This window comes from Zingiber officinale, chromosome 5A, assembly GCF_018446385.1.
Source record: "Zingiber officinale cultivar Zhangliang chromosome 5A, Zo_v1.1, whole genome shotgun sequence".
In the NCBI taxonomy this organism is placed as follows: domain Eukaryota; kingdom Viridiplantae; phylum Streptophyta; class Magnoliopsida; order Zingiberales; family Zingiberaceae; genus Zingiber; species Zingiber officinale.
In genome coordinates, this window is record NC_055994.1 from 148,332,278 (window position 1) to 148,404,366 (window position 72,089).

Below are 72,089 nucleotides of genomic sequence, written 5' to 3' on the forward strand. Positions count from 1 at the left end.
TTAGTCAACAACCAGGTATTGACTTCAATGACACTTTTAGCCCAGTCATCAAAATTACATCTGTCAGACTATTGTTATCAATAGCTGTTAGTTCTAATTGACTCGTACGACAATTAGACATTTCCAATGCGTTTCTCCATGGTCATCTTGAGGAAACTGTTTTTATGGAGCAACCGCTTGGGTTCATTCATCCACAATTTCCATCTCATGTTTGTCAACTCAATAAATCCTTATACGGTCTTCGACAAGCTCCTCGTGCATGGTTTCATCGATTATCTAATTGGTTACAAACTCAAGGATTTTCTGGATCAAAGACTGACTCGTCTTTATTTTACAAAAATAATTATGGTTTTATGATATTTTTTCTTATTTATGTGGATGACATCCTGATAACTGGTAATGATCACAAGGGTATCACAACTTTATTAAGTCTTCTCAATCAAGAATTTCCTACTCGAGATTTGGGCATTGCTCGTTTTTTTCTTGGTATTGAGCTTATTCCACATAATGATGATTATCTTCTCTCTCAGAGTAAATACATTACTGGACTTATTCAAAGAGCCAAAATGGATGGGGCACGTCCGGTCTCTACACCAATTGCTGTAAACAACTCTCCATCTTCATCCTCTCCTGCTCTGTCTGATCCACAGATTTATCGAAGCATTGTTGGAGCCTTACAATATGTCACTATCACACGCCCTGATATTACTTTTGCAGTAAATCATGCTTGTCAATTCATGTATGCTCCAACTGAACAAAATTGGGATAATGTAAAAAGAATACTTCGCTATCTCAAAGGTACTATTCTACATGGTCTTCTTATATATCGCTAATCGTCTCGAGATTTACATGCTTATAGTGATGCGGATTGGTCTAGTTCTCCTGAAGATAGACGCTCTACTACTGGATATGCGATATTTCTTGGCCGAAGTCTTATCTCATGGAATTAAAAAAACAACCTACGGTATCTCGTTCAAGCACTGAGGCAGAATATAAAGTTATAGCAAATACAACGTCTGAGATTATTTGGCTTCAATCACTTCTCTCTGAACTTCATCTTGCATCAAATATTGCACCAAAAATTTGGTGCGATAATATTGGAGCAACATATCTCTCAGCAAATCCGGTCTTCCATGCTCATACAAAACATGTAGAAATTGACTTTCATTTTGTTCGTGAACGTGTGACAACTCAACAGTTATCCGTCTCTTATATCTCTGTTGAAGATCAAATCGCTGATATCTTTACTAAGCCATTATCTAGACACTGTTTCAACAAGTTAGCAAGCAAACTTAACGTTAAAGATCTCCCGTTAAGTTTGTCGGGGGGTAAAAGAGATAAAAGAGAATTACCTGGATTGACCGGATCAAATCACCAAATCAAATCAAATTAAGTATTAGGATTATTCTAATAATTCTGTTATAATTATTATAATAATTCTCAGAATAACTTTTAGAATTACTCTATTATTTATTAATTGGTTAATTGACCAAGTACTTGTTTAAATACTATCTATTGTATTGCCTGGCAAATATCATAATGAACAATAAGATTTTTTATTGCTCCCACCTCTTCCTATTATTCTTCTAACAGCAGGCCCTCCGACGCTCAAGTCAGGTACTTTTTCCCCAGAATAATAATAAAACGGGAAAAAAAAGTAAAGGACGAATGCAAAAAGACGAGTGAGCGTACCTGCGTAAGGCAGAGGTCCTCCCTTTTTATATGACTTGGTGTACTTTTGGACCTGACAGGCGTCAGGGAATGTCGGGTGTCAGAATTTGTCTGACGGTGAATGACAGGTGGCCTTCTCCCATAGGCCAGAAGAAGGATCAATGGGCAATGAGCTTAAGACCGTTAGCATATTCCCTGACATGTGCTGATTATTCCCTGACAGACAGTTACGATTCCATAGCTTGCTTGTCGTATAGTGCCTAGCCGACCTAGTTGGCTTTATCCTGACTTGAGAGTTCAGCCCTGTAAATCCTGATCCGTGTATATGTGCTTTCCTGTAAATCCTGACCTGTGTGTATGTGTTTTCCTGTAAATCCTGACCTGAGTGTGTAGGCTTGTCAATCCCGACCTGTAACTCCCAACCTGTGTGCATGTGATGTCTTGCAAATCCCGACCTGCGTGCACAACCAGAGGCGGATTTACATATGGACTGGGGGGGGGGGCACGGCCCCCCCAGTCCACGTGTAAAATTTTTAAAGAATATACTAATATATTATTATTATTTATAAGCTAATTAATGAGAAAGGCATGCTAATAGGTATTTTGATTTGGGAGTTCGACATTTCAAATCAGTCGGCGGTGCAGGCGGCAGCGGCACGGCAGCAGCGACTCCTCGCTCTGCAGTAGGCGAACTCCGGTGTAGAGGTCTCAAATCTTTGCGAAACTACGACGAGAACGTTCTCGATCCCGATTCGAGAGAAAGGTGCAATTCCTCTTCTCCTTAGTTCTTACTCCTTAGGGTTTTGAAACTCTTAGAACTGAGAAGGGGAAAAAATCTTTATTTTGGTTGGTGTTTCCATATTCATTTCTTTATCCTACCTTCCCTTTCTAGTTCCTCGATCGATCATCCTTCTAAATTTTATCTGTAATATGTAGATTGTAGAACTTTACCTTTTTTTTTTGTTTAAGGCTGTTGGCTATTGTCTGTTGATCGTAATAATTTTATTACTGTTTTAAAATGCAACCTAATAATCTTATTATCTAATAATTTATTAGATCCTACCTTGCCTGTTGGTGTAATAATCTTATTATTGTTTTAATCCGCCGATGTATATGCCACTGCATTTTAAAGGGAAGGTAGGATCTATCACACTATGATTATGATTTATGAAGCTTACTAGCTTAACACAAATTTATACCTTTATTTTATCATTTTTATCTTCATTTTCAAGAATAGAACGATATAAAGTTCACAATTTCGTTGGACTTCTTGATTTTGTTTGTTTTTCTACTTTTTACTTGATTCCTTGATTTTGTTTGCTTTCTCCTAATGATTAATTTAGACATTTTAATTAAATCTTGTTATTTTAGAAATTAAAGTGCCTAAATAGTTGAAGTTGGAATTGCTTATTTAATGGTTAATGATAATGAATGATAAAATTTTTGATATTTTTGTTTGTTTATGTTGTTATTATTATTTACTTTTTATCATTGACTTAATGTTTGGTTTAATATTGTTGTTATTAATTATTATTCACTTATTTGAAATAATTCGAGTTTTTCATTGTTAAAGGTTTCATATACTTCAAATGAGAAATACTGTTACGATTGATAAATTTTTTCAAAGGAAGAGAGCAAATGAATTGGATCCGGCTACTCCGATGACTCTATTGACAATATCAAATAATGACGATCTTCCATCTGAAATTCCTCCTAAAAGATTCAAAAATACAGAAACTGAAGAGGTTGATCTTGATTCTTTAGAGCCTGATCCAGGATTGCGTCGACAAATTTGGGAATATCATCCTAATCAACGAGACGAGATTCGTCGAGTTTATTTGAATCTGAAAGCATATCAACCTATTCTTCAAGAATATCCATTAAATAAAATTATTAAGCACCCTCGAAGATTTCAGTCAACTTGGTATGAACAATTTCCTTGGTTGGAGTATTCACCCACTAAAGATAAAGCATATTGCTTTCCATGTTTTATCTTCAACAAGCCTTCAGGATGCTTAAATCAAACTACATTTACTGTTGATGGATTTGATAAGTGGAAGAAAGTTCGAAATGGAAAAGCTTGTGCTTTCCTAGGCCATATGGGAAAGGATAATGTATCTTCACCCCATCGTAATGCTGAAAAGGCATGTGAGGATTTGATGAACCAAACACAACATATATCAAGGAGATTTGATAATTTTAATGATGAACAAGTTGCAACTAATCATCTTCGATTGAAGGCTCACATACACGTGGTGTTATTACTTGCACTTCAAGGAATTCCGTTTAGAGGTCATGATGAGAAATCTAGTTCATCTAATCGTGGCAATTTTCTTGAATTTTTGGATGTGCTGACCATGTACAATGATGAACTTTCAAAGGCAATTGCGAAAGCTCCAAAAAATGCCAAATATACAAGTCACGATATTCAGAAACAAATACTTCATGTGTTTTCGGTGAGAGTGAAAAATACAATTCGTGAAGAAATTGGAGTTGCCAAGTATTGCATAATTGTTGATGAAGCCCGAGATGAGTCAAAAAGAGAGCAAATGTCTATAGTATTGAGGTTTGTGGATAGTAATGGATTCATTCAAGAATGTTTTTTTGGCCTTGTTCATGTATCTGATACTGCGGCTTTAACTTTAAAGGATGCTATATATTCTGCTTTGGCTCACTACAATTTGGATGTTCAAAATATTAGAGGTCAAGGGTATGATGGTGCTAGTAATATGAGGGGCGAGTTTAATGGATTGCAAGCTTTGATTATAAAAGATTGTAAAAGTGCTTATTATGTTCATTGCTTTGCTCATCGGTTACAATTGGCTTTGGTTGCAGCAGCAAAAAATATGACACCTATTCATCAATTTTTTGATAGATTAACTTTTATAGTTAATATTGTTGGTTCTTCATGTAAGCGTAATGATGAATTGAAGAATGCTCATGCAGATGACATTGCATATTTGATTGCTATTAATGAACTCGAGACAGGGCGTGGACTTAATCAGATAGGTACTTTACAACGAGCTGTTGATACACGCTGGAGTTCTCATTTGAGATCATTGAAAGGCCTAATTAAGATGTTTAGTGCATCGTGTACGGTATTGCTCAAGATTATGGATGATGGGCTTCCTTCTCAACGAGCAGATGCAACAACTGTTTATGATGAAATGACTTCCTTTGATTTTGTATTCATCTTGCATCTTATGAAAGAGATTATGGGGATCACAGATATTCTTTGTCAGACTTTACAAAGTAAGTCTCAGGATATTATAAATGCAATGGAGCTTGTATTATCTACTAAGAATTTACTTCAACAGATGAGGGATAACAAGTGGGATGATTTGCTTGTAAAAGTGAAATCCTTTTGTGAACTTTGAAATATTGACATTCCTGATTTCAATGCTCCATATATTAATAAACGAGGTCGAGGACGTGCTCATCAAGACAATTTCACCATTGAGCATCATTATCGAATAGACCTCTTTTATGCTTCGATAGATTCACAGTTGCAAGAAATTAATGGTCGCTTTAGTGATGATGCTATGGAATTGCTCACTCTTAGTAATGCCCTAAATCCTCAAAATGCAGCGGAGTCTTTCAGAGTTGTGGATATATGTAAATTAGTTGAAAAGTTTTATGCTCAGGATTTTACCAGAGATGAAAAAGAACAATTGGAGATGCAATTGAAGCATTACGAGTATAACGTAGTCAAAGGGTCTGACTACAAAAATCTTTCAACCATTTCAGAATTATGTCAATGGTTGGTAAAGACTAACAAGTCTGTTACATACAACCTCATTTTTAGAGTGATCGTACTTGTGCTTACTCTTCCGGTTTCTACGGCTACTTCAGAACGATCATTTTCTGCGATGAATATTGTGAAAACAAGGCTTCGAAGCAAAATGGAGGATGCTTTTCTCTCAGATGCATTAATGGTATATATTGAGAGAGAAATAGCTAAAAGTGTGAGCATAGAAGCTATCATTGAAGATTTCGAAAATTTAAAAGAACGTCGAATTCCTTTTAGTTAGCGAATTGTAATTGATACTTAATTAAATATACATTTACTTCATGTTTTTGAATCATGGTTTATTTACAACACTGCACATATAGTTTGTTATCAAAGGAAGTTCCTGATTACTTTGAATTATCTCCTATGCTAATTGAAATAAATTGGGTTGATTATGTTTACTATGATGCTTTCGATTACATCATATTTGTTGTTGCCATGATGAAATGAAATTTGATTTTATTATTTTCATTTTGATATTGTTTACTCATAGAGTTTTCTTCTTGAGGTTATTGTTGGATGTTTAGGATTTTATTATCAAGGTTTAACAAACTATTGAATATTTTCGTCGCTAAATTTAGCGACTGAAAATTAATATCTGTCGTTAAATTTAGCAATGAAAATTTAATTTCGTCACTAAAATGCCTTGGCGATCTCAAAATTTGTGATCGATAATTTTAATCGCTATCGCATTTTTTTTCTTATAATGTGCGGCCCCCTCAAACTTAAAATTCTGGATCCGCCCCTGTGCACAACCCTGTAAATCCTGACCTGTATGTGTAGCCTTGTAAATCCTGACCTGTATATGTAGCCCTGTAAATCCCGACCTGAGCATGTAGGCTTGTATTTTCCACCTTCTTGACTTCTGACTGCCACGTCATCTTCACTTCTGACCGCCACATTCCCTTGACTTCTGACTGTCACGTCCCCCTGACTTCTGACCACCACGTCCCCTTAACTTCTGACCGCCACGTCCCCTTGACTTACCTCCACCTCACTTCCCAAGGTCGCACTATCATGCACCGTATCAGGGGTGCATGCAGTGTATGTGGCATGTACAAGCTTTTCAGTAATTGGAGCAACAGATTTTTGCTGTTTTGTGCTGTTGCCTTTCTTTTGGAGGGGGAATAGCTTACTGGTGGTGTCAGTAGCTGGATTTACGAGAGTGAGTGTCTTCATTGTGGCCTTTCATGATCATGACTGAATTTGGTGTGCAGTAGTATCTGTTGTCTGCGTGCCAGAGACAGTATCTGCTGATTTGTTTGAAATTGGGTCCAGCTTTGTTACTCATGGATGTAAATATGACTCTCTAGATTGAGGGGATGAGGGCATAAGTTTGACAGTCGAGTTCAGTTTTGGTTTGAAATAAATTGCTATTGATATGTTGAATTCAGTTGGGTTCTGATCCAGAGAGTAGATTTTTACATATAAGTGTAGATTCCCTCAGTAATGCTGTCGTATCTTCGTCAGATTCCCTGAGTCATGCTGATCGTGTCGTATCATTTAATAATTATGATTTTTAGTTAGTTTAATTATTTGCAAACAGCTTCCATCACATTGAGTCCCTTGTTAGGGCTATTAACACCACCATAAAGATAAATAGTGTTCCATGATAAATTTTTTCCTACAGAAAAATCTCTTGCAACATGTACCTGACCTTTACCTCCAAATCTGGGGGAAAATGTTAATTTCTGTAAAGAAATTTATCAAACAAGTAAGTTTTTGTAAGGAGGAGAAAAATACTGGTTGATTTGATACTGACAATTAGCAGTGAGTAAAACTTCATTAAAATTGAAATAATCAAATTAATTCATAAATTTGGTCCGATTTATTAAAAGTTTGGTTTTCTTAACATCTATTATTTTGATTAAATCGGGACCTTTTTGAGTTTTGAAAAATAATTAAATTAATTTTTTATTAAATAATAAATTAAAATTTTAAAATTTTTATTAAACTGATTATTTTTTTTTAAAAAAATCATTTTTTAAAAAAAAATCAATTCGGTTGTTTCGATTTTAACAGCAAAATTCAATAGGTTAAAAAAAATATATACTAATTCGATGCAAAGTGCAGGTTCCACCAAACTGTCATAAACGATGCAAAGTGCAGGTTCCACTGTCTCTAGCAGTTTGCAATTATTAACCTAATTCAAATCAATGCACAGGCCCTAGTTAGTATATATATATATATATATATATATATATATATATATATATATATATATATATATATATATATATATATATATATATATATACACACGATAATGATACTATTTGCGATGTTACAGTGCAAAACTGTGCGTATCGCGCAGTATATCATATTTCTTTATTTTTTAATTTTTTTTTAAATTTCGAATTAAAAAAATAATTAAAATATTTTTCTAAGATTTTATTTGTAGGTTCAAACTTCCCAATTGGGCTATAATTTTTAATATAATTTTCTTTTTTAAGATTTTTCATCTAGGGTTCAGGCTTCCAAATTAGATTATAGTATTTAATTAAAAGAAAAATTAAAAATGAAATAAATTTAAGATTTACGGAGTATTGTAATATATTGAGGGGATATATTAATGTATTAACTATTTATATATGAAAAATATTGATTTTTTTAATTAAAATTTCTTTGTTTTTTTTTAATTTTGAATTAAAAAAATAATTAAATTTTTTTTTATGGATTTTAATTCTAGGGTTCAGGCTTTCCAAGTGGGTTGTAATTTTTAAACTAATTTTCTTTTTTAAGATTTTACCTATAGGGTTCAAACTCCCCAATTGGTTATAGTGTTTAGTTAAAAGAAAAATTCCCCAATTGGTTATAGTGTTTAGTTAAAAGAAAAATTAAAAAATAAATAAATTTAAGTATTTATGGAGTATTATAATGTGTTCTATGTATTAAGATTTTATATAAGGAAATGTTGAATTTTTTAAATTTAAAATCTTAAATAAAAATATTTTTTTTAAAAAAGAAAAAGTTGATATGTTGCGCAACACGCACAGTCACGCAGCATATCACAACTGATCGTGCGTTGCATGTAATATAATAATATATAAATTATTTAGGTCTTTGAAAATCTAAATTGTTTGGATTTTCTAGTGTCACGCTTATAAACCAAAAATTAATTATTTGTGTAAGATTTGTCAGACCCATGCAATAGGGTCAGGTTTCCCTATGCAAAAAAATTATTTTAATTTAATATTATACTTGTTTTAGTAAAAAAAACTAATAAAAGTATATTTTTTAACATCGTCGGCCTAAAATATTTATAGAAGTTTCTTTGATCATAGTGTTGTCAATTCTAAGATATGGGACTAAAGAGAAATATATTTTTTTTATATAAAATAACCAGAGAAAATTAATGATGAGAAAAATTCATAATAGCTGAGTCTCGAACTCTAGATCACTGATTGTTTCGCTTGTGGAATTACTAATAAACCTTGGAATTATTTTTAGTGTAAATAGAAAAAAAGATATTAACGTAAATGCATTTTAAGTTTCACCAAAGTTAATTAGTAAAGGGAAAGATTTTTAATAAAATAGTAAGATATATATATATATATATATAATTGAAATGTTCCGGGGGATGTAGAATTGGTTCATTATCACAGTGGAATGCTGGTTTTGGGCATGATAAGAATCCATTTTGGCCCGAATGATTCCATTAAAAAACTTAGATTGAAATTTAACAAAATTTTCTCCAACAAGAGGGAACGCAAGTAAAAGAAAGCTGATATGAATTTATTAATGAATCTAATACAATTTATTCCACTCAAGATTGATATTACTTTGTGAAACCTCCAGCTCCTCCGTAAGCAAAAACATATTTATCTTTACCAGATTCATGATTATCAGATATGCTATAATAATCACCAATATCAGACCTAGACTTAATAAATCCATTGTCAAAATTGGTCAACTTATTCGAGGAATCCACTGACTGAACTTGAATGAAATAAGCAGCTTTATTAGGTCCTTCATTACTTGAATGACCACTGCCCATCGGAGGGCTTGGCACATTCAAGGGAGAGTAAACATGCCCACCCATTTGAATAGCATCTGCGTAATCATCCATCTTAGGAAGCAATTCCTTAGGGAAATACCCAAGAGGTAGCTGATCATTATAGGTAACCCACCAATTCCCCGTGTTAGAATCCTATAAATGAAAATACACAACATTTATTAATAAGGATTAAGCTTCAATAAAAATAAAATAGCACATTTAAAAAAAAAAAAGAATTACCCTAGAAATTAATATGGATAGATATTTCTGTTCGCCGCCGTAAGTAGAAAATTCAGGAATAAAACTTCCAGGTCCATAAATATTTGTGGTGCTAACAAAACCAGGGCATTCTAAATTTCCACATCCCGTTTTCTCGTACCCATCAATCTGAAAATACATAATTAAATATGTTATCTGAGAATATATATGAAGCTAAAAGAAAAAAATATAAAAGATTTATACTTACGGTCCAAAAAGTAAAAAAACGAGGATAGCTGGTACCATACATGATTGGTGAAACCTGTGAAATTAGATATAAATTAGTGACTATATAAAATAATATTAGTAAATGATTTATATTAACTTACATGCCAACCGGCCTGGATCACATTGAGTTCATTATTTGGAACTTTTTTATCACCAAAAAGATATATAGTGCTGGATGATGTTTGGCTAGCTTGTAAATCTGGAAGCTTATAAGTCGCCATTTTTGCGTATGCTCCATAAAATGGATCATATGCTCCAAAAAATTGATCATATTCTGTTTCAATTATTGCATACTGTGTAGAATGCGAATATTATTTATGTTTGAACTCCATAAAGAATGAATTAGAATTGCTATAGTAATAGTACTAGTTAATAAAAGTGATTAACAAAAAATAACTCACGTGACTTCCTTCTGCAGTTGGGTTATTAGCTATGGCTTGTGCTCTAAATTGGTTTCTCAAGAGCTTAGACTCAATTAAATCTTGTTTCCGAGCACGGTGGATGAGAACAGTGTCAGAAGGACAAGTATCATTGAATCCATAAAAAGAAGCTGGTTTAGATTTTGCAAGCTTCATTCCCTTTGGAAGACTACTTGGTTTTAACTGCAAAGATTATCAGATCAGTTAAAGAGCAAAAGGAACTATACCGTGCAATAAAAAATATCATATCAATTTGACTTATTTCTTTTTGAATACTAAATACCTGAAGAGTATGATTTTTCAATAAAGGGTGGTTGAATGCTGGTTGCTTGTACATATCAACACAGTCAAATAGATCTCCCGTTATTGTCTAAAACAAAAAATAATAATAATAATTTCAATAAAAGTACTATTTCTAATTTCTCAAAAGAAATATTAATAACGACCTGAATGGTTTTAAGTGTGTATTTAGCTTTCTCGTTCCATGATCTTGCTTGTGCTCCACCAATCAAAATAAACAATAAAATGCGAAGAAACATAATGTAAAAATTCAAATGATAAGAAAGTTTAGTATTGCAATATGTTGTAAATCTTAGTCCATTCTCTAGTTTATAAATACACACACACACAAAATTATAATTAGTAAGATATAAGAATTATTAAAAAAAATAAAAGGTAAATGATTTTCATTTTTTAAATATGTAATTTACTATTAATGTAATCTTAAAATTGATACAAAATTAATGTTAAAATTAATGCAAGTTTATCTCTGTGAAAATAATAAATTTTAAAATTTACAACAAATCCGAGTTTATCTCTTTATTAATGTAATCTCAAATTTTATATAAAATTAATAAATCTAAAAATGTATAAAAAATTAATGTAAGTTTATTTCCATTAATGTCAAAATAATAAATTTTAAATTTGTACAAAATGTAAGCAATTATCTCTCTTTATTACTATCTTAAAATTTATATAAAAGTAATGTAAACTTATCTCTATTAATGTTAAAATAATAAAATTTGAATTTTATATAAAATGTAAGCAATCATATCTCTATTAATGTGATCCTAGAATTTATACAAAATTAAGGTAGGTGTATGTAACGCCCGAAAATTCTCGAAACTGCATTATAAATATTCTATGATTTTTATGGAATTTTTAGATATTTTTCCAGAATTTTCCGAGTTGCGGAAGCAACAAAAATAATTAGAACCGCAAAATAGCTTAGGCGGGAATCGAACCCGAGACCTATGGCTTAGGGATAATGTTGGGAACTAGTTGAACCCAGCAGGGCCGTGCTGAAAGAATGAGGAACCAATTATATTTATATTGGAGTTGGGTTCAATAATCCACTTAATATAAATAGGAAACTTAAAGAGGGTTTGGTTTATTTTAAGATTTTGGTTCGGCAGCCCTCTCCTCACAAAACCCTCACGCCGAGACCCAACACCACCGCCGCCTCTCCCTTCTCCTCCTCTTCCTCACGCACGGCACACCAAGCCCCAAGGGCCAAGGGAACTTCTTCCGGCGAGACCTTCGATACGAGGACGTTCCCCTTCGCGAGAAGAACACGTAGACGCGAGCGGATCGTCGAGAAGGTCATCTCCACCGGAATTCTAGCGAATAGAATCGTAAGAAATTACGAACAGGAGGTAAGAAACCCCTCACCTGTAGTATAATAGCTTTTGTTTGATTGCATACTCTTAGTTTTAGCTATATGCAGGTTTTTCGGCACATAGGGTGTGTTTTTAACCCTCCTCGAGGATTAGGGATCTAGTTGAGCACCTCTAGACGGGCCAGACACGTTGTTCTCCTTTAGTTGGAGATTCTAGATGTTGTCGGGTGCCTAGAGGTGATCTCCCTATTAGAGGAGAGAGTTTGAGCACACTAAGTGTTCGGTAAAATGTTAGTGTAGCTAAATGCCACCTCAGTTAGGTTTAACAGCTCAGTTAAATGCATTAGGAGCATTTAAAACAGCACATTAGTTTAGTTCAGTTTTATGGGACTACGGTCCAATGGGTGGGCTCCCACAGTCGCCTCTAGGTTCAGATAACGTAGGTCTAGGTTCAGATAACCTAGAAATAGCAAGTTAAAACAGTTAGCTATATTCAGTATTTTATTTTCAGTGGCACTGTACTGGATTCGATATCCATTGGGTTGGACTCCCACAGTCGTCCCTAGGTTTAGATAACCTAGTTAACCCTACTAAATTCGGGACTTGCAAACCCGGGTCTAGTTAGGGATGCGCGCACAGCAAGTACAGTTGCCGGGCCCAAACAACATGATTATGTATTTTTACTTATTATGAATTAGTTTTCAAAACTCAGAATTAGTTATGTTAGTTGAGTTTGAATTCAGTATCAGTTTAGCTTATTATATGTTCGGTCAGTTTATCTTTATTGATTCATATGATTAGTTGCTATGCCATGCTTCAGTTTACATGTTCAGTTATTTCAGTTATGCTTGCAACCATAGTATGCCATGCCAGTACTTATTTTCAAATAGCATTCTTTAAAAATATGTTTGCATCGTTGCATGTTTTAGTGAGGTAGATGGTTTCTTACTAAGCTTTTTAGCTTATAGATACTACTTTTCTTAGACTGCAGATAAAGGTAAAGGAAAAGTGGACCAGTAGCGGAGGCTGGGGGTCATTGCAGATCAAGATGTGTGTGGCAGGAACTGGAATAAAAGACTCCAAGGGATTTTAGCAAGTTTTACTTAAGCATCAGAACTTTACAGTGTTTTTTTATTTGCACTCTAGTTGTTAATCACTATGAATTAGTTAGCTATGCACTCCATTATGCTTAGAACCCTTCTCTTATGATGTGAGAATGTTAGTTTCCATTGTTAGAGTGTTTCTTAGCCTTGTTAGAATTGTTGTGTAGGTTTTGGCACGCCAAAGTGCTGATATCAGAGTTTTTGACACGAAATCAGAAACCTCTGATCGGTCGGTAGACCGATCAGGGACCCGGTTTCTGCGAACAGAAACTTTCTGTTTGTATTCTGATCGATCCGTGGATCGATCAGGAGCTGGGGAAGCCTCTGATCGGTCGGTAGACCGATCAGGGAGCTGGTTTCGGCAGTCATAACTCTCTGTTCGCAGCTGGATCGTTCGGCAGATCAGTCCAGCCGCGAACAGAAAGAATCCCGATAGTTGGATCGCGAACAGCACACCACTGATCGGTCAGCTGACCGATCAGCGAGCCACTGGATCGGTCAGTCCGACCGATCAGTGAGGTCCTGGATCGGTCGGCAGACCGATCTAGGTGCGTACAGAAGCTCTGGTGAATCATGGATCGGTCAGTCGACCGATCCAAAGGTTCTTCCCCGTGCCAGTGTCATGGACCGGTCCGTGGACCGATCAGAAGACTGGTAACAGTGGTAAATACCTTCCCTGGTGTGTGTACAATTATTAGGTACATGTAGAACATTCAGTTTCAGCGTTCCCAGCAATTAGATTAGCAAAATTTTAAATTTGATCAGTTTTCCGCACAGTATAGTTTAGCATTATTGTGACGATCGGCCTTACAGCCAGTACCCAGAAGGTGGGTCGTTACAGAGTGGTATCAGAGCAGTGTTCCATACTTCCTACACACACATCAGTATTGAACCTACAACTTCCAAGTAAGAATACCTCTACTTAATTTATGCTCATTGTTTTGTTATTACAGTTCATGTTTATATGCCTACTGCTTGCTAGTATGTATTAGTTTTTAAACATGAAATCAGTAGTTATATAACTGCGATTGCATTAGTTATGTTATGTTCTCTATGTCTTTAGAAATGGCACGAGGACGCCCAGCTAGAAGGGCACTAGCTACTGAGCCCCAGGAAGCTCAGTGCCTCCTCTAGACCTTACAGATTAGTGGCTCGCTAGCTGAACAGCAACAGAAATAGCCACCTTAAAGGCTAATCGCCAGAATACCCCACATCACCCCGGAACCGAATTTGACGACTCCTAGTCTTAGAGGTTCCACCACCAACCTACAACACCAAAGCCCAGCAACAGAGGCAAGGAAGAACGTTGAGCCAAGAAAGGAAGCCTATCTGATCCAGTGGCAGCGAGTCAAGCCAGAGAACTTCTCAGGCACTAGTGAACCATGGGATGCACAAGCCTGGTTCAAAACACTGGAGAGCACGATGGAGCTTCTGGACTTGCCAGAACACGAGAAGGTGAAGTGTGCCTCCTTCTGCCTGACAGGAGACGCACGCATGTGGTGGGAAAGGATCAGAACGAAGCGCCCAATGAACCAGATGTTATGGGCTGACTTCGAGAAGGAGTTCTTCGAGGAGTTCTTTCACATACGGGTCACAAACCGCCACTACGACGAGTTCACTGAGTTTCGTCAGGGCAACCTTTCAGTGGAGGAAGCCGTGAAGAAATTCAACAGGTTGGCTCGTCTATGCCCAGAGCTAGTCAGCACAGAGAAGGAACAAATCCGGTTGATGCTCAAGATGCTGAGGCTAGAGATAGCAGTGAACATGGCTGGTGGCATACATAGGCCACAAACCACAGAGTAGTTAGTGAGCAGTGCCTTGACCACAGAGCATTACCAGAACAGCATAAAGCAGCAGAAGCAAGTCTCCTCAGAGTCCAAAGGCCAAGGAAACTCTCACACTCAAAAACAGCAAGGCCACAGCTCTAACTGGAAAGGGAACTCCAACCGCAAGCGCAAATCAGGGAGTGACCCAAAAGGAGGACCATCTAGCAAACGACCCAGTTATCCAAAGTGTGCTACTTGTGGGAAATTTCACCCAGGGGTTTGTCGCAAGGGCACACGAGGATGCTTTGAATGTGGACAAGAAGGGCACATGGCCAAGCAGTGCCCGAATAAGACCGGTCTTCCTCAACCACAGCATATTCAGTATGCAGGCCAGCCAGCTCAGTTATATCAGATGCAGGCCGCTCTAGAAGGGCCACTTATCAGCCAGGGCAGATTAGAAGCCCCTCCAGCTATGGCGAATGCGAGGATCTACTCACTCACCAGAGAGGACGTAGCCAATGCCTCGACAGTGGTCACAGGTCAGATTAGCATTTTTCAGTATAGTGCTACTGTTCTATTTGATACTGGGGCAACCCATTCATATATAGCCAGGGTGTTCTCCGAAAAATTAGAAATACCCTCAGAGGTACTCAGTGGTCAGTTTCTGAGAGATCATGACATCCACGACCGGCTCGAGGCGGTCATTATAGCGCATGGAACTCTTCGTGATCCGATCCTCGCTGAAATGACCGACTACGACGCTATCCTTGGAATGGACTTCCGATCGATACGGTGCTTCCATAGAGTGCCGAAAATAGAAAGTCCGAAGCAGAAGCACAATTCGAGTACATCGGAGAATCAAAGAGAAAAGCCAGGAAATTTCTCTCAGCTATGAAGGCACAGAAGTTGATGGATTCGGGTTGTACGGGGTACCTAGCACATGTAGTCAATACCAGCCAGGACAAGGACCAACAGTTAGCAGGGGCCCAAGTTGTATGTGACTACCCAGCAGTCTTCCCTGAGGAGTTACCAGGCCTAGCACCAGTCAGGGAGATTGAATTTGAGATAGAACTCTTCCCCGGCACCAATCCTATTTCCAAAGCGCCATATCGCATGGCTCCAGCAGAACTGAAGGAACTTCAAGAGCAACTACAGGAGCTGCTTGACAAGGGCTTCATACGCCCTAGTCACTCACCATGGGGAGCGCCTTTGTTGTTCGTGAAGAAGAAGGATGGAAGCATGCGACTGTGCATAGACTACAGATCACTGAACCAAGTCACAATCAAGAACAGGTATCCCCTTCCCAGAATCGATGACCTGTTCGACCAGCTGAAGGGAGCAGCAGTGTTCTCTAAGATAGATCTCAGATCAGGTTATCACCAGGTGAAGGTTAAAGAAGGGGATATACCCAAGACATCATTCAGAACCAGATACGGGCACTACGAGTTCGTGGTCATGCCCTTTGGCGTGACCAATGCTCCAGCTACATTCATGGATCTCATGAACAGAGTATTCAGGGAGTATTTAGATAAGTTTGTTATTGTGTTTATCGTTGACATTCTTATCTACTCAGGAACTCAGGAAGAACATGTAGAGCACCTGAAGACAGTACTACAGACACTTCAGCAGAACCAGCTATACGCCAAGTTCACGAAATGTGAATTTTGGTTAGATCAGGTGTACTTCCTGGGTCACATCATCTCCAAGGATGGTATTATGGTAGATCCCAGCAAGATAGAAGCAGTAAGTAACTGGAAGAGACCTAAGAACGCCAGCGAAATCAGGAGCTTTCTGGGATTAGCAGGATACTACAGAAAGTTTGTAGAGGACTTCTCCAGGATAGCCTCCCCACTGACAGCTCTTACCAAAAGAAATTTCAAGGATGAGGAGAAGACTTCAGCGAGCTAAAAGGAGATTGACCAAAGTGCTCCCATTTTGGCTCTACCAGACAACACCAGCAGCTTTGACATCTATAGTGATGCCTCTAAGTTGGGACTAGGAGCAGTACTGATGCAAAACGGCAAGGTGATCGCCTATGCCTCCAGACAACTCAAGGATTATGAGAAGAATTACCCTACTCATGACCCCAAGCTTGCAGCAGTAGTGTTCGCTCTCAAAATTTGGAGACATTACTTATATGGAGCTCAGTGCAGAGTGTATACAGATCACCAGAGTCTGAAGTACTTCTTCACTCAGAAGGATCTGAACATGCGACAGCGCAGATGACTTGAGCTGGTCAAAGACTACGATATAGACATCCTCTACCATCCAGGGAAAGCCAATAAGATAGCCGACGCACTTAGCAGAAAATCCAGTGCTACCTTGTTATCTCTTACGACCATGTCACCACCCCTACAGAAGGAGATCGTAGATTTCGGTCTCGAACTCATCGTTGGACAGCTCTCTACTATGACCTTAGAGTCTACCTTGCTTGGTGATATTCAGTCAGCTCAGGAGCAGGACCCTGAAATTCAGAAAATCAAGCAAGGGCTAGCAGAATCAGAAAGTAGAGAATTCAGAGTGTCCGATAGCGGGGTGTTATACTTTAGTGACAGACTCTGTGTTCCAGATCAGGAGGAGCTACGGAGACAGATTTTAGATGAGGCTCACAAGACTCCCTATGCGATGCATCCAGGTTCCACCAAAATGTATCAAGACCTGAAGAACCGTTTGGCCCGGGATGAAGCGGGACATCGCCAGATATGTTAGCATCTGCCTCACCTGCCAGCGGGTCAAGGCAGAACATCAGCGACCAGGGGGAGTTCTGCAGCCTATACAGATTCCAGAGTGGAAGTGGGAGGATATCTCTATGGATTTCATAGTGGGACTGCCCAGAACCATGAATGGTTTTGACGCCATCTGGGTAATAGTCGACAGGTTGACTAAATCAGCTCACTTCTTAGCTATCAAGATATCCTACTCCATGGAGAAGTTAGCTCAGTTGTATCTTCAGGAGATCGTCAGACTTCATGGAGTCCCACGAACCATCATTTCAGACAGAGACAGCAGATTCACATCACACTTCTGGGAGTGTGTACAGTCAGCGTTGGGCACTAAGTTAAAGTTCAGCACAGCATTCCATCCTCAGACAGATGGTCAGACGGAGAGAGTAAACCAGGTACTCGAAGATATGCTCCGAGCGTGTGCCCTAGACTTCAAGGGAAGTTGGTGCAAATATCTGAGCTTAGCAGAATTTGCATACAACAACAGCTATCAGGCCACTATCGGCATGACACCTTACGAGGCTCTCTATGGGCGGAGGTGTAGATCTCCAATCTGCTGGTATGAGAGTGGTGAACAGAAGGAACTAGAGCTTCAGACAGATCTAGTAGCAGATACCACAGCAGCCATACAGCAGATCCGCCAGAGGATAGAGACAGCTCAGAGCCGCCAGAAGAGCTATGCTGATACGCGGCGCAGACCCTTAGAGTTTTCAGTTGGGGATTCAGTGTTCCTCAGAGTGGCTCCCATGAAGGGAGTAATGCGTTTTGGGAAAAAGGGCAAGCTAAGTCCCAGATATGTGGGACCATACCTTATCAGTAGAAGAGTGGGCAAGGTAGCATATGAGCTAGAGCTACCCCAGGAAATGTCAGCTGTCCACAACGTATTTCATGTCTCCATGCTGAAGAAGCATACCCCAGATGCCACCCAGGTGATTGAGCCCCAGTCGGTACAGATCCGCGAGGACCTCAGCTATGATAGTCGGCCTATTCAGATAATAGACCGAGCAGTTAAGAAATTGCGGAACAAGGAAGTACCATTAGTCAAAGTCATTTGGCACAGTCACACAGCAGAAGAGGCAACTTGGGAGATAGAAGCCAGCATAAGACAGAAGTACCCAGAATTGTTCTAAGTTCGAGGACGAACTTTTTATAAGGTATGGGGGATTGTAACGCCCGAAAATTCTCGAAACTGCATTATAAATATTCTATGATTTTTATGGAATTTTTAGATATTTTTCCGGAATTTTCCGAGTAGCGGAAGCAACAAAAATAATTAGAACCGCAAAATAGCTTAGGCGGGAATCGAACCCGAGACCTATGGCTTAGGGATAATGTTGGGAACCAGTTGAACCCAGCAGGGCCGTGCTGAAAGAATGAGGAACCAATTATATTTATATTGGAGTTGGGTTCAATAATCCACTTAATATAAATAGGAAACTTAAAGAGGGTTTGATTTATTTTAAGATTTTGGTTCGGCAGCCCTCTCCTCACAAAACCCTCACGCTGAGACCCAACACCACCGCCGCCTCTCCCTTCTCCTCCTCTTCCTCACGCACGGCACACCAAGCCCCAAGGGCCAAGGGAACTTCTTCCGGCGAGACCTTCGATACGAGGACGTTCCCCTTCGCGAGAAGAACACGTAGACGCGAGCGGATCGTCGAGAAGGTCATCTCCACCGGAATTCTAGCGAATAGAATCGTAAGAAATTACGAACAGGAGGTAAGAAACCCCTCACCTGTAGTATAATAGCTTTTGTTTGATTGCATACTCTTAGTTTTAGCTATATGCAGGTTTTTCGGCACATAGGGTGTGTTTTTTAACCCTCCTCGAGGATTAGGGATCTAGTTGAGCACCTCTAGACGGGCCAGACACGTTGTTCTCCTTTAGTTGGAGATTCTAGATGTTGTCGGGTGCCTAGAGGTGATCTCCCTATTAGAGGAGAGAGTTTGAGCACACTAAGTGTTCGGTAAAATGTTAGTGTAGCTAAATGCCACCTCAGTTAGGTTTAACAGCTCAGTTAAATGCATTAGGAGCATTTAAAACAGCACATTAGTTTAGTTCAGTTTTATGGGACTACGGTCCAATGGGTGGGCTCCCACAGTCGCCTCTAGGTTCAGATAACGTAGGTCTAGGTTCAGATAACCTAGAAATAGCAAGTTAAAACAGTTAGCTATATTCAGTATTTTATTTTCAGTGGCACTGTACTGGATCAGATATCCATTGGGTTGGACTCCCACAGTCGTCCCTAGGTTTAGATAACCTAGTTAACCCTACTAAATTCGGGACTTGTAAACCCGGGTCTAGTTAGGGATGCGCGCACAGCAAGTACAGTTGCCGGGCCCAAACAGCATGATTATGTATTTTTACTTATTATGAATTAGTTTTCAAAACTCAGAATTAGTTATGTTAGTTGAGTTTGAATTCAGTATCAGTTTAGCTTATTATATGTTCGGTCAGTTTATCTTTATTGATTCATATGATTAGTTGCTATGCCATGCTTCAGTTTACATGTTCAGTTATTTCAGTTATGCTTGCAACCATAGTATGCCATGCCAGTACTTGTTTTCAAATAGCATTCTTTAAAAACATGTTTGCATCGTTGCATGTTTTAGTGAGGTAGATGATTTCTTACTAAGCTTTTTAGCTTATAGATACTACTTTTCTTATACTGCAGATAAAGATAAAGGAAAAGTGGACCAGTAGCGGAGGCTGAGGGTCATTGCAGATCAAGATGTGTGTGGCAGGAACTGGAATAAAAGACTCCAAGGGATTTTAGCAAGTTTTACTTAAGCATCAGAACTTTACAGTGTTTTGTTATTTGCACTATAGTTGTTAATCACTATGAATTAGTTAGCTATGCACTCCATTATGCTTAGAACCCTTCTCTTATGATGTGAGAATGTTAGTTTCCATTGTTAGAGTGTTTCTTAGCCTTGTTAGAATTGTTGTGTAGGTTTTGGCACGCCAAAGTGCTGATATCAGAGTTTCTGACACGAAATCAGAAACCTCTGATCGGTCGGTAGACCGATCAGGGACCCGGTTTCTGCGAACAGAAACTTTCTGTTCGTATTCTGATCGATCCGTGGATCGATCAGGAGCTGGGGAAGCCTCTGATCGGTCGGTAGACCGATCAGGGAGCTGGTTTCGGCAGTCATAACTCTCTGTTCGCAGCTGGATCGTTCGGCAGATCGGTCCAGCCGCGAACAGAAAGAATCCCGATCGTTGGATCGAGCCACTGGATCGGTCAGTCCGACCGATCAGTGAGGTCCTGGATCGGTCGGCAGACCGATCCAGGTGCGTACAGAAGCTCTGGTGAATCATGGATCGGTCAGTCGACCGATCCAAAGGTTCTTCCCCGTGCCAGTGTCATGGACCGGTCCGTGGACCGATCAGAAGACTGGTAACAGTGGTAAATACCTTCCCTGGCGTGTGTACAATTATTAGGTACATGTAGAACATTCAGTTTCAGCGTTCCCAGCAATTAGATTAGCAAAATTTTAAATTTGATCAGTTTTCCGCACAGTATAGTTTAGCATTATTGTGACGATCGGCCTTACAGTCAGTACCCAGAAGGTGGGTCGTTACACTGTATCTATATTAATGTTGAAATAATAAATTCCCTTCCATTTATTTTTTATTTAAACCTAAACAAAAAACTATATAAATTTTAGATATTTAAAATTCGCAAATAATATTATTTTATTTAATGATTCTTATATTGCTCAACCTAAATTGTTTTTGCTTTTATAAACTAAAGAAAGAGTCAAGATTTACAACATATTAAAAAAATTAAACTTTAATATCAAATAATATTACTTTAACATTTTATTTCTTTTGTTTATTTCGATTAGTGATTAAATAATATTATTTAATTTAATGATTCTTATATTGCTCACTATAAATTGTTTTTGCTTTTATAAACTTAAGAAAGAGTCAAGATTTACAACATATTAAAAAAAACTTTAATATCAAATAATATTACTTTAACATTTTATTTATTGTGTTTATATCGATTAGTGATTAGTGGGAATAGGAAAGTTAAACATTCTCATGAAATATTAGTGTTTGTTTGATTCAAATTATTATATATAATTTTGGTTATATGATTACCGGATAATCACATAATTAAAATTATGGGAAATAAAATATAACCTAATATTATTTAGCTCAACTTAGATAATGTAAAAAAATATATTTATTTAAAGATTTTAATATATAATCTAATTTAATATTTTACTGCATTATTACAAGTTACAAAACTAATATATAATAATATATATGTATTTTATTATTTTTGAACTTTAGTTTTTTTTTTAAGTTTATGTTATATATATATATATAATAAATTATTACATATTTTTATTTTCTATTTAGTTTTTATAATTTAAAATAAGAATTTTGTTATGAAAATTTTATGGATATTTTTATCCAAAGTGTAAATATTGGAGGATATTTTTGATTAAAAAAAATTCGTCTAACCTTGAAATCAAACAAAACCTCACCTTTTTAAAGTTTTCTGATTCTGGGTTAAATGCCCTTTTTGGTGACATGTCGAACATGGATCATTACTTGGTAATCACCGATTACCTAAACTAAATAAAGTTATGAGAAATCATCGGACATAGATTATATATAACTTTGGCTATGCGATTACCAGATAATCACATAATCATTGTTATAAAGAATAAAACATAACCTAATGTTGTTTGGTTCAACCTAGGTAATGTAAAAAAATTATTTATTTTAAAATTTCAATGTATAAGCTAATTTAATATTTTACTGTATTACTCTAAGTTACAAAACTGACAATATATATATATTTTATTTTAAACTTAATGTTTTTTAAGTTTATTTTTTTTTACTTTCCTAATATATATATATATATATATATATATAAAAGGAGTTTCAATTATGACAAAGAGTCCAAAATTAAGGTTACTTCATGTCTAACAAGGTTGAATGAGCTTGCAGGAAAGTCGGTCCTAAGTGTTCTTAGGCGCAGGTGGAAAATCCTAAGAGGAGGTAACTCTAGGACTTTCAACATATTAAAAAATTAAACTTTACTATCAAATAATATTACTTTAACATTTTATTTCTTGTGTTTATTTCGATGATTAGTGGGAATAGGAAAGTTAAACATTCTCGTAAAATATTAGTGTATGATTGATTCAAATTATTATATATAATTTTGGTTATATGATTATCGGATAATTACATAATTAAAGTTATGAGAAATAAAATATAACCTAATATTATTTATCTCAACTTAGATAATGTAAAAAAATATATTTATTTTAAGATTTTAATATATAATCTAATTTAATATTTTACTGTATTATTCTAAGTTACAAAAATAATATATAATAATATATATGTATTTTTTTTTAATTTTTGAACTTTAGATTTTTAAAAGTTATGTTATATATATATATATAATAAATTATCACATATTTTTATTTTCTAGTTAGTTTTTATAATTTAAAATAAGAATTTTGTTTATCACATAGAGGATATTTTTGATAAAAAAAATTTCGTCTAATCCTGAAATCAAACAAAACCTCACCTTTTTAAAGTTTTCTGATTCTGTGTTTGAGTGCCTAAGCGGTCCGGGTGCCCAGGCGATCCAGGCACTCGGACCAGAAAAATCATCCATAAGCCTATATGGAGCGCGTCGATTGCCCGGGACACGTGGTCCAGGCTCCCGGAGGGGTTCTAGGTCCCCAGAACAGCCTATATAAGCAGCATTTGACCAGGGGCTACACAACAACATTCATAATGACTTCTGCACTTGCGCACTACTTCGATAAAGCCTCTTGACGCCCGAAAGCTGTTTCGATGATGACTACGCTGAAGATCTAATAATCCAAGTCGTCGGTATTGTTTTATTTAAAAATTACTTGTACTACAATTGTAAATCTCTTTGTAATTTTCGATTGATTAGTGGATTGCCCATTGAAACCACTCTCATGCGCGGGTCTTGGAGTAGAAGTCGCCACGGGCTCCGAACCATGTAACTCTTGGTGTTCATGATTGCTTTCTTTCTGTCTTGTCTTTCTTATTCCGCTGTGTTATACTCGAACAATTTCAAATGAACGTGAAAGCCACGAGTGCTATTAACCCCCCCTCTCTAGTGCAATGATCCTACAATTGGTATCAGAGCGGGGTCTCTTTGAATTGGTGAAACTACCATTCAAGCAAGTTTTTTTCGTCGTATTAGTTTTTAAATTTTCTTGGAGTCGATCGGAATTAGTACATTTGTCTCATTCGGATAAGTTTTATCACAATCGAGCTTTCTTCTCAAAACTAGTGCAACACCACTCGAGTTCGTTTATTTGATTAATACTTTATTCCACACTACTAAGCCAAGACCTAGTCTTGGGATGAGTTCTTTTTTGTTGTTTGTGCAAGAATAATTTTTATGGCCTACCAAGAGGGGTATAGCACTGCACACCCTCCCCTCTTCACCGGCGAAGACTTTGGCTATTGGAAAAGCCGAATGGAGTACCACCTAAAGACACAAGTCGAGATGTGGATAATCATCTAGACGGGATTCGCATATCCTACCGAAGATGGAGTCCTCGACCCGTGCGACAAATGGGATGCACCAACTAGAAAGAAGATCAATGTTGACGCCAAAGCTACTCAGACTCTATAATTCGGCTTGGCAAAAGAAGAGCTGAACCAAGTCGGTTAGTTTTCAAGCGTGAAAGAATTATGGGAAAAGTTGATTGAGCTGTACAAGGGAACTTCCGACACGAAGGTAAGCAAACGTGATTTGATATTAAATAAACTTTATAATATAAAAATGTAGGAAGGTGAATCGGCAAGTCAACTTCACGCACGCATCCAAGACCTCCTCAACGGTCTCACGCAATTGGACAAAAGGTGAAAAATTACGACGTCATTGGGTATGCACTTAATGCATTTCCGAGGAACACTTTGTGGGCATCCATGGTAGATGCTTACATTTAAAGATCTTTTGCAAATTAAATTAGATGAATTATTTTCTGAATTTGAACTTCACGAACAGACTAATGCACTACCGGTCGAGAAAGGTATTACTTTGGTCGTAGGTACAACTAAGATGCGGGAACCAAAAGTAAAGCGCAGAACCAAACCTGAGTCCGAAGATGAACCGGACTCAGAAGATGACGATGACGAGATCACTGCCGAGCTCATCAACCTTGTACGAAAACTCTACAAGAAGAAGAAAGGATTCACCAAAAAGAACATCAAGAAGGTGATCCAATCAAAAATAGTGCAACCGAGTCCAAAAGCTAAGTCCAAAGTAACTTGCTATGGCTACAAAAAAAAAGGGATACATCAAAACCAATTGTCCGAACCAGAAGGAAACAAAGAAGCAACAGAAGAAAAAGGCACTACAGGCAACATGGGATGAATCCTTTTCAGAAGATTCTGGTGAAGAGGTTGAATAGACAAGTGATAACCATGATTTTGTTATATTATTTTGACTCATAATGCATGTTTTTATTGGTCTATTCATAGCTTAAACTCATGATTACTCTACATTTCATAAATTGCATGTGATATTGGACCTAATTACAAATTAGTCTATTTTCATGGCATTTGATGCTAATATTTGTTTATTATTTTGTAGGCATCAAAAGGGTCATGAACCCGATCAGATCATGTCACATTTGGGCTCAAATCGAGGGTTAAATGAGGAGATCAAGCCTTGGAGTGTTTTGGACCTTCCATTGAAGATCAAGCAGATCGGAGCCATCCATTGAAGATCCGGTTCATCCAACCTAATGAGGAGTAGATCTGGATCGTAGATGAAGATCAGTACTTCTGGATCATATTTTAGGCGATTTTCTACCATTGATCAAGCTCCGAAGCATCTCAGCCGTTGGATCAGATCTGAGGAGATTTAAAACCCGCGAGAAGCTACAATGCTTCCTGGGCTCGGCGTCGCGATTTCTCTACTGTGCATTCTTCTTCTTCTTCGCGCGATGGCCGCAACTCCCTTCCACATTCCAGATCCGTGAGCAGTCCTTCTTCGTCGCTGACGATCATCCGGCTACCAGTGTTCGTCGTCCGAGGTCAGATCGCGAACAAGGGTGTTTCTCAGTCCGTGATCTTGATTCTGCTTTCCTTCCGCGATCAAGGCAGAGGGCGTTTCCCATGCTCTGCGATCTCATCAGCCACCGGAGCTCGAAGGGAGATCCCAGAAGCATCGGGATTTCATTCCATCTTCATTCCATCTGCTGAATTTGCACCGATCTGATCAATTGGCCGAGTGATGCAAAATTCCAGAGTCGAGCTACTGATTTCGTGCGATGTGAGTGTTACCCGATCCGTGAGCCCGAAGGGCGGTTTCCAGAGGCTATGATTGGTGAGGATGCATTAGTTGGAAGCTTAGTTCTTTGTCGATGGTCACCCGAAGGGTGTTCTCCAGAGGTGGCTCTGTTTCTGGCAGAATGAGGAAGATTTGATCCAGTTTTGGTTTGTGGAATGTTTAGGATTTTAGATTTCTTTGATTTTGTCTTTGAATTGTGCTCGAATTTGCTCAGATCTGAAGATTTGATTTCTTTTCCTTACATCTCTTCTTTGATTCAGTTTATTGCAACTTATATATGATTTTCTTTGCTGAAATCCCAGTTATGTTCTGATACTAACCTAGTTTTGCAATTCAGATTTGATTTCTCAGTTTTGCTACTTGTTTCTTTGAATTTCTTCAATCCGAATCTTGTTTAACTACTGGATTAGTTGGCAACCAGTTTGTGCTTTTGAATGAGATGTTCTTATTGTCAAGTTTATTAGTTTCGGTTACTGTAGTTAGCAAGATTTTATTATCTGCATGGAATCTATTGTTGCTGTGATGAAGTTGAATTTGTGTATGCTCAACTTGAGGAGTTGATTGTTTACCTTTGTCCAATGTTGTAGAGAATGAGCCTTTGAGCTTAGTTGTTGAATTAGATTGTAATTGTGTATTAGATGAAATTTAGACATCTACAAGTTGTTTTTACTATTGAGTTTCCTTATTATTATTATGATGAGTTGAAGATGTGAGAATCAATTGATTGGATTTAGTGATACATTTGAATCTGAATTTAATTGATACAAGGCTGTTGAAATGAGTGTATCATGTTTAGATGAGAATTACATTTCTAGATTCATTTTAATTTGTTCCAATGAACTTTTGTAACCTAGATGTATTCAAGTTAGAATTAGATTTTGATTGGAACCAATTCTAGGATTTTCACACATTTACTAGTTATCCTTGGAAAAATACGACTTGGGACTCCATACTACACGAGTTTTATTTAGTTCAGTCGAGTTCCAATCTTTATCAATTTGGGGTGCCTCGTGACATGCAAAAAGATTGACACCAACAAGCTTCCTCGCACTTACGGCCTAAGAATAAGTCGACAAATTTGAAACCGAGAGCGAGTTGGAAACCAAGTCCGAGAGAAGCCACGGATCCATATCCGTTTCCGAAGGGCCTAACCCCACTATAAGTTCTTCTCAAATAAATAAACTACATAACTTAGTAAACTATCTCATGCATAAGCTAACCAAATCCAACGTCTAGGTCAAGTCACTCCAAAAGGAGATAACAACCCTTAAGGAAGTGACTAACCCAAGCTCCTTGACTGAATCTTTTCAGAATGGAACTTCAATTCAAGTCCAACTACTTGAGGAAGAAAATTCGAGTCTAAAAAATCAAGTCAAGGAACTGAAGGATACATTGGAATGATTCACCTTGGGTTCCAAGAATCTTGATCTGATTCTTGTAAAAAATAAAGAACCGTATACAATCGATCTGAACTTGGATATAAGGCTAAACATAAATTTAAATCATATGTATCTCTTGTTAATCATACCAATAGAAGATTAGTTCAAGCATGGGTCCCCAAGTCGAACTTGATTAATCAAGTTGGACTTTGTCAATATTGGATTTCCAAGGATCAAATCCACTACTTGATAGACCGTATCGAGGCTATGATCCAGGGGAAGCCAATAGAAAGACCATTTTTATCATTAGATAGACTTATTTGAAGCTTGCTTTAATGCTTTCACTATACTATACATGTTTAGATTATGGTAGATAAGGACCTAGGCTTCATTCACACTTGACTAGTTAGACTTAGGATTTTCAGAAAAGAAATTAAATATTCAATTTCTTTGAAAGACTTTCTCTAAAAGTGGTTGATAATCCAAGAACCAAGAAGGTCTAGTGCCTCATCACAGCTTGAAAGTCAATCATTGAAATAAATATTTAATTGACTAACTGTTAAATCTTAATCTAACTCAAATGTAAATCAATCCTTAGATAATAATCTAAATTGAAGATAAAATTAACCATCTCACAAAAACTTATAAGGTTCCCTGATTAACAATTTAGAAAAGGGTAAGATGGACTTAGGTAAAATTTAGTTCAAACTTAATCAATTAACTTAATAAATCAATCAAGCTCAAACTTAAATAATTAACTTAATTAATCAAACTCAAACTTAATCAATTAATCAAGTTCAAACTTAATCAATTAATCAATTAACTTAATAAATCAATCAAATTCAAACTTAATCAATTAACTTAATCAAACTCAAACTTAATCAATTAATAAATTAACCTAATTAATCAAGTTCAAACCTAACCAGTTAATCTATAAATTAATCAAATTCAAACTCAATAAATTAATCAATTAACCTAATTCAAATATAATCAATTAACTTAAAATTAATCAATAAAACTAAATCAAACTCAAAATTAATTACAATTAAAATTAAATCAAACTTAAGTGAAACTCAATCAACTATCTCACTATCACCCATAGGTATAACATGATTAACAACCTATACCGGGTGAGATGGAGAATAAGGGGTTAAACTCAATCAATTTATTTTACAATCCTTTTAAATTGGATCTAAATCAAATACTTTATGTGTAGGAACATAACGATTTGGACCAATGGATGTTGGATAGTGGATGCTTCAGAAACATGATTAGAGACTGATTGAAGTTCACCAAGCTAAAATTCAAAAACCTAGGGTCAGTTACATTCGGCAACGATGGAACATTTAAGGTAATCAGAATAGGTAATATCAAACTGAGTTCCAATTTTATTTTTTGAAAAGTTTTATTAGTTAATAAATTAAATTTTAACTTACTTAGCATAAGTCAGTGTGACTCTGGATACTTAGTAACGTTTTTAAACTCTGAATGCTTAATTAAGAATGTCGAAAATCTTGAAATACCACTTAAGGAAATTAGGAAAAAGAATTTCTACACAATTAACCTGCCAATCTCCTCACTCAAGTGTCTTTTGACACAACAAAAGAAAACTAAGTTGTGGCACAAAAGATTGAGTCACACTCATATCAGACTTATTTCAAAAATGAGTCAAAATGGCTTAGTTAGATGCCTACCCAAATTTAAAAATTTAGAAAATACAATCTATAATGCTTGTCAATAAGGTAAACAAACTAAGTCAACCCACAAATCAATAAACCTGAATCGAACTAACTCAATATGTGAGCTTCTACACTTAGACCTATTTGATTTACATGGAGCCAAGTCACTAAGCAGAAACCAATACTGTTTAGTCATAATTGATGATTATTCAAGATTTACTTGGGTAAAATTTTTAAAAACTAAAGATGAAACCCTTGAGATCTTTAATATCTTTTGCAAGTTAATAGAAAATGAAAAAGACATCAAAATTAAAAGAATTAGAAGTGACCATAGAGGGGAATTTGAAAACCATAGGTTTAACAAATTTTGTCAAACTAATGGATACAATCATGAATTTTCATATCCTAGAACCCCCCCAACAATATGGTCTAATTGAACAAAAAAATAGAATATTACAAGAGATCGCTAGAACCATGTTAAACGAATATAACCTAAGTAACCAATTTTGGGCTAAAGCGATAGATACAACATGTTATATTCAAAATAGAATATTAATCAATAAATTTTAAAATAAAACTTCGTATGAAATATACTACAATAAAATTCCTAGCTTAAGTTATCTAAAAGTATTTGAATTTAAAGTCCACATACTAAACACTAAAGATTATTTAGGTAAATTTATATCAAAATTAACAATAGGAATCTTTTTAGGGTACTCTATAACCAGTTGGCTTATAGAGTTTATAATAAAAATACCTTAAAAGTTGAAGAAACAACGAACGTAATTTTTGATAAAGAAAACAACCTACATGACTTAATCAAAGAAAATAGTCAAATTATAAGAAATACAGAAGATGATTAAATTAGAACTGAACCAAAAGAATCACAAGAACCAATTGTTGACCCTAATTTAAGACTTTCTAGAATAAGTTCCCATCTCCCATCTGACCAAATTTTGGATGATCCAACCCTAGGAGTTCGAATTCAATCATCATATAGAAACCTAAGTCAAATAACTCTAATTTTCAAAATTAAACCCAAGACTATAGAAGAAGTCTTACCTGACCAAGACTGGATAATTGCAATGCAAGAGAAATTAGCTCAATTTTAAAGAAATCAAGTCTGAGAACTTGTACCTAAATCCACAAGTAAATCCATAATTGACATTAAGTAGGTATTAGAAACAAACTAGATGATAAAGGTGAAATAGTAAGAAACAACGCTAGACTAGTAGCAAAGGGGTTCAGCCAAATAGACGGGTTAGATTATAATGAAACCTATGCACCTATGGCTAGACTTGAATCCATCAGGATGCTGTTAGCCTATGCAGCACATAAAGGATTCAAGTTATACCAAATGGATATAAAATCTGTATTTCTAAATGGGTTCATCAAAGAAGAATTTTATGTAAATTAACTCCCAGGTTTTGAGGATTTAGACAATCCAAACCATGTTTTTAGATTAAAGAAAGCTTTATATGGACTAAAATAAGAACATAGGGCCTATATGAATGACTGTCAACCTACCTAATATCCAAAGAGTTTAACCAAGGTCAAATAGATCAAACTTTATTTGTTAAAACCTTAGAAACAGATATTTTTATAGCGCAAATTTATGTAGATGACATAATTTTTAGCTCAGTCAATACTAAATTTTTAAAAGAATTTACTAAATTAATGGAAAGTGAATTGGAAATGAGCCTAGTAGGAGAACTTAATTTTTTCTTAGGCTTACAAATAAAATAAACAAAGGAAGGAATTTATATTGTTCAAACTAAATATGCTAAGGAATTAATTAAGAAGTTTGGAATGGAAAATTCTAAAAATATAAATACTCCAATGGCAACTAATGTTAAAATTAACTTTGACTTAAAAGGAAAATCAGTAGACTTAAAATATTATAGAAGTGCAATAGGAAGTCTACTATACCTAATTACAAGTCGACCTGATATTTTCTTTGCAGTAGGTATGTGTGCTAGGTACTAATCTTGTGTAAAAGAATTACACTTAACTAATGTAAAAAGAATACTTAGATACATTAAGAGAGCCCTAAGTGTAGCCCTTTGGTACTATAGAACTAGCACGTTTGACTTAGTTGGGTACTCTGACTCAGACTATACTGGGTACAAACTAGATAGAAAAAGTACAAGTAAAAGTTATCAATTTCTAGATCAATGCCTAGTAAACTGGTCAAGTAGAAAGCAACACTGTGTTACATTATCCACTATTGAAAGCAAAGTACATAGCCATGGGAGAATGTGCATCTCAATTATTATGGATGAAAAGATTATCAATTAGAATATAAAAATATAAAAATTTCAATTGATAACATAAGCTCAATCAATTTAACTAAAAATTTAATCCACGACTCAAGGACTAAACACATAGAAGTCAAACATCACTTTGTAAGGGATCATGTAGCTAAGGGTGACATTGTACTTGACTATGTTGAGTCCAAGTCAAACCTAGCTGACATTTTCACAAAATCCTTACCTGAACTTGAGTTCAGTACACTTAGAAGACAATTAGGTATGTGCCTAGTAGAATAGGTACTAAACTGTCAAAATTATTTCTTTATAATATTACTTTTTTTTTCAAAAAGTTATGATTTTTTTTAATCAGCTTAGTTTTAAAATTCTAGAAAAAATTACTTTATTAAAAATTCCCAAATTTTACTAGTATTTTCAAAAGATTGGACTTAGCCTAGATATTTACCCCTTAGAAAGTATGTACCCATAGGGTTCAGCCAAAGCATCTCATAAGCACACTAGGAATACCTTGCTTGTGTATGAAAAATACTTAGAATGGAGTGAGATGCATAGGGTACTGCCTGGACTTCAGAATGCTTATGTCTGTGCATCAAGATAAGTTCGGGCAATAAATACCAAGTTAAATTGATCAAGTTAAGTTATCCACTTTAGTCAATCTAACTGGAATACTTGCTTAACTTGACTAACCAAGTGAAAACTTTATCTAATGGCGAACAGCTAGTAGCTAAAGGTTAGACACTTGTTTAAGGAAAGTAAATAAAATGTTTTGAGGGTTTTTTTTTTTACTTTGAACTCTCATGCTTGGACTCTAGGACCCAAAAAATTAAATAATTTCATAATTTTTTTTAGCATTAATCAAGGGGGAGTGAAAGGACTTAGGTTCAATTAAATATTTTTTGGTTAAATATTTTCTCAAAATTAAAGTTTTTTAATTACTCTCAAAATTAAATATTCTTTTAAGTTAAAGCATTTTCCTTAAGTTATTTTTTTTGGGTTTAATTATTTTTGGAAAGAAAGTCTAACTATTTTTGAAAAGCAACTTTAAACATTTTATTTAAAAAGGAAGTTCAAATATTTCTATATGGAAAAATAAATTTTTGAAAAAGTACTTTTAACTAAGTTTTTATATACTTTACTAAGATTTTTTTAATTCCTTTCAAAAAAAAAAAAAAACTAAGTATTTAACTAAGTGTTGATAAAGCTAACTATTTTTAAGTATTCATTTTCTTAGCTAAGTATTTTTTGAAGGAATTTTTTTTAAAGCTAAGATTTATCCAAGTTTTTTGAAAAAACTAAGTATTTAGTTAAATTTTTTAAAAGAAAATCTTTTCTAACACTAAGCACTTAGTTAAACTTTTTATTCTCTCAAAAGCTATGTATTTTAAATCCCTTTTAGGCTAAATTTGTTTAAAGGGATAAATTCAAAGGAGCTTCAAATATAAATTTCGAAAGAAATTAAGAGTTAGTATTTTTTTTCTTCTTGCTTTTCTATCTAACTTAGTATCCTTTTGATTACGTCAAAGGGGGAGAGCAAGTTAAATGTTAGAAAGACAAAGTTAAGTTAAACATAAAACTTTTGATTAAAGGGGAGTATAAGCGAGATTTTTTTTCAAAATTGCATAAGTTCTTTTGATTGTTTCACTTATGCTCATGCTTAAGTTATTTACATTATTGTTATGTTTTACTTAACTTTGAACCAGGTTACCATAATAAAAAACGGAGGAGATTATTGGTGCAGGGAGCACCAGACGATCGAACCTAAGTTTTGATTATGGGAACGAGTCAAAGTTAAGGTTACTTGATATCTAACAAGGTTGAATGAGCTTGCAGGAAAGTCCTAAGTATTCTTAGGCGCAGGTGGAAAATCTTAGGGGGAGGTAACCCTAAGTGGTGGAAAGTCCTAACTGCGGTTAGGTAAGGCGAAGTCTTGGCGGGTCAAGCACTTTGGGTGAAATCCTAGAGTCGGGGTCTCTAAGTGAAAATCCTAGTGGTTGCGGACTAGCTGGAAGTCTGGACGGGTCATGGAGTGGACGTTCAACATGAAAACCTGAAGTCTCGGATGCTGAGCAAAAGTCCAGATGGTCATGGAGGACCGATCTGGCAAAAGGTAAACTCTCCTGAGAGGAGTAGGTGAGGACGCGTTCCCCCGAATAGGGAACAATAAGCGTCGGTTCGACCTAGAGTTTCAGCGAAACTCAAAATAAGAACCGGACAGTCAGATGCTGTCAAATTCATATTATATATTGCCTGGACTAACTTTGTTTTGCAAGAAAAAAAGGGAGGTTGAAAAAGTTGGTTCGGGCGCTCGGACCCGAAAAATCATCCATAAGTCTACATGGAGTGCGTCGATTAGCCGTGACACATGGTCCAAGCATCCAGAGGGATTCCAGGCTCCCAGAACAGCCTATATAAGCAGCATTCAACCGGGGGCTACACAACAATATTCAGAATGACTTCTGCCATTGCACGCTGCTTTGATAAAGCCTCTCGACGCCCGAAAGCTGCTCCGACGAAGACTACGCTGAAGATCTATTTCTCCAAGTCATTGATATTATTTTATTTAAAAATTACTTGTACTACAATTGTAAATCTCTTTGTAACTTTCGATTGATTAGTGGATTGCCCATCGAAAGCACTCTCATATGCGGGCCTTGAAGTAGGAGTCGCCACAGGCTCTGAACCAAATAACTCTTCATGTTCGCGATTGCTTTCTTTTTGTCTTGTCTTTCTTATTCCACTGCGTTTTACTCGAACGATTTCAAACAAACGTGAAAGCCACGAGTGCTATTCACCCCCTTCTAGCGCAATAATCATACATGATCATTACTTGGTAATCATCAATTATCTAAAATAGATAAAAATTTTGTTGATTACTTTAGATGGATAACTAAAGTTTTCCAGGATAATTCCAAACCAAATGCACTTAAGATTCTTATTAATACTTTTTTAGAAGTATTATTAGCATTTTAATTATAAATTATACTTTTATTATAACTTTTGTCACTAAATAATTGGATACCACTGTGTTGATATATACAAACAACCCACATTTGACGCTGTATTGATTATAAAAAAAAGTCAAATTGATATATATGATATTTTTTATTTCAATCGGAGTATTAGTTGTATGGATTATATTGAATATAAGTTTGATATGATGTTTTTTATTGATATAAAAAATAAATCAAATTGATATGATGTTTTTTATTGGATTATAAAAAAAAATATGTTTTTGATTGGATTATAAAAAAATTCACACAATGTTTTTTATTTCAAATCACATTGTATTTCCAATTCTAAGTACATTCCATAATCTTAAAAATTCAGTTTACGCTAGTTCTGGTTCTATAGAATTTTTTTATTAATTATCAAAGTAAATTAGAAAGTATACATGGTGGATAGTCCAAATATCCTTTGATTTCGTATTCTATTTAGAAGAATTTTTTTTATAAATATATTATAGTTAGGGATAATTTAAATGTCCTATCATGATATAATAGTCCCAGAGACACCTTAAATATTTATAAAGACCTGTAACCAAGTGAATTTCACGGCAGAAAAGTATGTCATTTCTTCGTATACTACATTAGTGCAATCAAATTATTGATAAATGAAAACAGTTCTATTGCAGGACTATAAGAGTTCAACAATCACCATGCAACTCTCTGAACTTTTCAGTCATAAGTCAGAGCGCAAAGGCATGTTGGAAGAATTAATCGGAGAGAAGTAGTAGTAAAAATAGTGACTAAGGAGACACAACGATCAAACTGCAAGAACGTATAAGAGCTGTCTCTAGCTGGTTGAGAAGCCTTTTTGCAAGTAATTATCACAAGTTCGTCTGGAAAAAATAAATCTTGCTTCTTTTATCTTTTTATCTTAGTTGCATTATAATGAAATTTAGTTTGGTCATTTATATGGGATATAACGAGCGAACCCAAGAGATAAAGTGATGATGATAAGGCCAAGGTGACGTAGCGGCAAAGTCAATAGAAGAAAACATTTCTCATATTCACCCGTCATTAGGGCTGTCAAGTCTAGCCCGGCTGGGTTACAAGCCGGGCGAGCAGTGACCGATCGGCCCTTAAGCCGGTCAAATATATGGAGCATAGTACTCTACCTAAAAGATAACACGTCTGGTCATTCAATAGTCGACTGGGTCTTGAAGCGGTTGGCCTTCTAGGCTGGCCGGCATGTCCAATCCATCTCACAATCAACCAGTCATAGAGTTAGTTAGAGTATGGGTCGGCCTCCTCGAGGCTCACGAATCTCTGTATGCACACCCGACTGGATAAAAGGCTGGCCAAGTTTGAAGTATTTAGCCCCATATTGTTACCTGGACGGATTTCTAGCAAAGTCCCCGCCAGGCGAAAGGTCGGCCGGATTTGAAGCACTTATCCTCATATTATTACTGGGACGGATGTCCGACAAAGCATAGGTTATCAAATAGACTTCCAAGAAGCACATGACATCATATTATTTCTCAAACGAATTTCTAACATGACCAAGACATTATATTATTCTTCGAATGAATGCCTCATTGCTATGTAGAGCATAACTGAGCGGCTTAGTGCCGAGACAGATATAAAGGTGGATATATTGGTCGGCCAAGATACATGCAGTATAATACATACCAGAATAGACTATATAGAATGTAACTGAGCAGCTCAATAGAGAAGGCCGACCTTAAGGACCGACCAAGATATACTCAGCAGACAATATCTTAACAACTTGTCAGAATAACAACTATGTTAGAATATTCTTCTGAAAATTTCTTTGAAGACTATCGTGTCTCCCATCAACAAACCATTTATAACAACATATTCCTTTATTAACCTCAATAGTAACAGAAACTATAAAAAATAAAAGAGGTATACATATAGATAAATGAAAGATTCCTTTTGCCACTGATACGGTTGGTAATGGAGGGTCCCATGAGGAAAGGGTTGGAAAAGTCAAGGCCATATGGCGGTCAAAAGTCAAGAGGACGTGGTGGTCAATAGTCAAGGTGATGTAGCAGTCAAGAGTCAGGCTGACGGGGCGGTTAAAGGCAAGCAGGGGTGATAGTCAGAGGTCAGGCAGGCTGGTCGATCAAGGGGGCAAAGCCGTCGGAAGATGAGGGAAGACGTCAGGCGGAACACAGGTCACGGGTCGGCATCGGCAGGGCTGATCAGAAGAAGCCCGAGCTACAGACCTGCGGTTAAGGGCCAGGAAGTACAAAGTGTAGGATGCAAGTCGGGATCGGCAGAGCTAAGCGGAGGCCAAGAACTGGAAGTACAGATCACGGGTCGGCATCGGCAGGGCTGATCAGAAGAAGCCCGAGCTACAGACATGCGGTTAAGGGCCAGGAAGTACAAAGCGTAGGATGCAAGTCGGGATCGACAGAGCTAAGCAGAGGCCAAGAACTGGAAGTACAGATCACGGGTCGGCATCGGCAGGGCTGATCAGAAGAAGCCCGAGCTACAGACCTGCAGTTAAGGGCCAGGAAGTACAAAGCGTAGGATGCAAGTCGGGATCGGCAGAGCTAAGCAGAGGCCAAGAACTGGAAGTACAGATCACGGGTCGGCATCGGCAGGGCTGATCAGAAGCAGCCCGAGCTACAGACCGGCGGTTAAGGGCCAGGAAGTTCAAAGCGCAGGATGCAGGTTGAAGAGCAGGGTAGCTGTGTCTAGACAGCTAGGGCTGCAGATCTGCGAGTCGGAGGCCTGGAAATACTAACCACAGGTGCAGGCGGGTGCAGGGACACAATGGATCGGATGAGCCAAGTAATACAAGTGTGGAGAATCTCAGCGGTCCGTCGAGGAGAGTCATTACATATCAACAATGCGGGCGAAAACGGAGGTTCCTAAAACGAAAAGATGCCCTCATAACCAGTAGTAGCCTGCCAGTTGTCCCCCACTACAAGACAAAATCCAGGTGCGAAGGCGGAGGTTCCTAAACGGAAAGATGCTTGCGCGACAAATAGCAGCACGACAGGTGTCCAAAACTAGGGGACAAAGCCCAGCGTTTAACGTTTTTTCGGGGAGGATGACAGGCTCCAAAAAGGGAGGGCATAAAAGGCGAGAAATCTCTCGTAGGCAGGTACGCGCACACACTCTCTAGTCACTTTTTTCCACAACTTTTTTCCTTCTTCTTCTCTCTGTTCTTTCTGGGGAAAAAGGACCTGACTTGAGCGTCGGAGGGCCTGATCCGAGGACTTTTTCCCGGGGTTTCGGTCTCTAACGTGAGGGGGGAGATTGTCTGAGTGTGTGCAGGGTCCTGCAGCAGCGTTAGCCACCCGTGGGAGTCGAATCGTCTTCTACGACCTTCCGTCAACCATCGGGACACCTCGACCGGCCTCCGTCCGACTCAACCTCCGGACGGGATCAACCACCTTTTACCTAACAAAGTCTGACATATTTTCCCACCTCACGATTGAGAAGGTTATATGAGGAGGTATATAAAGAGGAGTCCTCTATGTGGTGAAGGTACATTCTCTAAATATCTGTAACTTTACTCTCATGCACATGTTCTTGCTTTTCTTCATTCACCCATCTGGACTTGTATTGACTTGAGCATCAGAGGGTCTTCACCAGGGACTCTCCCTATTACTTTTAGGCGCTAACATCTTGTTGGCTCGTCTCCCTTGTGCACAGGAGCAGAAGAAAGCCTTTCCGTAAAGTAAAAGATCTTCCATTAGTCAACCGCCAAGCCACCGTGCCCATCGCGTCATCTCTGTAGTTTTCAGACAGAATCAAATTTGACACTATTTGTGGGAACTTTTGCCTGAATCTACAGATTAGAGATGGAAGAAACTGGAAGACTTACCACCTTTACCTTAATGTCAGAAGATCTGGATATGCTCATCAATGCCCGATCGAAAAAATTATTGCAGCAACAACAAATAGCTGTATTATATTGGTGGTACTACGCCACTACCAAATCCCGTCACATCCACAACAACCCATTAGAGGGAGAGAGGAGTCAGGGAGGAAGGTCCCGCTCATCTGCTACTGGCGTAGATCTTACTTGCCAGTTCCATGCCATCGAGCACTTTTCTGCACACCATCGGGCACTATTAAATTGGTTCTTTTATTAAGTTTGAAAAATAATTAGATCAATTTTTCATTAAATAATTTTTCAGGGAGCAATTTTTTTTTTAAAAAAATCATTTTTATTTAAAAAATCAATTCGGTTGTTTTGATTTTAATAACAAACTTCAATAGGTGAAAAAAAATTGACTAACTCAATCTCAAATAGTTTTCATTCAGTTCAATTCTAACATAATCGATGCAAAATGCAGGTTCCACTGTCTCTAGGGAATTCTCGGATAATTGCAACTATTAGTCTGGTTTAAATCGATTTACATGCCCTAGTCAGTATTGAAGTATAATCCATAGATGTGAATATATAATTCTTCTATATAAAAGAGAGGATCTCTTTTATATGGATATATATACTTGAAATGATCCAGGCCATGTAGAATGGATTCAATATCACAGTGGAACGTTGGGTTTGGCCACGATAAGAATTCATTTTGGCCGAATGATTCCATTGCAAAACTTAGATTGAAATTTAATAAAATTTTCTCAAACAAGATGAAATGCAAGTTAAAAAAAAGCTATTATGAATTTATTAATGAACCTAATACAATTTATTCCACACAAGATTGATATTACTTTGTCAAACCTCCGACTCCTTCATAAGCAAAAACATATTTATCATTAATGATACAGTGAACAAAATGGAACCCTGAATCGAGCCAAAGTCCAGGAGATCAGCAGATAGGACAGTCAAAGTTAAGGAGTTGTTAATCCTCGAAGCCAGCGCAGTCGATCGTCTCGGCCGAAAGATTATCCGATCGGACCGTTGGGCCAGTCGGACGTTGAGTCCCTTAGTATTAATGAAGCTCCGAGCCGAGTCAGTATCCATTAGAACCCACTCCTTTTTGTCACTTGGAGATAGTATGGTTAGCTAGCTCAGTTGAGTAATCCAACCGATCGAATCAGACCTATGGTCCGATCGGACAAACTGAAAATTCGGTTCACACTACAAAAAATCAAGAAAATAGCGACTAATTATTAGCGACGAAATTAAATTTCGTAGCTAAATAACGTTATTTGAGACTAAATGTAGTATCGACGCAATTTTTTTAAAAAATATATATATTGGCGACGAATGTAGCAGCGAATTAATTCGCCGCTAAGATATTTGCGACGAAAATTATAAACATCGTCGCTAAGATTTTTTTTTCTTTTAACCCTAAGTCGTCCCTCGACCCAACGCGCCACACCTTTCTTCTCCCAATTCACTCACCTCCGCGACTCTTCCCTCATTCCGGCAGCCTGTCTCCTACGGACGCCCCGAGGCTTCCCTCCTTCCAGCGGGGTGACTCTTCCCTCCTCCCTACTCCGACAATTGTCGCCCTGTTTGTTATTGTTGTGGATTTGTGTTTCTTCCTCTTGATAGAGCTTCGCATCAATTCTCTCCACGAAACAGGTTCGTAATGTAGTATTTATTATACTCATACCTCTCTGCGTCAAAGCTTTCTCTTTTTCATTAAACCACGTGCACTGTTCTGCTTCTCGTTCCCTTAGTTTTTGATTTATTTCGAAAGTACATAGTAGACAGAAGAAGACAATGTTATTTTCGCATAAATAAGAATGCATGGATTGAAACTCAAAACCTTCTAAACCTCACCTGGTTTTTATGGGAAGATGACTGAGAGTAGTTAATGTCAAGTACAGAGAAAGAGAAGGTAGAGGGCATGTAGTGGTTTTACATTTTGTTGTTTGGGGAAGGCAAACTCACATGGTTTAACACATAGTTAATGTCATCTGGGCTCTTTGTGTATTCTTCATCGAGTCTCATATTCTCACACTCCCGAACAAAATGGCTCTGCAGAAAGGAAATATCTAAAAGAGATAAAAGAGAATTACCATAATTGAATTTGATTTGATTTAATGATTTGATCCGGTCAATTCTGGTAATTCTCTTTTATCTCTTTTAATATCGTCATATAATCGAAACTGCCTTAGCTCTTCTTGATGATGCATCAGTTCCACTCAAATTTTGGGATGACGCAGTTCAAACTGCTGTTTATCTTATTAATCGTCTACCTACTCCATTGCTTCACCATAAAAGTCCTATGGAAAAACTCCATAATCAGTCTCCTAACTATACCTTCTTACATATCTTCGGTTGTGCATGTTATCCATGGTTACGACCTTACTCTAAACATAAACTTAATCCTCGTTCTCAACAATGTGTTTTCCTTGGTTATAGTAATTTGCACCATGGGTATTGTTGTCTACATATACCGATAGGGCGCATATATATATATCTTGACATGTTATTTTTGATGAATCTCTGTTTCCTTTTGCAGCCACAACAACAACTCTATCCTCAAGCAGTGGTACCTTTTTACCACCACCTAATATCCCATCTGAATTACCACAGGTTGCTCATCCAATTAAACACACTGGCAATGTAAAAAGAGATGACATCCTGGGTCCTGATCCAGAATTCTCTACATATTCTCCTAGATCACCAGAATTGACCGGAGTTATTACTCCATTAAGAACAGGGCATACTAATGAGAGGAATAATGCTGTGGAAGCTATTCCGTGTCTAATCTCGGAAGCCTCGCCAGCTATGGATAATATAATCTCTAACTCTGGATCATCAAATAATACAAGTCCGTCATCGGAATCACCAAATCAATCTACTTCCTCTTCCTCGTCAACAAGTGATTTGAATGATGGTCCTCCTCGTCAAATGCTTCCCTTAAGTGACATATATGCACGATGCCCTCAAATAACAACTCGACATCCCCTTCCTCGAGCTCTATTGGTTTCTTCCAAGTCTATTGAACCAACTTGTTTTACACAGGCAAACAAGCAACCAAATTGGCGTAATGCAATGACTATATATTTTAATGCACTTCTTCGCAATGGAACACGGAACCTAGTTCCGCGTGCTCCCTCCATGAATGTGGTGGGCTCTAAATGGGTATTTCGTCTTAAGCATCGAGCTGATGGTTCTCTTGAACGACACAAAGCTCGACTCGTAGCCAAAAGATTTAGTCAACAACCAGGTATTGACTTCAATGACACTTTTAACCCAGTCATCAAAATTACATATGTCAGACTATTGTTATCAATAGTTGTTAGTTCTAATTGGCTCGTACGACAAGTAGACATTTCAAATGCGTTTCTCCATGGTCATCTTGAGGAAACTGTTTTTATAGAGCAACCACCTGGGTTCATTCATCCACAATTTCCATCTCATGTTTGTCAACTCAAGAAATCCTTATACGGTCTTCGACAAGCTTCTCGTGCATGGTTTCATCGATTATCTAATTGGTTACAAACTCAAGGATTTTCTGGATCAAAGACTAACTCATCTTTATTTTACAAAAATAATTATGGTTTTATGATATTTTTTCTTATTTATGTGGATGACATCTTGATAATCGATAATTATCACAAGGGTATCACAACTTTATTAAGTCTTCTCAATTAAGAATTTCCTAGTCGAGATTTGGCCGTTGCTCATTTTTTTTCTTTGTATTGATCTTATTCCACGTGAGGATGGTTATCTTCCCTCTAAGAGTAAATACATTATTGGACTTCTTCAAAGAGCCAACATGGATGGGGCACGTCCGGTCTCTACACCAATTGCTGTAAACAACTCTCCATCTTCATCCTCTCCTGCTCTGTCTGATCCACAGATTTATCGAAGCATTGTTGGAGCCTTACAATATGTCACTATCACATGCCCTGATATTACTTTTGCAGTAAATCGTGCTTGTCAATTCATGCATGCTCCAACTGAACAAAATTGGGATAATGTAAAAAGAATACTTCGCTATCTCAAAGGTACTATTCTACATGGTCATCTTGTATATCGCTAATCGTCTCGAGATTTACATGCTTATAGTGATGCGGATTGGTCTAGTTCTCCTGAAGATAGACGCTCTACTACTGGATATGCGATATTTCTTGGCCGAAATCTTATCTCATGGAATTAAAAAAACAACCTACGGTATCTCGTTCAAGCACTGAGGCAGAATATAAAGTTATAGCAAATACAACGTCTGAGATTATTTGGCTTCAATAACTTCTCTCTGAACTTCATCTTGCATCAAATATTGCACCAAAAATTTGGTGCGATAATATTGGAGCAACATATCTCTCAGCAAATCCGGTCTTCCATGCTCATACAAAACATGTAGAAATTGACTTTCATTTTGTTCATGAACGTGTGACAACTCAACAGTTATCAGTCTCTTATATCTCTGTTGAAGATCAAATCGCTGATATCTTTACTAAGCCATTATCTAGACACTGTTTCAATAAGTTAACAAGCAAACTCAATGTTAAAGATCTCCCGTTAAGTTTGTCGGGAGGTAAAAGAGATAAAAGAGAATTACCTGGATTGACCGGATCAAATCACCAAATCAAATCAAATTAAGTATTAGGATTATTTTAATAATTCTGTTATAATTATTATAATAATTCTCAGAATAACTTTTAGAATTACTCTATTATTTATTAATTGGTTAATTGACCAAGTACTTGTTTAAATACTATCTATTGTATTGCTTGGCAAATATCATAATGAACAGTAAGATTTTTTATTTCTTCCACCGCTTCCTATTATTCTTCTAACAGCAGGCCCTCCGACGCTCAAGTCAAGTACTTTTTCCCCAGAATAACAGTAAAACGGGAAAAAAGTAAAGGACGAATGCAAAAAGACGAGTGAGCGTACCTACGTAAGGTAGAGGTCCTCCCTTTTTATATGACTTGGTGTACTTTTGGACCTGATAGGCGTCAGGGAATGTCGAGTGTCAGAATTTGTCTGACGGTGAATGACAGGTGGCCTTCTCCCATAGGCCAGAAGAAGGATCAATGGGCAATGAGCTTAAGACCGTTAGCATATTCCCTGACATGTGCTGATTATTCCCTGACAAACAGTTACGATTACATAGCTTGCTTGTCGTATAGTGCCTAGCCGACCTAGTTGGCTTTATCCTGACTTGAGAGTTCAGCCCTGTAAATCCTGATCCGTGTATATGTGCTTTCCTGAAAATCCTGACCTGTGTGTATGTGTTTTCCTGTAAATCCTGACCTGAGTGTGTAGGCTTGTCAATCCCGACCTGTAACTCCCAACCTGTGTGTATGTGATGTCTTGCAAATCCCGACCTGCGTGCACAGCCCTGTAAATCCTGACCTGTATGTGTAGCCTTGTAAATCCTGACCTGTATATGTAGCCCTGTAAATACCGACCTGAGCATGTAGGCTTGTATTTTCCACCTTCTTGACTTCTGACTGCCACGTCATCTTCACTTCTGACCGCCACATCCCCTTGACTTCTGACTGTCACGTCCCCCTGACTTCTGACCACCACGTCCCCTTAACTTCTGACCGCCACGTCCCCTTGACTTACCTCCACCTCACTTCCCGAGGTCGCACTATCATGCACCGTATCAGGGGTGCATGCCGTGTATGTGGCACGTACAAGCTTCTCAGTAATCGGAGCAACAGATTTTTGCTGTTTTGTGCTGTTGCCTTTCTTTTGGAGGGGGAATAGCTTACTGGTGGTGTCAGTAGCTGGATTTACGAGAGTGAGTGTCTTCATTGTGGCCTTTCATGATCATGACTGAATTTGGTGTGCAGTAGTATCTGTTGTCTGCGTGCCAGAGACAGTATCTGCTGATTTGTTTGAAATTTGGTCCAGCTTTGTTACTCATGGATGTAAATATGACTCTCTAGATTGAGGGGATGAGGGCATAAGTTTGACAGTCGAGTTCAGTTTTGGTTTGAAATAAATTGCTATTGATATGTTGAATTGAGTTGGGTTCTGATCCAGAGAGTAGATTTTTACATATAACTGTAGATTCCCTCAGTAATGCTGTCGTATCTTCGTCAGATTCCCTGAGTCATGCTGATCGTGTCGTGTCATTTAATAATTATGATTTTTAGTTAGTTTAATTATTTGCAAACAGCTTCCATCACATTGAGTCCCTTGTTAGGGCTATTAACACCACCATAAAGATAAATAGTGTTCCATGATAAATTTTTTCCTACAGAAAAATCTCCTGCAACATGTACCTGACCTTTACCTCCAAATCTGGGGGGAAATGTAATTTCTGTAAAGAAATTTATCAAACAAGTAAGTTTTTGTAAGGAGGAGAAAAATACTGGTTGATTTGATACTGACAATTAGCAGTGAGTAAAACTTCATTAAAATTGAAATAATCAAATTAATTCATAAATTTGGTCCGATTTATTAAAAGTTTGGTTTTTTTAACATCTATTATTTTGATTAAATCGGGACCTTTTTGAGTTTTGAAAAATAATTAAATCAATTTTTTATTAAATAATAAATTAAAATTTTAAATTTTTTACTAAACTGATTAATTTTTTTTTTAAAAAAAACATTTTTTTAAAAAAAATCAATTCGGTTGTTTCGATTTTAACAGCAAAATTCAATAGGTTAAAAAAAATATATACTAATTCGATGCAAAGTGCAGGTTCCACCAAACTGTCATAAACGATGCAAAGTGCAGGTTCCACTGTCTCTAGCAGTTTGCAATTATTAACCTAATTCAAATCAATGCACAGGCCCTAGTTAGTGTATATATATATATATATGATAATGATACTATTTGCGATGTTACAGTGCAAAACTGTTCATATTGCGCAGTATATCATATTTCTTTATTTTTTATTTTTTTTAATTTCGAATTAAAAAAATAATTAAAATATTTTTCTAAGATTTTATTTGTAGGTTCAAACTTCCCAATTGGGTTATAATTTTTAATATAATTTTCTTTTTAAAGATTTTTCATCTAGGGTTCAGGCTTCCAAATTAGATTATAGTATTTAATTAAAAGAAAAATTAAAAATGAAATAAATTTAAGATTTACGGAGTATTGTAATATCTTGAGGGGATATATTAATGTATTAGCTATTTATATATGAAAAATATTGATTTTTTTAATTAAAATTTCTTTGTTTTTTTAATTTTGAATTAAAAAAATAATTAAATTTTTTTTTAAGGATTTTAATTCTAGGGTTCAGGCTTTCCAAGTGGGTTGTAATTTTTAAACTAATTTTCTTTTTTAAGATTTTACCTATAGGGTTCAAACTCTCCAATTGGTTATAGTGTTTAGTTAAAAGAAAAATTCCCCAATTGGTTATAGTGTTTAGTTAAAAGAAAAATTAAAAAATAAATAAATTTAAGTATTTATGGAGTATTGTAATGTGTTATATGTATTAAGATTTTATATAAGGAAATGTTGAATTTTTTAAATTTAAAATCTTAAATAAAAATAATTTTTTTTAAAAAAGAAAAAGTTGATATGGTGTGCAACACGAACAGTCACGCAGCATATCACAACTGATCGTGCACACGCGTTGCGTGTAATATAATAATATATAAATTATTTGAGTCTTTGAAAATCCAAATTGTTTGGATTTTCTAGTGTCACGCTTATAAATCAAAAATTAATTATTTGTGTAAGATTTGTCAGACCATGCAATAGGGTCAGGTTTCCCTATGCAAAAAAATTATTTTAATTTAATATTATACTTGTTTTAGTAAAACAAACTAATAAAGTTTATTTTTTAACATCGTCGGCCTAAAATATTTATAGAACCTTGTTTGATCATAGTGTTGTCAATTCTAAGATATGAGACTAAAGAGAAATATATTTTTTTTATATAAAATAACCAAAGAAAATTAATGATGAGAAAAATTCATAATAGCTGAGTCTCGAACTCTAGATCACTGATTGTTTCGCTTGTGGAATTACTAATAAACGTTGGAATTATTTTTAGTATAAATAGAAAAAAGGACATTAACGAAAATGCATTTTATGCTTCACCAAAGTTAGTTAGTAAAGGGGGGAGATTTTTAATAAAATAGTAAGATATATATATATATATAATTGAAATGTTCCGGGGGATGTAGAATGGGTTCATTATCACAGTGGAATGCTGGTTTTGGGCATGATAAGAATCCATTTTGGCCCGAATGATTCCATTAAAAAACTTAGATTGAAATTTAACAAAATTTTCTCCAACAAGAGGGAACGCAAGTCAAAGAAAGCTGACATGAATTTATTAATGAATCTAATACAATTTATTCCACTCAAGATTGATATTACTTTGTGAAACCTCCAGCTCCTCCGTAAGCAAAAACATATTTATCTTGACCAGATTCATGATCATCAGATATGCTATAATAATCACCAATATCAGACCTAGACTTAATAAATTCAGTGTCAAAATTGGTCAACTTATTCGAGGAATCCACTGCTTGAACTTGAATGAAATAAGCAGCTTTATTAGGTCCTTCATTACTTGAATGACCACTGCCCATCGGAGGGCTTGGCACATTCAAGGGAGAGTAAACATGCCCACCCATTTGAACAGCGTCTGCGTAATCATCCATCTTAGGAAGCAATTCCTTAGGAAAATACCCAAGACGTAATTCATCATTATAGGTAACCCACCAATTCCCTGTACTAGAATCCTATAAATGAAAATACACAACATTTATTAATAAGGATTAAACTTCAATAAAAATAAAATAGCACATTTTTTTTTAAAAAGAATTACCCTAGAAATTAATATGGATAGATATTTCTGTTCGCCGCCGTAAGTAGAAAATTCAGGAATAAAACTTCCAGGTCCATAAATATTTGTGGTGCTAACAAAACCAGAGCATTCTAAATTTCCACATCCCGTTTTCTCGTACCCATCAATCTGAAAATACATAATTAAATATGTTATCTGAGAATATATATGAAGCTAAAAGAATAAAATATAAAAAGATTTATACTTACGGTCCAAAAAGTAAAAAAACGAGGATAGCTGGTACCATACATGACTGGTGAAACCTGTGAAATTAGATATAAATTAGTGACTATATAAAATAATATTAGTAAATGATTTATATTAACTTACATGCCAACCGGCCTGGATCACGTTGAGTTCATTATTTGGAACATTTTTATCACCAAAAAGATATATAGTGCTGGCTGATGTTTGGCTAGCTTGTAAATCTGGAAGCTTATAAGTCGCCATTTTTGCGTATGCTCCATAAAATGGATCATATGCTCCAGAAAATTGATCATATACCATTTCAATTATTGCATACTGTGTAGAATGCAAATATTATTTATGTTTGAACTCCATAAAAAATGAATTAGAATTGCAATAGTAATAGTAATAGTAAATAAAAGTGATTAACAAAAAATAACTCACGTGACTTCCTTCTGCAGTTGGGTTATTAGCTATGGCTTGTGCTCTAAATTGGTTTCTCAAGAGCTTAGACTCAATTAAATCTTGTTTCCGAGCACGGTGGATGAGAACAGTGCCAGAAGGACAAGTATCATTGAATCCATAAAAAGAAGCTGGTTTAGATTTTGCAAGCTTCATTCCCTTTGGAAGACTACTTGGTTTTAACTGCAAAGATTATCAGATCAGTTAAAGAGCAAAAGGAATTATACCATGCAATAAAAAATATCATATCAATTTGACTTATTTCTTTTTGAATACTAAATACCTGAAGAGTATGATTTTTCAACAAAGGATGGTTGAATGCTGGTTGCTTGTACATATCAACGCAGTCAAATAGATCTCCCGTTATTGTCTAAAACAAAAAATAATAATAATAATTTCAATAAAAGTACTATTTCTAATTTCTCAAAAGAATATTAATAACGACCTGAATGGTTTTAAGTGTGTATTTAGCTTTCTCGTTCCATGATCTTGCTTGTGCTCCACCAATCAAAATAAACAATAAAATGTGAAGAAACATGATGTAAAAAATTCAAATGACAAGAAAGTTTAGTATTGCAATATGTTGTAAATTTTAGTCCATTCTCTAGTTTATAAATACACAAAAAAAAAATTATAATTAGTAAGATATAAGAATCATTAAAAATAAATAAAAGGTAAATGATTTTCATTTTTTAAATATGCAATTTACTATTAATGTAATCTTAAAATTGATACAAAATTAATGTTAAAATTAATGCAAGTTTATCTCTATTAAGTGAAAATAATAAATTTTAAAATTTACAACAAATCTGAGTTTATCTCTTTATTAGTGTAATCTTAAATTTTATATAAAATTAATAAATCTAAAAATTTATACAAAATTAATGTAAGTTTATTTCCATTAATGTCAAAATAATAAATTTTAAATTTGTACAAAATGTAAGCAATTATCTCTCTTTATTACTATCTTAAAATTTATATAAAAGTAATGTAAACTTATCTCTATTAATGTTAAAATAATAAATTTTGAATTTTATATAAAATGTAAGCAATCATATCTCTATTAATGTGATCCTAGAATTTATACAAAATTAAGGTAAGTGTATCTATATTAATGTTGAAATAATAAATTCCCTTTCATTTATTTTTTATTTAAACCTAAACAAAAAACTATATAAATTTTAGATATTTAAAATTCGCAAATAAGGTAAGTGTATCTATATTAATGTTGAAATAATAAATTCCCTTCTATTTATTTTTTATTTAAACCTAAACAAAAAACTATATAAATTTTAGATATTTAAAATTCGCAAATAATATTATTTTATTTAATGTTTCTTATATTGCTCACCCTAAATTGTCTTTGCTTTTATAAACTAAAGAAAGAGTCAAGATTTACAACATATTAAAAAAAAATTAAACTTTAATATCAAATAATATTACTTTAACATTTTATTTCTTGTGTTTATTTCGATTAGTGATTAAATAATATTATTTTATTTAATGATTCTTATATTGCTCACTATAAATTGTTTTTGCTTTTATAAACTAAAGAAAGAGTCAAGATTTACAACATATTAAAAAAAATTTTAATATCAAATAATATTACTTTAACATTTTATTTATTGTGTTTATATCGATTAGTGATTAGTGGGAATAGGAAAGTTAAACATTCTCATGAAATATTAGTGTTTGTTTGATTCAAATTATTATATATAATTTTGTTTATATGATTACCGGATAATCACATAATTAAAATTATGAGAAATAAAATATAACCTAATATTATTTAGCTCAACTTAGATAATGTAAAAAAATATATTTATTTTAAGATTTTAATATATAATCTAATTTAATATTTTACTGTATTATTCCAAGTTACAAAACTAATATATAATAATATATATGTATTTTTTTTTTTTTTGAACTTTAGATTTTTTTTAAGTTTATGTTATATATATATAAAATAAATTATTACATATTTTTATTTTCTATTTAGTTTTTATAATTTAAAATAAGAATTTTGTTATGAAAATTTTAAGGATATTTTTATCCAAAGTGTAAATATCGGAGGATATTTTGATTAAAAAAAATTCATCTAACCCTGAAATCAAACAAAACCTCACCTTTTTAAAGTTTTTTGAGTCTGGGTTAAATGCTCTTTTTGGCGACATGTCGAACATGGATCATTACTTGGTAATCACTGATTACCTAAACTAAATAAAGTTATGAGAAATCGTCTGACATAGATTATATATAACTTTGGCTATGTGATTACCAGATAATCACATAATCAAGGTTATAAAGAATAAAACATAACCTAATGTTGTTTGGTTCAACCTAGGTAATGTAAAAAAATTATTTATTTTAAAATTTCAATGTATAAGCTAATTTAATATTTTACTGTATTACTTTAAGTTACAAAACTGACAATATATATATATTTTATTTTAAACTTAATGTTTTTTAAGTTTATTTTTTTTACTTTCCTAATATATATATATATATATAAATATAAAAGGAATTTTGATTATGACAAACGGTCCAAAGTTAAGGTTACATAATGTCTAACAAGGTTTAATGAGATTGCAGGAAGTCAGTCCTAAGTGTTCTTAGGCGCAGGTGGAAAATCTTAAGAGGAGGTAACCCTAGGACTTCCAACATATTAAAAAATTAAACTTTACTATCAAATAATATTACTTTAACATTTTATTTCTTGTGTTTATTTCGATTAGTGATTATTGGGAATAGGAAAGTTAAACATTCTCGTAAAATATTAGTGTATGATTGATTCAAATTATTATATATAATTTTGGTTATATGATTATCGAATAATCACATAATTAAAGTTATGGGAAATAAAATATAACCTAATATTATTTAGTTCAACTTAAATAATATAAAAAAAATATATTTATTTTAAGATTTTAATATATAATCTAATTTAATAATCTACTGTATTATTCTAAGTTACAAAAATAATATATAATAATATATATGTATTTTTTTTTAATTTTTGAACTTTAGATTTTTTAATGTTTATGTTATATATATATATATAATAAATTATCACATATTTTTATTTTCTATTTAGTTTTTATAATTTAAAATAAGAATTTTGTTATGAAAATTTTAAGGATATTTTTATCCAAAGTGTAAATATTGGAGGATATTTTTGATAAATTTTTTTTTGTCTAATCCTGAAATCAAACAAAACCTCACCTTTTTAAAGTTTTCTAATTCTGGGTCTGAGCGCCCAAGCGGTCCGGGTGCCCAAGCGGTTCAGGCGCCCGGACCAGAAAAATCATCCATAAGCTTATATGGAGCGCGTCAATTGACCGGGACACGTGGTCTAGGCACCCGGAGGGGTTCCAGGTCCCCGGAATAGCCTGTATAAGCAGCATTCGACCAGGGGCTACACAACAACATTCAGAATGACTTCTGCACTTGCGCACTGCTTCGATAAAGCCTCTTGACGCCCGAAAGCTGTTCCGACGATGACTACGTTGAAGATCTAATTCTCCAAGTCGTCGGTATTGTTTTATTTAAAAATTACTTGTACTACAATTGTAAATCTATTTGTAACTTTCGATTGATTAGTGGATTGTCCATTGAAAGCACTCTCACGCGCGGGTCTTAGAGTAGGAGTCGTCACGGGCTCCGAACCATGTAACTATTGGTGTTCATGATTGCTTTCTTTCTGTCTTGTCTTTCTTATTCCGCTGTGTTATACTCGAACAATTTCAAATGAACGTGAAAGCCACGAGTGCTATTCACCCCCCCTCTAGTGCAATGATCTTACAATTGGTATCAGAGCGGGGTCTCTTTGAATTGGTGAAACTACCATTCAAGCAAGTTTTTTTCGTCATATTAGTTTTTAAATTTTCTTGGAGTTGATCGGAATCAGTACAATTGTCTCATTCGGATTAGTTTTATCACAATCGAGCTTTCTTCTCGAAACTAGTGCAACACCACTCGAGTTCGTTTATTTGATTAATACTTTATTCCACACTACTAAGCCAAGATCTAGTCTTGGGATGAGTTCTTTGTTGTTGTCTGTGCAAGAATATTTTTTATGGCCTACCAAGAGGGGTATAGCACTGCACACCCTCCCCTCTTCACCGGCGAAGACTTTGGCTACTGGAAAAGTCGAATGGAGTACCACCTCAAGAGACAAGTCGAGATGTGGATAATCATCTAGATGAGATTCGCATATCCTACCGAAGATGGAGTCCTCGTCCCGTGCGACAAATGGGATGCACCAACTAGAAAGAAGATCAATGCTGACGCCAAAGCTACTCAGACTCTACAATTCGGCCTGACAAAAGAACAGCTGAACCAAGTCGATTAGTTTTCAAGCATGAAAGAATTATGGGAAAAGTTGATTGAGCTGTACAAGGGAACTTCCGACACGAAGGTAAGCAGACGTGATTTGATATTAAATAAACTTTATAATATAAAAATGTAGGAAGGTGAATCGGCAAGTCAACTTCACGCACGCATCCAAGACCTCCTCAACGGTCTCCACGCAATTGGACAAAAGGTGAAAAATTACGACATCATTGGGTATGCACTCAATGCATTTCCGAGGAACACTTTGTGGGCATCCATGGTAGATGCTTACATCTAAAGATCTTTTGCAAATTAAATTAGATGAATTATTTTCTGAATTTGAACTTTACGAATAGACTAATGCACTACCGGTCGAGAAAGGTATTGCTTTGGTCGCAGGTACAACTAAGATGCGGGAACCAAAAGTAAAGCACAGAACCAAACCCGAGTCCGAAGATGAATCAAAAATAGTGCAACCGAGTCCAAAAGCTAAGTCCAAAGTAACTTGCTATGGCTGCAAAAAAAAAGGGACACATCAAAGCCAATTGTCCGAACCAGAAGGAAACAAAGAAGCAACGGAAGAAAAAGGCACTACAGGCAACATGGGATGAATCCTTTTCAGAAGATTCTGGTGAAGAGGTTGAATAGACAAGTGATAACCATGATTTTGTTATATTATTTTGACTCATAATGCATGTTTTTATTGGTCTATTCATAGCTTAAACTCATGATTACTCTACATTTCATAAATTGCATGTGATATTGGACCTAATTGCAAATTAGTCTATTTTCATGGTATTTGATGCTAATATTTGTTTATTATTTTGTAGGCATCAAAAGGGTCATGGACCCGATCAGATCAGGTCACATTTGAGCTCAAATCTAGGGCTAAATGAGGCGATCAAGCCTTGGAGTGTTTTGAACCTTCCATTGAAGATCAAGTAGATCGAAGCCATCCATTGAAGATCCGGCTCATCCAACCTAATGAGGAGTAGATCTTGATTGTAGATGAAGATCAATACTTCTGGATCATATTTTAGGTGATTTTCTACCGTTGATCAAGCTCTGAAGCATCTCAGCCGTTAGATCAGATCTGAGGAGATTTAAAACCCGCGAGAAGCTACAGTGCTTCTTGGGCTCGGCGTCACGATTTCTCTACTGTGCATTCTTCTTCTTCTTCGCGCGACGGCCGCAGCTCCCTTCCACATTCCAGATCCGTGAGCAGTCCTTCTTCGTCGCCGGCGATCATCCAGCTACCAGCGTTCGTCGTCCGATGTCAGATCGTGAACGAGGGTGTTTCTCAGTTCGTGAGCTCGATTCTGCTTTCCTTCCGCGATCCAGGCAGAAGGCGTTTCCAATGCTCTGCTATCTCATCAGCCACCGGAGCTCGAAGGGAGATCCCAGAAGCATTCGGATTTCATTCCATCTTCATTCCATCTGCTGAATTCGCACCGATCTGATCAATTGGCCGAGTGATGCAAAATTCCAGAGTCGAGCTACTGATTTCGTGCGATGTGAGTGTTACCCGATCCGTGAGCCCGAAGGGCGGTTTCCAGAGGCTGTGATTAGAGAGGATGCATTAGTTGGAAGCTCAGTTCTTTGCCGGTGGTCACCCGAAGAGTGTTCTCCAGAGGTGGCTCTGTTTCTGGCAGAATGAGGAAGATCTGATCCAGTTTTGGTTTGTGGAATGTTTAGGGTTTTAGATTTCTTTGATTTTGTCTTTCAATTGTGTTCGAATTTGCTTAGATCTGAAGATCTGATTTCTTTTCCTGACATCTCTTCTTTGATTCAGTTTATTGCAACTTATATATGATTTTCTTTGCTGAAATCCCAGTTATGTTCTGATACTAACCTAGTTTTGCAATTCAGATTTGATTTCTCAGTTTTGCTACTTGATTTCTTTGAATTTCTTCAATCTGAATCTTGTTTAACTACTGGATTAGTTGGCAACCAGTTTGTGCTTTTAAATTAGATGTTCTTATTGGCAAGTTCATTAGTTTCGGTTACTTAGTTAGCAAGATTTTATCATCTGCATGGAATCTATTATTGCTGTGATGAAGTTGAATTTGTGTATGCTCAACTTGAGGAGTTGATTGTTTACCTTTGTCCAATGTTGTAGAGAATGAGCCTTTGAGCTTAGTTGTTGAATTAGATTGTAATTGTGTATTGGATGAAATTTAGACATCTACAAGTTGTTTTTACTATTGAGTTTCCTTATTATTATTATGATGAGTTGAAGATGTGAGAATCAATTGATTGGATTTAGTGATACATTTGAATCTGAATTTAATTGATACAAGGTTGTTGAAATGAGTGTATCATGTTTAGATGAGAATTACATTTCTAGATTCATTTTAATTTGTTCCAATGAACTTTTGTAACCTAGATGTATTCAAGTTAGAATTAGATTTTGATTGGAACCAATTCTAGGATTTTCACACATTTACTAGTTATCCTTGGAAAAATATGACTTGGGACTCCATACTACACAAGTTTTATTTAGTTCAGTCGAGTTCCAATCTTTATCAATTTGGGGTGCCTCGTGATATGCAAAAAGGTTGACACCAACAAGCTTCCTCGCACTTACGACCTAAGAATAAGTCGACAAATCTGAAATCGAAAGCGAGTTGGAAACCAAGTCCGAGAGAAGCCACAGATCCATATCCGTTTTCGAAGGGCCTAACCCCATTGTAAGTTCTTCTCAAATAAATAAACTACATAACTTAGTAAACTATCTCATGCATAAGCTAACCAAATCCAACGTCTAGGTCAAGTCACTCCAAAAGGAGATAATAACCCTTAAGGAAGTGACTAACCCAAGCTCCTTGACTGAATCTTTTTAGAATAGAACTTTAATTCAAGTTCAACTACTTGAGGAAGAAAATTCGAGTATGAAAAATCAAGTCAAGGAACTGAAGGATACATTGGAACGATTCACCTTGGGTTCCAAGAATCTTGATCTGATTCTTGTAAAAAATAAAGAACCGTATACAATCGATCCGGACTTGGATATAAGGCTAAACATAAATTTAAATCATATATATCTCTTGTTAATTATACCAATAGAAGATTAGTTCAAGCATGAGTCCCCAAGTCGAACTTGATTAATCAAGTTGGACTTGGTCAATATTGGATTCCCAAGTATCTGATAGACCGTATCGAGGCTATGATCCAGGGGAAGACAATAGAAAGACCATTTTATCATTAGATAGACTTATTTGATGCTTGCTTTATTGCTTTCACTATACTATACATGTTTAGATTATGGTAGATAAGGACCTAGGCTTGATTCACACTTGACTAGTTAGACTTAGGATTTTCATAAAAGAAATTAAATATTCAATTTCTTTGAAAGACTTTGTCTAAAAGTGATTGATAATCCAACAACCAAGAAGGTCTAGTGCCTCGCCACAGCTTGAAAGTCAATCATTGAAATAAATATTTAATTGACTAACTGTTAAACCTTAGTCTAACTCAAATGTTAATCAATCCTTAGATAATAATCTAAATTGAAGATAAAATTAACCATCTCACAAAAACTTATAAGGTTCCCTGATTAACAATTTAGAAAAGGGTAAGATGGACTTAGGTAAAATTTAGTTCAAACTTAAACAATTAACTTAATAAATCAATCAAGCTCAAGCTTAAATAATTAACTTAATTAATCAAACTCAAACTTAATCAATTAATCAATTAACCTAATTAATCAAGTTCAAACCTAACCAGTTAATCTATAAATTAATCAAATTCAAACTCAATAAATTAATCAATTAACCTAATTCAAATATAATCAATTAACTTAAAATTAATCAATAAAACTAAATCAAACTCAAAATTAATTAAAATTAAAATTAAAATTAAATCAAACTTAAGTGAAACTCAATCAACTGTCTCACTATCACCCATAGGTACAACATGATTAACCTAGACAGGGTGAGATGGAGAATAAGGGGTTAAACTCAATCAATTTATTTTACAATCCTTTTAAATTGGATCCAAATCAAATACTTTATGTGTAGGAACATAACGTTTTGGACTAATGGATGTTAGATAGTGGATGCTCCAGACACATGATTAGAGACCGATTTAAGTTCACCAAGCTAAAATTCAAAAACCTAGCGTTAGTTACGTTCGACAACGATGGAACATTTAAGGTAATCAGAATAGGTAATATCAAACTGAGTTCCAATTTTGTTTTTTGAAAAGTTTTATTAGTTAATGAATTAAATTTTAACTTACTTAGCATAAGTCAACTGTGTGACTCTGGATACTTAGTAACGTTTTAAAACTCTGAATGCTTAATTAAGAATGTCGAAAATCTTGAAATATCACTTAAGGAAATTAGGAAAAAGAATTTCTACACAATTAACCTACCAACCTCCTCTCTCAAGTGTCTTTTGACACAACAAGAGAAAACTAAGTTGTGGCACAAAAGATTGGGTCACACTCATATAAGACTTATTTCAAAAATGAGTCAAAATGACTTAGTTAGATGTCTACCCAAATTTAAAAATTTAGAAAATACAATCTCTAATGCTTGTCAATAAGGTAAACAAACTAAGTCAACCCGCAAATCAATAAACCTGAATCGAACAACTGAATACGTGAGCTTCTACACTTAAACCTATTTGATTTATATGGAGCCAAGTCACTAAACAGAAACCAATACTACTTAGTCATAATTGATGATTAGTCAAGATTTACTTGGGTAAAATTTTTAAAAACTAAAGATGAAACCCTTGAGATCTTTAAGATCTTTTGTAAGTTAATAGAAAATGAAAAAGATATCAAAATAAAAAAAATTAGAAGTGACCATAGAGGGGAATTTGAAAACCATAGGTTTAACAAATTTTATCAAACTAATGGATACAGTTATGAATTTTCATGTCCTAGAAACCCCCAACAAAATGGTCTAATTGAACAAAAAAATAGAATATTACAAGAGGCCGCTAGAACCATGTTAAACGAATATAACCTAAGTAACCAATTTTGGGCTAAAGCGATAAATACGACATGTTATATTCAAAATAGAATATTAATCAATACATTTTAAAATAAAACTTTGTATGAAATATACTACAATAAAATTCCTAACTTAAGTTATCTAAAAGTATTTGGGTGTAAAGTCCACATACTAAACACTAAAGATTATTTAGGTAAATTTATATCAAAATTAACAATAGGAATATTTTTAGGATACTTCATAACCAGTAGAGCTTATAGAGTTTATAATAAAAATACCTTAAAAGTTGAAGAAACAACGAATGTAATTTTTGATAAAGAAAACAACCTACATGACTTAATCAAAGAAAATAGTCAAATTATAAGAAATACAGAAGATGATTAAATTAGACCTGAACCAAAAGAATCATAAGAACCAATTGTTGACCCTAATTTAAGACTTTCTAGAATAAGTTCCAATCACCCATCTGACCAAATTTTGGATGATCCAACCCTAGGAGTTCGAATTCAATCATCATATAGAAAACTAAGTCAAATAACTCTAATTTTCAAAATTAAACCCAAGACTATAGAAGAAGTCTTACCTGACCAAGACTGGATAATTGCAAATGCAAGAGAAATTAGCTCAATTTGAAAGAAACCAAGTCTGAGAACTTGTACCTAAATCCACAAGTAAATCCATAATTGACACTAAGTAGGTATTAGAAACAAACTAGATGATAAAGGTGAAATAGTAAGAAACAACGCTAGACTAGTAGCAAAGGGGTTCAGCCAAATAGACGGGTTAGATTATGATGAAACCTATGCACCTATGGCTAGACTTGAATCCATCAGGATGCTGTTAGCCTATGCAACATATAAAGGATTCAAGTTACACCAAATGAATATAAAATCTGTATTTCTAAATGGGTTCATCAAAGAAGAATTTTATGTAAATTAACCCCCAGGTTTTGAGGATTTAGATAATCCAAACCATGTTTTTAGATTAAAGAAAGCTTTATATGGACTAAAATAAGAACCTAGGGCCTATATAAATGACTGTCAACCTACCTAATATCCAAAGAGTTTAACAAAGGTCAAATAGATCAAACTTTATTTGTTAAAACCTTAGAAATAGATATTTTTATAGCTCAAATTTATGTAGATGACATAATTTTTAGCTCAGTCAATACTAAATTTTTAAAAGAATTTACTAAATTAATGGAAAGTGAATTGAAAATGAGCTTAGCAGGAGAACTTAATTTTTTCTTAGGCTTACAAATAAAATCAACAAAGGAAGGAATTTATATTTTTCAAACCAAATATGCTAAGAAATTAACTAAGAAGTTTGGAATGGAAAATTCTAAAAATATAAATACCCCAATGACAACTAATGTTAAAATTAACTTTGACTTAAAAGAAAAATCAATAGACTTAAAATATTATAGAAGTGCAATAGGAAGTCTACTATACCTAATTACAAGTCGACCTGATATTTTTTTTGCAGTAGGTATGTGTGCTAGGTACTAATCTTGTGCAAAAGAATTACACTTAACTAATGTAAAAAAGAATATTTAGATACATTAAGAAAGCCCTAAGTGTAGGCCTTTGGTACCATAGAACTAGCACGTTTGACTTAGTTGGGTACTCTGACTCAGAATATGCTGGGTAAAAACTAGATAGAAAAAGTACAGTAAAAGTTGTCAATTTCTAGATCAATGCCTAGTAAATTGGTCAAGTAGAAAGCAACACTGTGTTGCATTATCCACTATTGAAGCAGAGTACATAGCCATGGGAGAATGTGCATCTCAATCATTATGGATGAAAAGATTATCAATTAGAATATAAAATATAAAAATTTCAATTGATAACATACGCTCAATCAATTTAACTAAAAATTCAATCCACGACTCAAGGACTAAACACATAGAAGTCAAACATCACTTTGTAAGGGATCATGTAGCTAAGAGTGACATTGTACTTGACTATGTTGAGTCCAAGTCAAGCCTAGCTGACATTTTCACAAAATCATTATCTGAACTTGAGTTCAGTACACTTAGAAGACAATTAGGCATGTGCCTAGTAGAATAGGTACTAAACTATCAAAATTATTTCTTTATAATATTACTTTTTTTTTATTTCAAAAAGTTATGATTTTTTTTTAATTAGCTTAGTTTTAAAATTCTAGAAAAAATTACTTTATTAAAAATTCCCAATTTTTACTAGTATTTTCAAAAGATTGGACTTAGCCTAGATATTTACCCCTTAGAAAGTATGTACCCATAGGGTTCAGCCCAAGCATCTCACAAGCACACTAGGAATACCTTGCTTGTGTATGAAAAATACTTAGAATGAAGTGAGATGCATAGGGTACTGCCTAGACTTCAGAATGCTTATGTCTGTGCATCAAGATAAGTTCGGGCAATAAATACCAAGTTAAATTGATCAAGTTAATTTATCCACTTTAGTCAATCTAACTAGAATACTTGCTTAACTTGACTAACCAAGTGAAAACTTTATCTCATGGTGAACAGCTAGTAGCTAAAGGTTAGACACTTGTTTAAGGAAAGTAAATAAATGTTTTGAAGGTTTCTTTTTTTTTTTTTTACTTTGAACTCTCATGTTTGGACTCTAGTACCCAAAAAATTAAATAATTTCATAATTTTTTTAGCATTAATCAAGGGGGAGTGAAAGGACTTAGGTTCAATTAAATATTTTCTCAAAATTAAAGTTTTTTAAATACTCTCAAAATTAAATATTCTTTTAAGTTAAAGCATTTTCCTTAAGTTATTTTTTTTTGCTTTAATTATTTTTGGAAAGAAAGTCTAACTATTTTTGAAAAGCAACTTTAAACATTTTATTTTAAAAAGGAAGTTCAAATATTTCTATATGGAAAAATAAGTTTTTGAAAAAGTACTTTTAACTAAGTTTTTATATACTTAACTAAGATTTTTTTAAATCCTTTTAAAAAAAACTAAGTATTTAACTAAATGTTGATAAAGCTACGTATTTTTAAGTATTCATTTTCTTAGCTAAGTATTTTTAGAAGGAATTTTTTTTTAAAGCTAAGATTTATCCAAGGTTTTTGAAAAAACTAAGTATTTAGTTAAATTTTTTAGAAGAAAATCTTTTCTAAAACTAAGCACTTAGTTAAACTTTTTATTCTTTCAAAACCTATGTATTTTAAATCCCTTTTAGGCTAAATTTGTTTAAAGCGATAAATTCAAAAGGAGCTTCAAATTAAAATTTCGAAAGAAATTAAGAGTTAGTATTTTTTTTTCTTCTTGCTTTTCTCTCTAGCTTAGTATCCTTTTGATTATGTCAAAGGGGGAGAACAAGTTAAATGTTAGAAAGATAAAGTTAAGTTAAACATAAAACTTTTGATTAAGGGGGAGTATAAGGGAGATTTTTTTTTTTTCAAAATTGCATAAGTTCTTTTGATTGTTTCACTTATGCTCATGCTTAAGTTCTTTACATTATTGTTATGTTTTACTTAACTTTAAATCTGATTGCCATAATAAAAAAAGGAGGAGATTATTGGTGCAGGGAGCACCAGACGATCGAACCTAAGTTTTGATTATGAGAACGAGTCCAAAGTTAAGGTTACTAGATATCTAACAAGGTTGAATGAGCTTGCAGGAAAGTCCTAAGTATTCTTAGGCGCAGGTGGAAAATCCTAGGGGGAGGTAACCCTAAGTGGTGGAAAGTCCTAACTGCGGTTAGGTAAGACGAAGTCTTGGCGGGTCAAGCACTTTGGGTGAAATCCTAGAATTGGGGACTCTAGGTGAAAATCCTAGTGATGGCGGACTAGCTGGAAGTCTGGACGGGTCATGGAGCGAACGTTCAACATGAAAACCTGAAGTCTCAGATGCTGAGCAAAAGTCCAGATGGTCGTGGAGGACCGATCTGGCAAAAGATAAACTCTCCTGAGAGGAGTAGGTGAGGACGCGTTCCCCCGAACAGGGAACAGTAAGCGTCGGTTCGACCTAGAGTTTCAGCGAAACTCAAAATAAGAATTGGACAGTCAGATGCTGTCAAATTCATATTATATATTGCCTGGATTAACTTTGTTTTGCAAGAAAAAAAGGGAGGTTGAAAAAGTTGGTCTGGGCGCCCGGACCCGAAAAATCATCCATAAGTCTACATGGAGTGCGTCGATTAGCCGTGACACATGGTCCAGGCATTCAGAGGGATTCCAGGCTCCCATAACAGCCTATATAAGCAGCATTCGACCAGGGGCTACACAACAATATTCAGAATGACTTCTGCCCTTGCGCGCTGCTTTGATAAAGCCTCTCGACGCCCAAAAGCTGCTCCGACGACGACTATGCTGAAGATCTATTTCTCCAAGTCATTGATATTGTTTTATTTAAAAATTACTTGTACTACAATTGTAAATATCTTTGTAACTTTCGATAGATTAATGGATTGCCCATCGAAAGCACTCTCATATGCGGGCCTTGGAGTAAGAGTCGCCACAGGCTCTGAACCAAATAACCCTTAGTGCTCGTGATTGCTTTCTTTCTGTCTTGTCTTTCTTATTCCACTGCGTTTTACTCGAACGATTTCAAATGAACGTGAAAGTCACGAGTGCTATTCACCCCCTGCTAGCGCAACAATCATACAGGATCATTACTTGGTAATCATCAATTATCTAAAATAGATAAAAATTTTATTGATAATTTTAGATGGATAACTAAAGTTCTTCAAGATAATTCCAAACCAAATGCACTTAAGATTCTTATTAATACTTTTTTAGAAGTATTATTAACATTTTAATTATAAATTATACTTTTATTATAACTTTTGTCACTAAATAATTGGATACCACTGTGTTGATATATACAAATAACCCACATTTGACGCTGTATTGATTATAAAAAAAAGTCAAATTGATATATATGATATTTTTTATTTCAATCGGAGTATTAGTTGTATGGATTATATTGAATATAAGTTTGATATGATGTTTTTTATTGATATAAAAAATAATTCAAATTGATATGATGTTTTTATTGGATTATAAAAAAATTCACACAATGTTTTTTATTTCAAATCACATTGTATTTCCAATTCTAAGTACATTCCATAATCTTAAAAATTCAGTTTACCTGACTGGCTAGTTTGATCTGGTTCTATAGAATTTCTTTTATTAATTATCAAAGTATACATGATGGATAATCCAAATATCCTTTGATTTCGTATTCTATTTAGAAGAAATTTTTTTATAAATATATTATAGTTAGGGATAATCTAAATGTCCTACTATGATATCATAGTCCTAGAGACACCTTAAATATTTATAAAGACCTGTAACCAAGTGAATTTCACGGCAGAAAAGTATGTCATTTCTTCGTATACTACATTAGTGCAATCAAATTATTGATAAATGAAAACAGTTCTATTGCAGGACTATAAGAGTTCAACAACCACCATGCAACTCTCTGAACTTTTCAGTCATAAGTCAGAGCGCAAAGGCATGTTGGAAGAATTAATCGGAGAGTAGTAGTAAAAATAGTGACTAAGGAGACACAACAATCAAACTGCAAGAATGTATAAGAGCTGTCTCTAGCTGGTTGAGAAGCCTTTTTGCAAGTAATTATCACAAGTTCGTCTGGAAAAAATAAATCTTGCTTCTTTTATCTTTTTATCTTGTTGCATTATAATGAAATTTAGTTTGGTCATTTATATGGGATATAACGAGTGAACCCAAGAGATAAAGTGATGATGATAAGGCCAAGGTGACGTAGCGGCAAAGTCAATAGAAGAGAACATTTCCCATATTCACCCGGCATTAGGGCTGTCAAGTCTAGCCCGGCTGGATTACAAGCCGGGTGAGCAGTGACTGGTCGGCCCTTAAGCCGGTCAAATATATGGAGCATAGTGCTATACCTAAAAGATAACACGTCTGGTCATTCAATAGTCGACTGGGTCTTGAAGCGGTTGGCCTTCTAGGCCAGCCGGGATGTCCAATCCATCTCACAATCAACCAGTCATAGAGTTAGTTAGAGTATGGGTCGGCCTCCTCGTGGCTCACGAATCTCTGTATGCACACCCGGCTGGATAAAAGGCTGGCCAAGTTTGAAGTATTTAGCCCCATATTGTTACCCGGACGGATTTCTAGTAAAGTCCCCGCCAAGCGAAAGGTCGGCCAGATTTGAAGCACTTATCCTCATATTATTACTCGGCCGAATTTCCGGCAAAGCATAGGTTATCAAATGGACTTCCAGGAAGCACATGACATCATATTATCGTTGCGTTTTTCGGGCCACGAAAACCCCGAAAACTCCCTAGCCAACGGATCCGTGCAAAGAAAAATTTTCGGAAAAACTACGAATACGAGTTTACCTAGATCTACACTTAGATCTACATGGAGAAAATCTTATACCTTCGATACGTGCCCTTCGCGAGTCCCGCTTGTCCAAGGAGATGTCGGATCTCTAGTTGTCAAAGTAGACAACTCTCTAGAAGTATCCACACGAACAAGATGTGTTCTCTAACACACAAGGATGGAGAAGAGAACACCACAAGTGTGCTAGCATTTTTTGATGCTCTCGGATGGGATTGGAAGAAGAAGAAAAGAAAAGAAGAGAACACACTCCTCTAAAATCTCTATGTGACTTTCACTAACCTTTCTTCTTGGATTAGATTCACTCTCCTTTCTTCTCCCTTGCTTGAAACCCACAACCAAGAGAAGAGAAGGAGCAAGAAGAGAGCTTAGGAGGAGGAAGATCACTTGAATAAGTGTTACTCACCAAAAGAAAACTTCTCATTTTCCATCAAGTGGTGTAACCCCCTTCACATTAATCACAATTAATGTGGAGACCATTAAAGAGAATAGTTGTAACCTCCATGAGGTGGCACATGTGATGATGTGGCACATCATCATTAGTTCTCCTAATGCCAAGTCAGAAATGATGTGGCATAAAGTCAAGTCAAACTTGACTCTTCCTCTTCGTCTTCCTCTCAAGTCAAGTCAAACTTGACTTAATCTCTTTCATGGTTGATCTAATCCAATCATTTAATTCAAGCCAATTTAATATAATGAATCTAATTCATTTAATTAAATTGATTCAATGAGTCATAATCTAAATTAGACTCATTGAACAGATGAATCAACTTGAGTCCAACTCAATTAGCCCAATTAGGATTATTCTTAATCCAATTTGATTCATCACATGAATCTAATCCTCTTGGTTCATCATATGAACCTAATCTCCATCCACTTGTTCTTTGTGTGTGACCCAATAGGTTCTTGTAACGTTGGCAATGCCCCTAAACTCATTTAGAAGCATAAGTAATGAGCGGTATCTAGCAATACATCATTACTACCCAAGTTACAAGAATGTTGAGATCCAACATCACCTTGTGACTACTAATTGTGACTCCTCACAATATATGACAAGTGTCCTTCTATCCTAGACATCTAGATTGATCAATGTGAGGCATAGACCGTGTCATCCTCTGACCAATCTAAATCTTGAACTCCAAGTAGACTCACTCAATCAAATGAGCTCAATATCTCATATTGACTCATTTGGGCATGACCATGCACTTCGTGGTCTCACTCTATCAAGAATATCGATGTCACTCCCGTCATATAGGAGGGATAGATCCCATCTACATCACTCACATCCCTTCGCATAATTTGTTACATACCCAGTAATCGCCTTTATAGTCCACCCAGTTACGGGTGACGTTTGACGAAACTAAAGTACATAACTCCTTATGTAGGGAACCATGATGACTTCAGGTCTAAGGACTAGTAGTCATACTAATAGCCACATGAGAAAGTATATGACACTCATATAACGATCCATGATACTTTCTCATGGTGGGTCATTCAGTATACATTCTCTAATGCATACCCATGTGTCAACTTGATATCTCTATATCCATGACTTGTGAGATCAAGTCATCGAGTTGACCTACATGCTAGTCTTATTGCATTAACATTGTCCCTGAATGTTAATACTCGACTAGGAATGATTAAGAGTAGTGTTCCCTATATCATCTCACTATCGATTCAACCAATCGATTGATATAGGTAAGAACCTTCTACTCAAGGACGTTATTATACTTAGTTTATTTGGCACCAATACAAATAAGTATAATAACCAAAAACCAAATGCCTTTATTTATATAGAATATGATACAACAAGTCCAAAATATAATCATCAAATGATTGGCTCTAGGGCTCTAGCTAACAATTATTTCTCAAACGAATTTCTAACATGACCAAGACATTATATTATTCTTCGAATGAATGTCTCATTGCTATGTAGAACATAACTTAGCGGCTTAGTGCCGAGGCAGATATAAAGGTGGATATATTGGTCGGCCAAGATACATGCAGTATAATACATACCAGAACAGACTATACAGAATGTAACCGAGCAGCTCAATAGAGAAGGCCGACCTTAAGGACCGACCAAGATATACTCAGCAGACAATATCCTAACAACTTGTCAGAATAACAACTATGTCAGAGAATATTCTTCTGAAAATTTCTTTGAAGACCATCGTGTCTCCCATCAACAAACCATTTATAACAACATATTCCTTTATCACCTCAATAATAACAGAAACTATAAACAACAAAAGAGGTATACATATAGATAAATGGCAGATTCCTTTTGCCACCTTTTACGTAACAAACTCTGACACATTTTCCCATCTCACGATTGAGGAGGTTATATGAGGTGTATATAAAGGGGAGTCCTCTATGTGGTGAAGGTACGTTCTCTAAATATCTGTAACTTTACTCTCATGCACACATTCTTGCTTTTCTTCATTCACCCATCTGGACTTGTACTGACTTGAGCTTCAGAGGGCCTTCACCAGGGACTCTCCTTATTGTTTTTAGGCACTAACATCTTGTTGGCTCGTCTCCTTGTGCACAAGAGCAGAAGAAAGCCTTTCCGTAAAGTAAAAGATCTTCCATTAGTCAACCACCAAGCCACCGTGCCCATCGCGTCATCTCTGTAGTTTTCAGACAGAATCAAATTTGACACTATCTGTGGGAACTTTTGCCTGAATCTAAAGATTAGAGAAGGAAGAAACTGGAAGACTTACTGTAACGACCCGCCTTCTACTAACTAGGCTACAAGGCCGATCGTCACATTATGCTGTGCTAAACTATTCCCTGACCATCTCTAGAACTAGATGCGGAAGCTGGACTAATTAAAATTTTGCTAAGCTGTTAACATTTCTTGGTGCTACATGTACTAAGGAGTGTAATCTAAAGTATACCTAACATATACTACATCTCCTATGGTCAAGGAACTGAAATATATGTTTTCCAGCTGTTATCAGACCTCCCAATCGATCCACGGATCGATTGGAATGGTCGGATCGATCCAGTGATCGATCCAGCCGGCTACTGTATGTGGAACATAGGTTGGATCGATCCAATGATCGATCCAGCACGTTACTGTGCTCGGGCAATATTCTGGATCGATCGGCTGATCGATCCAGATTGGTCAATCGATCCAGTGATCGATCCCAGAGCCTTCTGTTCGCGACAGAAATTGCTGGATCGATAGGCGGATCGATCCAAACGCCTACTGTTCGCGAGACCAGATGCCCAATCGATCCTTCGATCGATTGGAAACTCTCGAATCGATCAGCTGATCGATTCGAGTTTTTGATTTCGTGCCCAAGGTCTGATTTCAGCACTGCTTCGTGCCTCAAACACAATACAAGTTCTAGAATGATTAATAAACACTCTAACATCATAAAACCAACGTTCTAAGCATCATAAAGTGCATGGTTAACTAATTCGTGGCAGTGAACACACTAAAGTGCAAATGATAAAATACTGAAAAGTTCTAATGTTTAAACAAGGCTTGCTAACGTTCCCTAAGATCTTCTTTCCAAGTTCCCGTCCACACACATCTTTGCAGCATTGTCCGCCAGCCTCCGCTAATCCATCTTCCCTTTACCTTTATCTGCAGTATAAGGAAAAGAAAGTATCTATAAGCTTTCACTTAGTAAGAAACCATCTACCTCACTAAAACATGCGTACGATGCAAATATGATTTTAAATCATGCTGTTTAAAAGAATATGTTAAGTATACTGAATAAACTAAACATGGCATGGCATATAAGCATACAATCATGGCATATCTAAAGCTGAACATGATATCAATCACATGGTATCAATGAAGAACCAACCTGATACTAAAAACTGAGCTAAGCTAATACCGAGCTACTGCTAGGACTGTACTAAGTTCACGAACTAATTTGTGAAAGGTTGAAAACCATATAAATATAGTAAGTAAAAATACTAAACATGCTGCTGATGGGCCCTGGCAATTGTACTTGCTGTGCGCGCATCCCTAACTAGACCCGGGATTGCAAGTTCCGAATCTAGTAGGGTTTACTAGGTTAGCTAAACCTAGGGACGACTATGGGAGCCCAACCCAATGGATGTCTAATCCAGTACAGTGCCACTGAAAAGTAAAATACTGAAATAGCTAATACTATTTTGCTGAATCTAGGTTATCTGAACCTAGAACTAGGTTGTCTGAACCTAGAGGCGACTGTGGGAGTCCACCCATTTGGACATCTAGTCTCATAAAAGCTGAAATAAAACTGATCATGCTAATTAACATGTTCTATGGCATTTAACTAAAAGCCCACTGTATCATAAGGCTGTGCTAGGCATTTTGTCGAGCATTTGGCGCTCTCTAACTCTCCTCTCGATCAGGGAGACCACCTCTAGGCACCCAGCAGCGTCTAAACCCCTATCTACAGAGGATACACGTGCTCGACCCATCTAGAGATGCTCACTAATCCCTAAATCTGTGAGAAGAGTTAAAATACACACTATATGCTGACAAAATTCAATAAAACGAATCTAATGCATAAAAGAAAACACGCGAGAGCTACTTATACTGCAGGTGAGGGGTTTCTTACCTTGTGTTCGTAATTTCTTACGATTCTAATCGCTAGGTTTCCGGAGGAGACGATCCTTTCGACGATCTTCTCGCGTCTATGCGTTCCTCTCGCGGAGGGGAGCGTCCTCGTGTCGAAGTCGTCGCCGGAAAGTCCTCCTATGGCCCTAGGGGTGAAACCCTAGGCCTTCTTGTGGTTGGCGCCAAGAGAGGGAGGAGAGGGAGAGGTGGCGTCGGTGAGGTTAGGGTGAAGGAGAAGTTGCCGAACCAACACCACAATGAACCAAACCCCACTTAAATTTTCTATTTATATTAAGTGGGTATTTCGGCCCAACTTAAACTTAAATATAAATGTTTCCCTTTTCTTTAGCACGGCCCTGCTGGGTTTAACTGGTTACTAGAATTATCCGTAAACCATAGGTCTCGGGTTCAATTCCCGCTTAGGCCGTTTTCGTTTTTTATTTGTTTTTGCTACTTCCGCTACTCTAAAAATTCTGTAAAAATATCCTAAAATTCTAGAAAAATTATAGAATATTTCTAAAATAGTTTTGAGAATTTTCGGGCGTTACACTTACCACCTTTACCTTAATGTCAGAAGATCTGGATCTGCTCGCCAATGCCCGAGCGTAAAAATTATTGCAACAACAACAAATAGCTATTGGTGGTACTACGCCACTACCTAATCCCGTCACATCCACAACAACCCATCAGAGGGAGAGAGGAATCAGGGAGGAAGGTCCTGCCCATCTGCTACTGCATAGATCTTACTCGCCAGTTCCATGTCATCGAGCACTTTTCTGCACACCATCAGGCACTATTAAATTGGTTCTTTTTTAATTTTGAAAAAAAATTAGATCAATTTTTCATTAAATAATACATTAAAAAAATATTTTAATTTTTTTTATTAAACTGATTATTTTTAAAAAAATCATTTTATTTAAAAAATCAATTCGGTTGTTTTGATTTTAATAACAAACTTCAATAGGTTAAAAAAAAATCGACTAACTCAATCTCAAATAGTTTTCATTCAGTTCAATTCTAACTAGTCTTGCTACCACCATACCAAACTGTCATAATCGATGCAAAATGCAGGTTCCACTGTCTCTAGCGGACTCTCGGATAATTGCAACTATTAGTCTAGTTTAAATCGATGTACATGCCCTAGTCAGTATTGAAGTATAATCCATAGATGTGAATATATAATTCTTCTATATAAATGAGAGGATCTCTTTTATATGGATATATATACTTGAAATGATCCAGGCCATGTAGAATGGATTCAATATCACAGTGGAACGTTGGGTTTGGCCACGATAAGAATTCATTTTGGCCGAATGATTCCATTGCAAAACTTAGATTGAAATTTAATAAAATTTTCTCAAACAAGATGGAATGCAAGTAAAACAAAAGCTAATATGAATTTATTAATGAACCTAATACAATTTATTCCACACAAGATTGATATTACTTTGTCAAACCTCCGACTCCTTCATAAGCAAAAACATATTTATCATTACTGATACAGTGAACAAAGTGGAGCCCCGAGTCAAGCCAAAGTCCAGGAGATCAGCTGATAGGACAGTCAAAGTCAAGGAGTTGTTAATCCTTGAAGCCAGCACAGTCAATCATCTCGGCCGAAAGGTTATCTGGCCGGACCGTTGGGCCGGTCGGACATCGGGTCCCTTAGTATTAATGAAGCTCCGAGTCGAGTCAGTATCCTTTAGAACCCACTCCTTTTTGTCACTTGGAGATAGCATGGTTAGCTAGCTCAGTTGAGTAATCTAGCCGATTGAATCAGATCTATGGTCTGATCGGACAAATTGAATACTCGGTTCACACTACAAAAAATCAAGAAAATAGCAACGAATTATTAGCGACGAAATTAAATTTCGTAGCTAAATAACGTTATTTGAGACTAAATGTAGTATCGGCGCAATTTTTTTTAAAATATATATGTTGGCGACGAATGTAGCAGCGAATTAATTCACCGCTAAGATATTTGCGACGAAAATTATAAACATCGTCGCTAAATTTTTTTTTTCTATTAACACTAAGCCGACCCCCGACCCAACGCGCCGCACCTTTCTTCACCCAATTCACTCACCTCCGCGACTCTTCCCTCATTCCGGCAGCCTGTCTCCTACGGACGCTCCGAGTCTTCCCTCCTTCCAGCGAGGCGACTCTTCCCTCCTCCCTACTCCGATAATTGTCGCCCTGTTTGTTATTACTGTGGACTTGTGTTCTTCCTCTTGATAGAGCTTCACATCAATTCTCTCCACGAAACAGGTTCGTAATATAGTATTTATTATACTCATACCTCTCTGCGTCAAAGCTTTTCCTTTTTCATTCAAACCACGTGCACTGTTCTGCTTTTAGTTCCCTTAGTTTTTGATTTATTATTTCGAAAGTACATAGTAGACAGAAGAAGACAATGTTAGTTTCGCAGAAATAAGAATGCATGGATTGAAACTCAAAACCTTCTAAACTGTAACGCCCTAAATTTCCTCAATTAGAGTCCTAAAAGTAATTTAAAAATATTTATAAATGCTATAGAAATATTCTAGGGATTTTTAGAAATTTTTAGAGTATTTTTATGTAATTTTTGGAGGTCGTTTGGTATTTTTACAAAACGAAGGAAGTTTCGACAAAAAAATGTCCAAGCCGAGAATTAAACCCATGACCTTTGACTCGGTCAAAACTCGGCTGACCAGGTGTGCAAACAGATTTTTCTATTTAGAAAAGGTAGCGAATTTATTTAAAATAGTTAACAGAATATTGGATTATAAAAGGGATAAGTTGATCTTGGATTTGTTTGTTTAGAAAAAGTAGCGAATTTATTTAAGATAGTTAACAGAATATTATAAAAGGGATAAGTTGATGTTGGTTTTGTTTGTTTAGAAAAAGTAGCAAATTTATTTAAGATAATTAATAGAATATTGGATTATAAAAGGGATAAGTTGATGTTGGATTTGTTTGTTTAGAAAAAGTAGCAAATTTATTTAAGATAATTAACAGAATATTGGATTATAAAAGGGATAAGTTGATGTTGGATTTGTCTGTTTAGAAAAGATAGCCAATTTATTTCAGGAGTTAACAGAAATATTAAGTTATAAAAAGGGATAAGTTGATGCTCTGTTTTCCCGTGACTTAAACCATTCTCTCTTTCTCTCTAATCACATGTGCATTGTTGCTAAAATGAGGGATTAGTATCATCTCCGGCGGCTGGCCAAGGTCCTAGATGCCCTTTTTGTTCGGTTGTGAGTCCAAGAATCAAGGTAAGTGCTTCTCACCTACAGTAGGAGTAGTTTCGGACCTTTATTCTTCTTGAATTCGAAGCATGATGAGCGCTTATAGTGCAGATTTTTAATTAAGCTCATATGTAGATTTTTATGTAAGCTTATAGTGCAGATTTTAATTAAGCTTATAGAGCAGATTTTAATTAAGCTTATAGTGCAGATTTTAATTAAGCCTATAGTGCAGATTTTAATTAAGCTCATAGTGCAGATTTTTATTTAGGCTTATAGTGCAGATTTTAATTAAGCCTATAGTGCAGATTTTAATTAAGCTTATAGTGTAGATTTTTATTTAAGCTTATAGTGCTTATTTTAATTAAGCCTATAGTGCAGATTTTAATTAAGCTTATAAGTGCAGATTTTTATGTAAGCTTATAATGCAGATTTTAATTAAGCATTGCAGTGTAGATTTTTCATTAAGCATTTCAATTATAAATTTTGAGTTCCCTATCAGTATTTTGAGTTTAAGAAAAGTATAAGAAAGATAAAGAAAAGAAAGAAAAAGGTCAAGGCCTTAAGTAGATCCCAAAGTCAAGACTTTAGGGAATTTGGCACATAAGGTGCTAAAGAAAATGTCGAGACATTATATATTAGAAGTATTAAAAGATAACAAGTATTTTACTTTTATCAGTGGCACTGTGCTGGACTCTCAGTTGTCTTTGGGTTGGGCTCCCTTAGTCGTCCCTAGGTTTAGATAACCTAGTAGTAACGGCACGACCGACGGTCGACGGTCGACGGTCGACGACCCGAGGGTCGCCAAATGGGCCGCCAAATGGGTCGGGTCGTTACAAAAGTAAAAGCATAGTTGCCGGGCCCAAGAGAAGTTGATTATTATTTTTGAAGTATTATAAGTATAAGTTTTTGAACAAGTAAAGCAATTTTTACATAAGTATAAAGTATTAAAGAATAAGTTTTTAAGCAAGTGTAATACGAATCAGAAAGTGTTTAAAATTCAGTAAGTTTAGTTCTCTATGCTAGTATGATTGTATAGATTTACTTTACATGTTTAGCCTTCAGTATATTTTCTTTTATTAGTAGATGAGTATGAGTAGTATTTCTTTCTGAGCATTCAGTTTTAGACTTCTTCCAGTTACATGCATATTCGAGTTTTGTGAGTTAGATGACGCTTACTA

The 72,089-nt window shown here is 35.6% G+C and overlaps 3 protein-coding genes across 3 annotated transcripts; 1 reads left to right on the top strand and 2 right to left on the bottom strand.

Annotated features, from left to right (window-relative positions):
- Positions 1–3,332: 3,332 nt before the first annotated feature.
- Positions 3,333–5,702, top strand: LOC121980157 (zinc finger MYM-type protein 1-like). The gene is made up of 2 exons (XM_042532120.1): positions 3,333–5,037; positions 5,170–5,702. Exons 1-2 carry the CDS (start codon positions 3,333–3,335, stop codon positions 5,700–5,702), a joined length of 2,238 nt encoding a protein of 745 aa, XP_042388054.1.
- A 3,537-nt stretch (positions 5,703–9,239) lies between these two features.
- LOC121980158 lies at positions 9,240–43,839 on the bottom strand. Its single transcript, XM_042532121.1, has 7 exons — positions 43,648–43,839; positions 10,647–10,733; positions 10,346–10,546; positions 10,046–10,237; positions 9,925–9,978; positions 9,699–9,845; positions 9,240–9,611 (listed from the first exon to the last, which is right to left on the bottom strand). Exons 1-7 carry the CDS (start codon positions 43,837–43,839, stop codon positions 9,240–9,242), a joined length of 1,245 nt encoding a protein of 414 aa, XP_042388055.1.
- A 2,529-nt stretch (positions 43,840–46,368) lies between these two features.
- LOC121980159 lies at positions 46,369–53,073 on the bottom strand. The gene is made up of 7 exons (XM_042532123.1): positions 52,984–53,073; positions 47,776–47,862; positions 47,475–47,675; positions 47,175–47,366; positions 47,054–47,107; positions 46,827–46,973; positions 46,369–46,740 (listed from the first exon to the last, which is right to left on the bottom strand). The coding sequence occupies exons 1-7, from the start codon at positions 53,071–53,073 to the stop codon at positions 46,369–46,371; spliced, it is 1,143 nt and encodes a 380-aa protein (XP_042388057.1).
- Between the last annotated feature and the right edge of the window lie 19,016 nt (positions 53,074–72,089).

Bases quoted from the DNA above. Each gene is read 5' to 3' on its own strand.
- LOC121980157 (XM_042532120.1), top strand. From the start codon at position 3,333: ATGACTCTATTGACAATATCAAATAATGACGATCTTCCATCTGAAATT. The intron at 5,038-5,169 runs GTGAACTTTGAA...ATGCTTCGATAG, and splicing joins TGTAAAAGTGAAATCCTTTT to ATTCACAGTTGCAAGAAATT.
- LOC121980158 (XM_042532121.1), bottom strand. From the start codon at position 43,839: ATGAAGACACTCACTCTCGTAAATCCAGCTACTGACACCACCAGTAAG. The intron at 9,979-10,045 runs GTAAGTTAATAT...CTAATTTCACAG, and splicing joins TGATCCAGGCCGGTTGGCAT to GTTTCACCAATCATGTATGG. The intron at 9,612-9,698 runs GTAATTCTTTTT...TTTCATTTATAG, and splicing joins TATCCATATTAATTTCTAGG to GATTCTAACACGGGGAATTG.
- LOC121980159 (XM_042532123.1), bottom strand. From the start codon at position 53,073: ATGATCGCCGGCGACGAAGAAGGACTGCTCACGGATCTGGAATGTGGA. The intron at 47,863-52,983 runs GTAGAGAAATCG...TTTTTGTTTTAG, and splicing joins AAGAAGAAGAAGAATGCACA to ACAATAACGGGAGATCTATT. The intron at 46,974-47,053 runs GTAAGTATAAAT...ATGTATTTTCAG, and splicing joins GTTTTTTTACTTTTTGGACC to ATTGATGGGTACGAGAAAAC.